Genomic DNA, 71,888 nt, shown 5'->3' with positions numbered 1-71,888 from the left:
CAGGCTAAAAACCTAATCTCATCGCGGAACATCACACGCCGCCAATCACGCATCTGCCTACGTCGAACCCGCCTGGCCTATGTCAATCGACGACGTCGGTTTTGAAGAGTCAGATGCACTCCGCGGTAGGATCGACATACTCCATTATAGTCCGTTTGGCTTAAAATCGGAGAATTGCAATCTAACTCAACGACTAATAAGCATATAATACTCAAAGAAGCGCTGATCATAGTCACCTGGCTGTTCCTTTCTTTGCACCCCTCCCTCGTAACAAATGGTGAACTTTGTCAAAATTTTAATGATAGTTTGTTAAACAACTTTTTTAGTTTTAGGACATAAATTCTGCAATAAAATCACAGAGTTGGTATGGACTATACCATTTTTTATTTTTGTGCATTTTTATGTAATATTTGCGGTGTATTGTTTCTTTTGAGCACTAGTTTATAATTTTTCTTAGTAAGCAGTGCCCATTTTATATCATATATCATGCAATATACAATACACAGCTTACTAAGAAAAATAGGGGAATAAGATTAGTTGGTGTGGTAACTGTAATGTCGAATCCATATGGACTGTATATGGAAGTCCATACATGGTTATGTACATATAGTGATTCATAAACACATACTCCTAACATATGCGAAAACCCACAATGGCCTTTACGCACAAAGAAATCTGTTTCAAGACTTAGCCGTAGTTGGAAATTCTCTCTGGCGATGATGTTTCATATTTATGATTATAGGATTTTGTATACATGTATTTTGTATATTGTACGATACATATTGCTTTTATTCACTAATTACTGCTGTTTATATGGTCAGATATTTAGTATATATCTTAAATATGTCTTATATGCAGGATTCTCATCGTTCAAAATCGTATTAGTAATAAAGACTAGTAATCAACAAGATTGCAGTGAATAGTTTAAATGCAAACTGTTATCAATAAACCTTTATAAATCAGCTCGGCTTGAGTCGTTTTGGGGTAATGCTTTTGCATTCAGCTCAAAATATACTGACGCATTTGGTTCAAAGATTATCGTCAACTCAACAATTCCTGAAGTCCAAATAAGGTTATTGTGTGAGATTTCTGTCGCTTGTAGCAACACATTGAGACACGTATTTTGTTACAGGCATAAAGCAAATATATCTTCTAAATAAATTACCAGCGTTCTTTAAATATTTTAAAATCACGCCGAGCTAAGCCACTAATTCACGCTTGGTTTGACGTCACCCATCCATGCTCGTTTTACGAGGATCAGAATCACATGGGGTTTTCCTACAAAACTACGCTGACAACCCGAATACTGTTCAAAGGGGCGTTAAAACCCAACACAGACACATTTATCAAACAAAAAAAAGCCTATAAAAATGTTCAAAAACGTTTCAGTTGAAAAATATGAAAAAGGCTAATAAAGCGGATTCTCTATAAAGGATCGTGGTCACTCCTTGACCTAATCATGTCATAAATTCATATATATTTAAATACCCTTCAGATAGTGGTAACATGTCATCATCACAGAATCCAATGAGCTGATATTTCATGAATATGAGAAGCGTTTCAGTGAGAATCATGGTTGGTATTTGTATAAAAATTCAAATATTCACCTTCAGTACCGCTGTTCCAAGTGTGGTGATATATTAAAACATCTCAGACGTTTAGGTCTCGTTTAGGGCGAAAAAACATATTGTGCTTTGTAACCACCTAAACATTTGAGATTACATAAATATCCTCTCACATAAGACAGACACAATAAATATGCAAATAATTGATAACACACGGATCCCTTCTATTGGGTTTCACCTGACTCAATCTTAACCTAATCTTTAAGTTGGTTACCGCTGGGTAATAACATTTTATGACATTTAATTTAATTACAAAAATGGTGCAAAACGGATGCTGTGAGCGGGATTTAAGTCCGCCACAACCATACTGAAGGAACGAATATTTTCCAAACATGGCTCAAACTGAATATAAGGCTATAAGTTAATCAACATACAACTTTACATTAGGCATACAATGTTCGCGGACACCTGGTGTGATCAGTGGTGTTCAGTGACCCATTTATATACTTGTCACAGCTGGTTTTTGTATTTGCTCAAAACGGAATTTGTTTCTGAAGGCGGCCGAAACTGGGTATTCTTTTGCACGGACGTTCTATGTTTACTCACGTTTAATTCTCGTGCAAATGACACCGACGAGTTAATTCATTTGGCAATATTTGCATTATATTCACGTTTTTATTAATTTATGATATTCAAACTTTGGTAGCATATTGTGAAAGGAAGATGATGGATGAAAAATAATCTTTCCTTGGTCATAATAGTCGCAGTTCACATATAGGCGGCGCACAATTGGCCCAGTCGTCTAAGCCGTAGCAATTTCCAGTGCAGATTTTCGTTTCTTGGACACGCCGTTCGTCATTCCGGTGTATCAAACGGAAGAGATTCGACCCCAAAAGGACTAGAATTTGTACTTTACAAAGAAAGTGTAATCCCAAATATAACATATGTTAGAATATCACATTTATAAATATAAAACTTGTTGGTATATCTAAAATATGTTAGCTTCACAGGACAAAACAATATAAAAACAGGCTATGGATTGCCAACAACTGAAGGTAGATCACCATGTGCATACTAGGGACCATGGGGACTTACAGTACTTTCGCTTCCTGCATGGACCCTAGTTAGATTTTATATTAACAGTAATTGTATACTTGCTCGGGGACATAAAACACAACCAACCAAACTTGCGAAAGGCCCAGTTATTGAATATCGTTAGACATATCAGTGTCAAAACAATGTTTTTTTAACGTTAAAGGTGCTTTCTTGTTAATCGTGTATAGATGAAAATGTCTCAGAGAACACGGATGTCTGGTGTTTGATAGTTCAACTGGATTGTCTTCTTTTGTGCTACGACATACGAATTCCTCAACTGAATGTCACTACATTTAAACTTTAGTACACAAGTATCATCAGGATATTGTCGGTTCGTCTTATTGTTGTAATTTCACAATATGAAAGCTGCGTTCATTGAGTCTTTCATAACAATATCACCTCTATTATATACATCAATAAAATAAGGTGACACCCATCAGTCGGAGGCCATTCCGCTCCTTTTGAGATTGGTTGGTCGTGTCAGATTGGAAGCACTGCTTTGTCGTACTGTGTGACGACTGACCCCTATTGAAAAATATATGTCATTGCTTCCTGGTGCATGGTACAATAGGTCAACCCCTTCACCATTTTATGTATATGTAAGTCACGATCACTCTGATATATTTTCATTAACAGGATGACCCGCAGTGTTACAACAGAAAGTCACAGACATACAAAGTATGCATAACAAAGCCGAACAACGCCGTCCTTATTCTGCTGAACGCCCAGGTGTATTTTCTTTATGGCCCCTCAAGTTATCAGATTGAAAACTCCTGCTGGGCCTGTGACGTTTAGGTTACCTTTGGGGTTTTTCAAAGAAGATCCGTGTAGGCTACGTCGGTCACGAGAACATCATGCTTCAATACCTAAAAGCCACAAAGCCATTCCCACATCTACAAGAAATATCTCAAAGAGCAGAGTCGATTTATGATTTGACTATGTCGTGAGCATATATTTATGAAACACTATGTGGTGGGGCGGTGCGGTAGCCTAGTGGTTAAAGCGTTCGCCTTTCACTCCGGGTCCGTTTCCCCACAAGGTGTGAAGCCCATGTCTGGTGTTCCCCGCCGTGATATTGATGGAATATTGCTAAAAGCGGCGTAAAACCAAACTCACTCACTCACTCACTCAATAGTGGTGATACCAGGTGTTCAGGAAACGGTACCGTATAATGCCCCACCTGTGATACCCCTTTGTAAACACATGCATAGGCTAGTTAAACCCAAGGTTCAAGTCAAAATAGGGATTTGCATAGGACATCTCGATGTCACTGATGCGTCCAATCACCAACCCATCTTCATTCAGCTGAGGATTTGACCGCCTGGTACCAACTTGACGTTCATAATGCGCCACGTTGTTAATGGAACAATAACAAACTACCATGAAGAAATATTAAAGAAAGCCCGACAAAGGCTCTGCAAGACAACCCCGTACTGAATGTCATGTTTCATCTCACTTAATGGTCAAAAGCTCCAATAATGATATTGCTCTCTGTGTTGAAAGGCATCAGTCGGAAGCAATCTGTTGCAACCGACCTCCTTAGGTGTACCACTAGGGCGGGATAGTCAAGCAAATGTAGCAGAAAATGGGCTGGTGATGTATCGTGTTTCAGATATGAAGTTGTCAGTGACCCAGACAATGGCACAACGTTTACAGCGGAGTCGCCTTTTATTCAGATTAGGCCAAAGACAAAACACAGGACTGGACCAAAAACTGTGTCAGTTCCTGCATATTATTTGTTACACATTTCTTACGTATTAAGAGCAATAAATATTGCCATCCATCCCTTTTTCCAATACAACTCGTTCAGACATTGACATTATGGGATAATATACACACCGTTGTGCAAAAAAATCATCATATCTTGGGCAATGAAAGTTGTGTCTGTTCTGTTGTTATAAACAAAAACACAAAATAACATAAAATAACACATTTTCGGGGCAATAATTCAGCATTACGTAGAAATGAATATACAATGTCATTCAGAAAGTGGGCAAATGTAACATATGTAATAATTTAGATTACACTTATATATACAGATTCTAGTACTTTTATTAGGGTGAGTACCATTCGGAATTTGAACAACACGCTCAGCGATCTAACCCCCTCAACTTCCAAAGTGCGTTAGATCGCTAATTTCCATTTGTCCAAATTTCATCCAAGTAGTATTTCCAAAAACTTGTTGGGTTTGGTATTTCTGGAACTGAGTTTTGTAAAGTGATGAGAAAGAATGGTTTACCAAGTTTCAGATTTCAGATTTATTTGTTAATAGAGTATCGTCATCTCTGAGATGGTGAACACCAGGCTTTGATCCTTTGCCTTTAAAATTTTAAATCACGTTTTTCATGTTAACTTGAGCTCAAATTGGATGGGAGTGCCGTGAGACAGAACAGAACTGTACATTGTCAGCAAGTCAAGTTCAGTCATGTGAGTTTTCATGACATAAATGACCGCTATCCATGCTTATGATGGGTTACAGTTTCTTTCATCAAAATATGAAATTTGATATTTTCCTTAACGACGCCCTTGCTACTATTGATGGAATAGACATACACGAACAATCCGTTAACCTTTTTGTCCCCGAACAGGATGTGTCACCGCAGGGGCCCATGGGAACAACGGAGCATGAAATACATTCATTTCTGAACTGTCTGTCGCTTACCTCAGAAGTAACACCAATTAAACGTCTCAAATGATCTGTATAGGGTAAGGTATTTCCTATAATTGACTACGAAACCGGTTTTAAAGGAGACCAAAGGCAGTGTGATGTCTTGCACAGCCGTAGATAGAAGCGACAAAAACCCTTTTCACATTCATAAGAAATCTCTGCTAAAAGCAGAGTCTATACAATTGTGACTTTATCATGAGTTTATATATATATTTGTTACAGCAGTATTACAGGTGCACGATGTTGTTTGTAAACAAATCGACTATGGACCAGACAATCCACTGATTGACACTATGCGATAAGATCACAGAGCATGTGTTTGTGAATAACTACGAAATAGTGATAATACTAGGTGTTCGCGAAAAGGTGAGCGTATCCCCACTGGTGGCACCCGTCATAGTCAATTGTTCACCTGCAATAATTCGTGAAAGTCAAAATAGGGAATTGCATCGGACATTTTTGTCACTAATGCATCAAGTTTCAAAATTCCTCCACATGTCTACCATAAAACTTTTTTTAAAAGAACGATCTCAACAGGAAACATATTGGTGAGATTACAAACCGTGTACTCAAAACACCAGTTCATAAAATAACCTCAACAACTGGTCTTCAGCAACCCATACTTGTAAGAGGCGACTAACGGGAGCGGGTGGTCGGACTCGCTTACTAAATCATCGTATCCCAATTGCGTAGATTCATGCTCATGGTGTTGATCACTGGATCAGACTCGATTATTTACAGACCGCCGCCATGACAGCTGGAATATTGGTAAGTGTGCGTTCTATGACTCTTCATGCTGACGTCAACCCATTGGTTCTATGGCGCTTCATCCTGACGTCAACCCATTGTTTCTATGGCTCTTCATGCTGACACCATCCCATTGGTTCTGTGGCTCTTTATGCTGACGTCAACCGACTGGTTCTATAACTCTTCATGCTGACGTCAACCGATTGGTTCTATAACTCTTCATGTTGACGTCAACCCATTGTTTCTATGACTCTTCATGCTGACGTCAACCCATTGGTTCTATGACTCTTCATGCTGACGTCAACCCATTGTTTCTATGACTCTTCATGCTGACACCAACCCATTGGTTCTATGGCTCTTCATGCTGACACCATCCCATTGGTTCTATGACTCTTCATGCTGACACCAACCCATTGTTTCTATGGCTCTTCATGCTGACACCATCCCATTGGTTCTGTGACTCTTCATGCTGACGTCAACCCATTGGTTCTATGACTCTTCGTACTGACACCAACCCATTGTTTCTGTGGCTCTTCGTGCTGACACAATCCCATTGGTTCTGTGGCTCTTTATGCTGACACCAACCCACTAGTTCTATGACTCCCCATGATGACACCAACGCATTGGTTCTATAAAATTTCATGTGCCTTTTCTATTGTTGACAATAACAACCTTAGTTCCTTTGACTGACTGACTGAGTTTAGTTTTACGCCGCTTTTAGCAATATTCCAGCAATATCACGGCGGGGGACACCAGAAATGGGCTTAACACATTGTGCCCATGTGGGGAATCGAACCCGGGTCTTCGGCGTGACGAGCCAACGCTTTAACCACTAGGCTACCCCACCGCCCCTTAGTTCCTTTGATAAATATGACCGTGAAGAGCATGTCATCAAATTGGGAAAATAAATTTACACTAATTATGGCTGCTGTCAAAGTGTATGCCCAAAATGTGCGAAACAGAGAAGATGGACGGTCTTTCAAAGTGGATGAAGTCAATGCATGACGTTGTCATTGGTAGAATGTAGACACTGAAAAACATGAAACAGATTTGGAATGATGCTACATTCCTGCCCTTTTCCCTGTGACAAGGCATTGAATAACTAACACACACACACACACACACACACACACACACACGCACACACGCACACACACACACAACACACACATACAGACTATCACTAATACTTACACAATGCCATATATGAGGCCAGCATCTTAACCAAGTAAAACAACTGCCAAAACCACGCACCAGCACTATCAAAGTATCAATAGTTTGCCTTTTTTTTTAACGCCACACAACTTTCAAGCTGTATGGCGGCGGTTTGCAAATAATCGAGTCTGGACCAGACAAACCATGATTGACATGAAGAGCATCGATCTACGCAAACATGATGACATGCATCAACCAAATCAGCGAGCCTCACCACTCGGTCCGTTTCTTATGACAAGCATAAGTTGCTGAAGACCAATTCGAACCCAGATCTCAAAGGGTACGATTTTAAGTAGATTGTCCAATTATACTTATCGTGAACAAATTTTGTGTTTACACTTGACTTGAAATAGATTAAACATGTCATGTAAAAGATCATTTTGTCCGCACAAGATTATAATAAACATAAACTCCTTTTTCATATTCATAAGAAATCCTTTCTGTGATTCCGACTTCATAAATGGGATACGTTTTTGAATCACCATCAAATGGTGATGATACCATGTGTTCGCCACACGTGAGTGTATGCTGGCACAAGCGGAAGCTTCCGTCACAAACTCATGCAATTAAATTGTCGACTGTTTATCGGAAAACGAAAGCAAAAACAAGCGAAAGGAGGACAATTACATCGGACATCACTGTTGCGTCAAGGTCAGCGTATTTACGTCGTTCTTTTCAGGTACATTTCCCAGCAGACCGAAGAAGTGGTTTTAAACGGCTGCCCGGGTTGTCGTGTTGTTCTTATCAACCGTTTCCCACAAGACTTGTAGGTATCTCACGCAGACGAACACATCATGTGAGAACAAAGACAATAACTGTTATGTGTTGTGTAGTTCTGTATCCGTCCGGAAACAAAATATATGATCCCTTCATTGTACACGCCCAAGGTGTAAATATCAATGTAACCAGCCTACCTGGTCACAGAAAGTAGTATATCCGACATTACAGAGTAGAGCTGAATGACAATGTTGTTAGTGGATGACACCCACAGGGAGCCACAGGTCAACAATATACAAATACTGAGGTGATGAAAGCCAGGCTTTATTCATTACTTCCGTGGCTTAAACAAGGAATGCCGTATCAGTTAATCGCAAGAAAACAATCAGCGCTTCTATATCTGTGACACCGATGGAGACCCAAAGCCTCCATTCAACAGGAGTCTTTTCGATGTACACAGCCGATAATGAAAAGCTTGGCAGCAACAGAGGTTAATCCATCCTTTAGGCAGCATGGCTGTGTTCGACATTGAACGGGATTTGTTTCATATAGGATGCTTTGGAGCGAGGGTGAATCCCCATTACAACAGTGAACAGTGGCAAAAACTGATAGTCTCTGCTTTATTTCAACATTGTAGGTAATTTCAATTCAGTGATGTGGTTGAACTAGGTCTGTTATGAGGTATCTCCGTCACTATATGGCCCTGATACTGAAAGAAACCGTTAACGATTAAGACAACAAAACCCGCTCTTATGGGGTGTTATTATGGTAGAGGTCTACATCAGTACATCATTATCACGCCCTGGGTTCTAATGTTTAATGTGGTGTGTTATTGTCACGACCATTAAAGTTGAAAAAGAAATTCCTGCCATCATTTCTTATCCCTGTTGTGATCCTGGGAATAAATCTATCCCCTGAAACCTATGTTAGTCGTAAGGGCTATCAAGTAGGTCAAATGGTCAAACTTCAACTGATGGATGGATAAAATTTAATATAATCTTTACTCATATTTATCAAATGTATAAATAACGACAATTTCGTTAAAATCAAGTACACTTGTAAACAAAATATAAACTACCTGAAAAATTTTAGGAGACAGCTTAGACCTCGTTTGGCGCACTCTTCCGTTTTGTCGTATACATGTTACAAAAATTATATTTGGAATTACACGGACTAGATGGTGGAACTGCTAATCCAGATCACGGACTAGATGGTGGAACTACTAGTCCAGATCACGGACTAGATGGTGGAACTACTAGTCCAGATCACGGACTAGATGGTGGAACTACTAGTCCAGATCACGGACTAGATGGTGGAACTACTAGTCCAGATCACGGACTAGATGGTGGAACTACTAGTCCAGATCACGGACTAGATGGTGGAACTACTAGTCCAGATCACGGACTAGATGGTGGAACTACTAGTCCAGATCACGGACTAGATGGTGGAACTACTAGTCCAGATCACGGACTAGATGGTGGAACTACTAGTCGAGATCATGGATAATGGGTTCATCCGTCAACATAAATATTTGTGGCACAGGCCTCACTTGCATTCTTACGCATGTTGTATCATGTCATTCACAAGTCATCATGATATGAATTCTTGACAGTGTTTTTTAAGATATTACACTATACCTTTTCTCCCTGCCAATATAATATACATGGCCCGATATCCTGACCAGGTTATTTCTAATCTTGACAAATACAGTAAACTACATTTATATCGAACTGACAGATGTAACGAACCGGTGGGTTTTTTTACTCGCTGCATTTTTAGTCGAATAACATATATGTGTATATTGATGGTCCGTTTGAGTTTGTTGTAATCATAGTACGCAGTACACTTCCCTTCCCTGGGAAAGCTGATGTTTTCAAAAGTTGTGATTGTGATAGTGGAGAAACCCACTGTATCACATCCCCAGATTATATCACATACCCAGACTTTATCACATCACCAGATGAAGGCTCAATTACATTTGCTGTTTTCCTATCAAAACTAGGTAAATTAATGGTAAATATATGCTTCAGTAATGACATAAAGTTACACTAAAAGGAGCCCTATGGAAATGGGACAACCGAAGGAAGAATCTAGTCATACTAGTAGCACAGTGCTAATCGCGCACATGGGTAATGGAGAGGATTTGTTTGTTTGTTGTTTAACGCCGCACCCAGCAATATTCCAGCTATATATTCCAGGCGGCGGTCTGTAAATAATCGAGTCTGAACCAGGCTGGACCAGAAATCCAGAGAACAACATCATGTGCATCGATCTACGGAGTCAGCGAGTCTGACCACCCGAACCCATCAGTTGCCTCTTACGGCAATCATGGGTTGCTGAAGACCAATTCTAACCCGGATCTTCACCGGTGTACTGGAGAGGAACAACACCTAGTTAGAATGTCATAAATAACTTATTTGTCCGATCACAATAAATGGTATTCATAAAATAAGTATGCAATCTCGTCTTAAGCCTCCTTTCATCAAATTCTCTGCAGGCACTACCAAGTAGCAAGTATGTGATCATGTTACGCATGACGAGAGTTCACTTATCAAGTTTAATACGCCCTAATTTGTTATGCATGGTAGCATTTCTTTAAAAGCTGGAATACTTCTGTGTTAGACAACAAACAAACGTTTCTTTATACGCCCCTGATACAAAGAAAGAAAATATCGATATTAGACACGGGGCAAGACAGTACGATGTCTTCCTTACCATGGCAAACAATGATATGTTCAATATAACAATTCTCCCAAAATATATACTTAACCACCGTTATGTGTGAACAATATATAGAATACTGATTTCAATGCATTCCCTGATTTTATTATTTGTGATTACAATTTTACATACTGAATTTGATAAACAGGATATGTATCTCCTCAGAAAGTGAGCGTATTAGCCTATGCAGACCGCAGGGACGCCCCGCTAATTCTTGTAAGGAACTGTCAAAAAGGCACCTCTCATGCTTGGCGTAAATATTCTAACAACAGGCACTCACTTCAGTGTCTGAAAGTGAACAATTAACATTTTGTCGGAATTAAGATAAATTAGACCATTATGCTATGTTGCAATAGAAACTACAAAACCCTTTCGTATCCGTAAGAATTTTCTTATACCGTGGTGGTATAGGTCTTGAACCTGACAAAACTGGATACATATATCAGTAAATATGGAATTCGAACCCTTTCCACTGTCGATTGTACACTTCTGATTTTATCATGAGTATGTGTTGACGCTGCATTCAGCAGTATTACAGCTGTACGATGCGGTCTGTAAACTACTATATGAAACACAGAAACCCAACTGAATTGTCACAGACAATTGTAGGCACAACTTTAGCTGTGCAATTACCCATCATGAACCCTTTATGTGTCCAAAGACTTTTCGCACAACTTTGACAATTAAGCCAGCCTACGTGAGTTTCCGATATGTAACGACCTCGCTTACGGCTTTCCATCATTTACTAATTGTGCATACACGCCATTACGTATCTGATAAACGGTTAAAAGCGGGTTATCATAGAATATATATTTTGCTTCCCTTTTCCTTTGTAAGTGTATGTTAGATAAGAACATTTTATATTTACCATTCCATAATTTCCCATGTAATATTGGTGTTTTCCTGTGTTGTATGTATATAAGTATGTTCTGTGATGTAGTACTTCACACTTGTTTGACAACGGTATAAGAATCTATACCGAAACGTCGCATCATATATAACAAAGACGTTGCCATCCATAAAGTGTCTGACTTTCTTATATTCCTGTGTTACTTAAGTCAGATACGTGCTTCATCGAGAGAGGTGAATTATTTGAAGACATTTATAGGTGAGGTGAGGTGAGGTGAGGTGAGGTGAAATTGGGTTCAACGTCGTGCTTGAGAATATTTCGCTCATATGACGATGTGCATGCGTGTGTATGTGTATGTGCGGCTGCTTGTACTAGCCCAGACTAAAGCTGGTTTTATAGTGCTAGCCCACTGAGATACCATGCCGCAGTGAAGCATGAATACCCCACTCAGACACATCATACTGACACCGAGCCGACCAGTCATTGTTGTACCCATTAATGCCGAGCGCCAGGTAGGGACCAACAAGTACCATATTTTAACGTCTTTTGGTATGACGCGGTCGGGGATCGAACCCGCGACCTTCCGCTCTCCGGGTGGGCGCTCTAACCACTAGAAGACATTTATAGATGTGTAAGAAACAAGAAATACCTAACTGTCATCGCATTTGTTTGTTGGAAGGGCGTATTTGATCGAGAAACCTGATTAAGCTCGAACGACCTCAATCATGTATACGAGCTGACAGATAACCTCATTATTGTAAGATGTAAAGCAAAGAATATTTGAATTGGAAAGGGCTTTGGTCTATTTCTTTCAAGCAACCCGAGAAGTATCAGGTTTATCACTTTTCACATCAACACACATAAGTATTCATCCGTGTTCGTCACTAACTATAAGCGGCTTTGCATCTTCATTCATCATACGGTGAAATAACTGAAGCGGTCTCTTTTAACTAACGCATCGGGTGACCTCTCAAAATACTGACACAACTACCAGCTTGACTTCAGCGAACTATGCATATTATACTGGATACAATTTATACTGAAATAATACATAAATACTAACAAGTGTACAGCGCCAATATCCAGCTCAGCTGGTGAAAGGCGCTTTGTGTTTTCCTCGATCATTGGACGTCAGTCTCAACGGCACATCGTATTTCCAATCTCAACTTCCTGGGGTTCATACAACTCTTGCAGCCATTAGGCGCACCAAGTTAATGTGGCTTCCCCATCCTTACGAAGTACCCATTCACAGCTGGATGGACTGGGACACATAGTCACAGTACTTTGTCCATGTTTACTACACGTTGCTGTACCCGCAACTAGGTGTCTGCACGTATTGATGTGGCCACCATCTGGTCATTTACCAACGGATTCGTGGGTTCTTTTAAGTGCACAGGGTTGTGTACTTGTTATAAAAGATATGCATGAAACCACAACTGTTCTCGATCTGCTTCACTCTCATAAAAAAATAATTACATTTATGATTAAAACTGGTAACGGAATCAAATATGATTAAAGCTATTTGATGTTTCGAAAAGTGTGTTTGGGTTTCGAGAAAGGTAAAGGATACATAAAAATACTTCTTTCTGTAACGAATGGTTCGTGTAATGCTATTGTATTATCGTTTGATTTCCAGTGACAGTTTGACAGTGAGAATTATGTATGCACATAGACTGCCGTTGATGGGAATCAGGCGAGTAGGTCAATGGGGTTTTACATCTGTGCAGTGAACCGTTGTGGTCCCCAACATTGTTAACATACTAACAGCGTATGATAAATGTGTATGTTAATATAACCAAAAGGTCGGACCGGTTCACGCTATACAAACAACTACTGGTCAGTCGGTGTCTGACCCCATAGGGTCACCATTGCCAAGGCGAAACATTATCACAGGTGGTATTGCAGTCGACAAATCATTTTAATATGTGTCAGAAATCCTGCTAAACTCATGTCCATTGTATCATTCTGACAGTGCCATAAGCAAGTGTTAATCAATCGGTCTCAAACAGTGATGGTACGAGGTGTTCTTGAAACGGGTAGCGTTTCCTGCCCACCCCTGGCCATCATCCCAAGTTGTCCGCAAGACAAGTTGCAAGAACATTGTCAAGGAGTGCATGCCCGTTCTTGTTATTCAGTGAGATAAAAAAAGGATACACCGAGTGTACTACGGCATAGTCTGCGTAATACTGAAGAGGTACAGTTAGCTCTACACACACACACCACCCTACCCCATGTATAGAGTATTCTTAGACAGTAGGCTCAGACAGTACTTTATAAGGCGATAAAGTACACTTTATGCATAACGTCACACTGTATTGACGTCATGGAATATTGCTAAAAGTGGCGTAAAACCAAACTCACTCACTCACTCCTTCGGAAACCAGTCTGGGATTCGGATATCGCATTGTAAAGTGAGATCATGTGAAATCTTGATACCTCAGTGATATACCCCTATAGTCGACTGGATTGTTTGGGTTCCCCTTCTGCTGGGTTGGGTCGGGCTTACATTTCTAGACAAATTGTGTGGTTGTCAGGTGCTATCGGTAGGCAAGATATGCTTACTTTCCTTGAACACCTGGTGTCATCACTGTTTGACCCTGATCCATGGCCATCCATGTGATTTTCACAGCTAGTTCGCCCTTTACACTAAATGCAATGATCTATTTCTGAAGATTGGTAAGACTTGAACCTGTCGATGTTCCTACTGGGACATTCAAGTCCCCGAGTTTTATCACAAGCTCGGAGGAATTTACCTATGTTGCGTCAACCAGGAAATAAATGTTTGGTCCTTGCTATTAAAACTAACACCACTGTGTTTTACACAAATCTGTTTCCAACACGCGTTTCTGTACTTGTAAGCAGCGATGTCACTGAACATCTACACGGTCGTAATTCAAAACTAATAGCTGGTTTTCTGGTTCATCGAACACGTGATGGTCGGGTTTGTGTACAGGCCGCCGCCGCGCAGTAGGAGAACTGATATGTGGCGCCGGATTGTAATGTTAAATACATACATTGTTGGCAAATTGTGTGAAGGGCGGAGTAGTCATGACTGTTAATTCGGTTTATATTTATGTAACGGGATTGTAACAGAAACCCAGGGTCGTGGAAAAATCACCTCTAATGAAAACTTTGTAATTTTTGTTTTATTTCTTTGTGAAATTGTATCATTTCAAACGGACAACATTATCATAGCCTTGTGCCTTTCTTGTTCTCAATGATTAATCGAGTCAGTTACCTCAAGTCCACATGGTGTTTCCAATGTTAACTTAATGGTGTGCACTGCCGTGATATTGCTGTAGTATTGCTAAAACTAAACTCACTGACTCCAATGTTATATCGACCGCATCGACAATTTTATATATACATTAATAATGTGTGCATTAGGATCACCGTGCGTTTCTTCAGTTTGAAAATACATAGCGAAAACCACAATGTGAAAGCACTGAAATATATTCTGATATTGTTGGTGGGGTGAGAGTTTGAGACATGGTCAGTGGATAGTACATATATAAATGTAACATTGTGTGAAGCCCATTTCTGGTGTCCCCCGCCGTGATATTGCTGGAATATTGCTAAAAGCGGCGTAAAACCATACTCACTCACTCTTACACAGGAATTACTTGTACGACGGCGTTATTTCATTGGCTGAATGCCTCCCGTCTATTGAGCTCACCATCATCTTTGAAAGACGGCTGTTTATACTGTCAACGCCAAACGACAGGGATGTCCTGGTACGTTACAATGTGCTTTTGGTTCATAGGCTCCTGACCCGTGAAGATTTTCAGTAACCCATGACCGCCGTCAGAGGTGACTATCGGGAGCGTGTGGTCAGGCTCGCTGACTTGGTTGACACATGTCATCGTATCCCAATTGCGTAGATCGATGTTCATGCTGTTGATCACTGCATTGTTTGGTCCAGACTCGATTATTTTATAAAGCTGGAGTATTGCTGAGTGCAGCGTAAAAATTCACTCACTCACTCACTCACTCACTCTTCGGTCACACTTTGTGATGTCAGATGATGCCAAAGGTACATATTTTCCTTGAGCAAATTAATCAGAAGGATAACTGATACAAAGCAAGGAACAAATAATCAATCTAACATGTTCCGAACACTGTGGGTGTGCACTTGTTCTATTTGTTCACCTTGACTTATAGGTGTCTTTTGGGTGTGAAAATAATCTGGTCCCATCCAATCCAAGCTCTGCATTGTTCGGCTTGGATGATACAATGGGTAGATGGTATATTTTGATGTCTCAAACAACAATTTAATTAATTTGGTATCAAGTTAAATCATTTTAATCGTTTAGGTGCTAATTATTATGTAGCAGTATATATTGTTAATTCATTTAACTGGGCGGTGGGGTAGTTTAGTGGTCAAAGAGTTCGCTCGTCACGCCAAAGACTCTGGTTCGAATTCCCACAATGTGTGAAGTCCATGTCTAGAGTCCCCCTGCCTTGATATTACTGGAATAATGCTAATGGTGACTTAAATCCCAACTCATTCAATCGTTTATTGTTACTGGCAGCCGAATGAAGCGTTCGTAAATTATAGCGACCCGCTGTTTACATTTCTACCGTGATAAGCTTGTTTACAGACTCTCAATCGTGTCTGGGGCATGCTACCTCATCAGTGGCACTTGGCGAGATAACAATTTCCTGGAGGCAGATTGGATCTGCTGACTTCACTTGTAACTACTTGCCCAGTACCGAAAAGGTTACAATTAGAAAGCGGCGAATTTCGTGCCTGTCTCCTTGAGACTACACCTGAGCGTGTGTGTCAGTCAAGATATTAAATTATAACACATTTACTGGACATTCGTGAGTTCTGTGACGTTATGTTTATGAGTAAGTTTGGTCATTTTTGTAATGATGCTATCAGATTACTTACTGAGAGTTCACATTACATTTAAACTTTTGCCACACCAGATGAACTCCAAATCAGCTTTGACAACATAACAGATTGTACGTGCGTATCCTAGACTACAATCATTCAAGGCGAAGCCATATGAACTGTGATCAATGAAAACGACAGTGCACACTGAACTCTCGCGGGAAGAGATTTATGTCCGCCCTAACGACTCTAAATGTGTTTCTAATTTTAGAGGTGAAAAAGGAACGAAGACTGACAGCTTAAACATGTGGGATTTTTGTCAGAATGTTCTTTAAGTTACTACATTTAATTAAATATCATTTTCTTTGAAAGAAGGAACCAGATATATTTTTAATCCTGCTTGTCAGGCGAACGAATTCCTGAGTCAGTTTACCCAGTATTTTCCACTGCAAACTGTCCCCTGTTTAAAAATCTCATCCTCCCTCCCCAATATAACGATGGTAGGTTCCAAATGAACAGAATTGTGACCAGGCGGAGTTGTGGTTGATTGTAAGATTAACGTCCCAATGTTCAACATAAACATTTTTAACTAAAAATATATTTTATTCAATATTATAAAACAAGAATTATAAGTGATACATATTTTCAATGTTTAAACATTGACCTAAGTTACAGTATATACAGTTGATAATGAGACTGAAAACTGTGAAGAGCCACTGACGAGTCTATTCTATAACAATGGGGTGCGTATTAAATATACAAATGTGAACGTCAACAAGATGATACCCGACTATCAGAACACTTGTTCTAAAACCTTCCCGTCCAAACAAAAAGGAAACGGTGACTTCAAAGTTCTATAAAAGCTACAGTTGTCGTGACTAAGACGTTGCAAGAGTGTTAAATACAAGGTTAATAACTGCAAACAATAAACCTACTGATAGTTGTATTCAAACTGGCACGATAACCGGTTCCAGCAAAGTCTTAATATTTCTATACATAGGACAGTTGTTACGACTAAGACATTTCAAGAGTGTTAAAACAAGATTATTATTACTGCAGAAACTAAACACCCAGAGACTATTTACTGCAGACACTAAAACTCCCGAAACTATGACAAGACATCGGAACATGTGAGTGAGTTCAGTTATACGCCGCACTGAGCAATATTCCAGCTATATGGCGGCGGTCTGTAAATAATCGAGTCTTGACCAGACCATCCAGTAATCAACAGCTTGAACATCGATCTACGCTACTGGGATACGATGACATGTGTCAACCACGTCCGCGATTCTGACCACCAGATCCCGTTAGTCACCTCTTACCACAAGAGGAACATGTGAAAAGAAGAAAGCACATACACATATAAGGCATATTCAATGCTATTGTAATTAAACATATCGATAATTAATTTCGATCCAGATTAACTCATTACACCTGCCCTTTAACAGTGTTTCTCATATGCAGAAATATCACAGTTTTAAAAGGTGTTTGGGGGCATGAATAATTCATGCTTTAAATGTTCAAGTATTACGCTTGCACTTCTTGTGTATGGTCACATTTCACTGACAGTGGATGGAGGGGCTCTTCACATGAGGATTTCACTTGACTGATGCTCGTCAGGATGAGGCTCTGCTGGCGGGGTGCATGGAGCTCTGGAACATGATAAATACTCTCAACACATGTTATAACATATTATTCTGCTACATAACATCAACTAATTTTTAACAAAATGTCAAAATTCAACAAATACATGAAATTAAGAATCTGAAAAACAGTCACAATAAAATGGTTTAATCCAAAATCTTTTATTTTACATATAGATTAAACATATATTTTTCTTGATGCATGTAAAGTGTTTATAAAATGTTGAGACAACTACCAGTCGCCACATGTGTATGTATGTTTGGTTTACCTTGAACCTGAAGACACATATGCCGGGTTTGGAACGCCTGCTGACTGCAAAAACGAGAGTGACACACTTACATTTAAGCCGACGTCAGTCACTACAACCTATTCGTTTCAAAGAACAATCTGTAAATGTTACAAACAGGAATATCACTATTCACAGTCACTTATGTATGCATCATGCATTTGTCGTGAATGAAGACAACAAGGTAACAATTGACAAAAGGAAACGTTCTTCTATTTCACGTCATAATATATATTCAGATGGGAAACAGGAAATATACCTCAACAGAGTCTTACATGCATTTCAGCTTTCTGTCAATGCAATGGACTAAAAGCTAAGCAATGCTACAAGCATCCTAGTTTTCAGTCTAGCATTACACCAAACTGCCCGAGAGCTCCCAAAATTATGGGTCAAAATTATGTTATAGACTTACGAAGTCTTTGTCTCTGAGTTGGTTGTAAGGCTTATCTTCTTCTTTCGCGGCCAGGGAGTCATATCCACCTTCTGCTGAATCTTTTCCCCCTTTAGCATGAGCTGTCTCGATATTTTTCCGATATTGTGTTCCGCGTCTTACTGTCCTCCACCTTAAAGAAACAACGTTGAAAAAGTAATTGGAAACTAAGGTTCCAAAACTATGGGCATTTATCCGCGATGTCTGAGAAATTGGAATCACCTACTTGTAACACGCGAACACTGCAACAATGCTGATCAGTCCAAGGAGCACTGCCATGGCTATGAATAACCCGAGGTATAGCTCTCTCTGTTTTCTGTCCTGTTGTAGTCTTAAGTATTCGTGTTCAGCAAGACATTCTGTTTGTGTATAATGCACTAGGGTTATCGAGACTGTACACGATCTGGAACAAATATCACATATTATTTGATAAATGCTTTAAGAAATGCATATTTTTTACCTCAAAGAGGAGCCAGACATTGATTTGGAAGTGGACTAATTGGTTTGGATATATTCTTGTATCGGATATACCAAAAAAGCGATCTACCGCGTTTGGTCATTCACGTTATGTCTAGCCAATACATTACGCCATCTTGGCCATCATTTGTCAGAATGGATATCAGATTGATTTGTGTTTGTTAAAATCAAAAGTGGTTCTGGAAATACGTTACGAACTTACCCAGTCTTCGGATAAGGACTTTTGTCAATCGCGACTATGACTAATGTTAAGAGTTCGGGCACTGTGTCATCAAATTTAATGTCAACAGATAATGTCCCAGTCTCGCTGTCGATCTTGAGATTATCCTGAAGAATAATGTATAACTTAAGCATGTATACTCAGTCATATCAGCGTTCACACACATGTGGTCATATGAAATTAGAATTATGGATGAATCCTGGTCAGACTGGACCAGGATAAATGATAAGTGGAATGTTGGGATAAAAACATGTTCAATTTACACCGACATAAGAATTCAAGAACATTTCTTTTAAATGTGGCTATTTGGAGAAGTACTTTACATCCATTCAAAATTAAGAGGTCAGTAGCATCCGGTTCATGAAATGGTAAACATGACTTAAAGATTTATAGTTATATACAATGTATCACCCTATCATTTCTTGTTTGTATGGCGTATGTGATATTGTCTCCATCAGCGTCCGTTGCTGTGAAGTCCTCAATCGGAACTTTGGCACCCTTTTCAGATTGGAAATTCATCGAGGAGTTATACATCGCTGAAACATATGAATACATATTCGTTGCATAAGGGGACGACATCACTAAACAATGTTAAAGTCATACGTCTTCTGTAACAATATTTAATTATAACAGGATAAAAGGGTGTATCAACTGCATCATACGAACAATAATCATAATAGTCATAATAATAATAAGTAAAAATCCATCCAACTACACACTTCCGATGTATGGACGTTGCGTTACTTACAAAATGTCAAACATATTCAATTTTTCGGGTTATGATACAGTCACACTTCCACAACAAACTAATTTTATTACTGTAGAGTACAATGTGCACATGACAATGTCGGAATAACCGAATCCTCTGTATGATCCAGTGACGTGACTCCAAATATTTTACCTTTTGGAAATTTGGGAGCATGTTCGTTGTAATCGTCTGGTCGCACCTCTATGAAGACCTGTGTGATAGTTTGTAGCGAATTGTTGACAGATCCTTCAAAGTTATCCTCTTTAACACTGACAACCATCTGGGTAGGAGACAAAACAAAGGAAGTAAACCACTGTTACTCTTGTTGTGTTTACTACCTGCTTATGGCAGTTAGTGAGTACAAACAACACAAGCCAATGTTCTGTCGACTATTTGCATATAACCTATGGTATGCCAACATGAACAATAGCATTTCTCCTCACATTTTGAAAACAAAATGGGTGATATATCAAAATCTAGTTTCAAATTTTAACCCTTCCGACCTACAATTACGACTGTTTTTTAGAACATATCAAGCGCTGATGATACCAGGTGTTCTTGAAAAGGTGCAGAAAGACTTCTTTTATGCAACATCACGAATTGCATGCTTAGTTTGAAAGAAAAAGTCTTTTTTAGACTTAGTGTTGGTATGATTCGCTTTAGATTTAAAGGTCTAATTATTTTCGTATTAAACACTGGTTCAATAAAGATGTTCTAATACCCTCCTCGTCCAAATCTCGGCCTCAAAAACGACTCATGATCGTCAGAAGAAAACAAATCCCTGACATTTCATCGGGTTCGTATATATCAAGAAAATATTGCTCAGCCTTCACTTCATGTAATCACACTAGTGTATAAATAAACAGTGCGTATTAATTGAGTGGCTTAATACTGATGCCTTTGAGTCGTAACGCTGAATAAGGAATTTTAAGATCTTCTGAACTTACTTGACAACATGTGATCTACTACACATAGTGCTAAAGGTGCCCTGTGCTAAGATCCAGTTTTAAATTGATCTTCAGTAACCCATGCTTGTCGTAAGAGGCGACTAACGGGATCTGGTGGTCAGACTTGGTTGACACATGTATGTCATCGTATCCCAAAAGCGTAGATGGATGCTCATGCTGTTGTTCAATGGATTATCTGGTCCAGATTCGATTATTTACAGACCGCCGCCACATAGCTGGAAATATTGCTGAGTGCGGCGTAAAACTAAACTCATTCACTCACACTTTACTTACACGAACGTCAGTGTAGTTCAGCAGAGAAGCTTTCACTTTTAGAGTTCCATTACTCAGCAGTTGGACTGCCTCATCCCTTGGAATGGTGGTGTATCTGGGCTGACTGTCCAGGTCAGGGTCCAACGACGTCACACTTCCTATCATATACCCAATCGGAACACTCTGAAATGAGAATGTTCTTATATGAATATACATTGGCACTCTTTTCATTTTCATTTTGGAATTGCTTGGCATATCATTTTACCTTCAAACACGTTTATCCCAGTCACAAAACACACGCATTTGAACGAAGCGGTATAAAATCTACATAAAGAGTGTTCAAGGGAGATAACTTTGCAAGGTATCTCTCATCCTGTTGCATGTTGACTTCAGATTGGTTCTAATATTCTGATACGAAATATATCAATACTATATATCAGCATAGACTGATACATTCCTGTATTTGAATGTTACCTCCTAAACTGACAATTGTTTCGGAATCACAAGGATGTCATTCTTCCTGAGCGCTGAGAGTCAGATCGATAGGATACAAAGACGATTACTTATGACGCTGCTCCTACTAGTGCCTCTACTACTACTACTACTACTACTACTACTACTACTACTACTACCACTACTACTACTACTACTACTACTACTACTACTACTATTACTACTTCCATCAATACTAATACCGTCGACGACGGCGATTACAACTACCACGATGATGATGACTACTTAGTACTACTGCGATCTTTACAACCACAATTACTACTAAATCTACAACTAATAATAATCGCTATTTTGAAATGTTATAAGGGATTGCACGAGCTTAGTTTCACACCCAACATCACTCCAACAATACTGCATCAGGCCACCATTGGTGTTGACAATGAGGACGTGTGAATCAGTCTCGCTGGCATTTAATCTTGGTCTGAGTTCAAAGATTGTGCTTAAGCAATAAACACGCACCTGATTTACGATGAACTTCTGCTGCGTGATGTTGAAGTAGGGAAGGTTGTCGTTGACGTCTTCAACTATCACTTCAACATCTGTTGTCCTGTAGAGAAGGCTGTGTCGGTCTGTCGCCTTCACTGTCACATAAAACCGGCTGCCTGTCTCTTCGCGGTCTACTTCCACCCTTTGTCTCAACTCTCCAGTCATATTGTCTATTTTAAAGCTGGAAGAATCTGAAACGATCCACAATTACTACATAGGACATGATTACAAACGCAAAACCTATTGCTAAAATGAAACTATTGAGGACTTGTTCGATTGAATGATTTCAGTATAAAGTTTAGGGATTAATTTATGGCTGGGGGTGGGGGATGGGGTGGGGTGTTTGATGATGATTTGTATGGAGAAGCATGTACAATGTGCCTGATCCCCTAAAACTTATGACCAAAGTAAGTGACCCCCTCTGCATGTCATGTACAAAATCAATTACCCCCTTATTTTATAAGCCTAATTTTTAAATATTTTTTATGTAAAAATTTTGACCCCTATGTACAAAATTGATGACCCCCTAGTCCCCAAAACAAAATGGGTGACACCCTCCTGAAAATTGATCTCTCCCTCTCTCTCTCTCTCTCTCTCTCTCTCAAAATGGGTGACACTCTCCCTCTCTCTCTCTCTCATCTCTCTCTCTCTCTCTCTCTCTCTCTCATAAATCTCTGAACTCTCCTCTCTTACATCTTCTCTCTCTCTCAACACACACCTAGCCATAAATCATGAACAGTCGAAAGCGTTCAGCTAGCGCTGGAAAGGATCTAGAAACAACGGTCAAAAATACATCAGCACATGAACTTTGAGGACATAAGCATACAATAACTAAGCAAAGTGTACCTATTACATAGGTGCAGTTACACTCTTCTTCACTGGCCCTCCGCACATAGGCTCGTATGGAGACTGATTTATCCTCATCTGGTGCCTCGTTGTCCTTCAGCTGGAAGGTGTACGTCTTTTGAAATATGGACGCGGCTGGTCAGTTATGATGGAAATGGTAATCTGTGGGTCGAAAAGTCGTTATAATATTTAAACCTGGTGCTCGGACAAAACATAAATCAACCAATTGATAACTTGATCCTAACATTGATTTGGTCAAATGCGACTGGCGAGTGGACTTTATGAATGTTTCGGATGCCTGTTCTCGTGGACTGTAGGATAATCCATGACATCAGGATTTTTTATTATCTAAATGCTACAGAGTATAAAACAATGCATTACGTTTGTAATTGCTTCCATAGCAGGGTCTGTCTGAGGTATATCTGTCGCCTTGATTATCAGAGTGACCTTGTCATCATTCACTGCATCTAGGAGGTAGCCACGGTTATCCTTCCTGTATCACGATCAATCTCGAAGAAGTCTGAGTCTAGAAGACATGAAGAAAGATTAACACTTGCATATCAGAGACTAGTAGGACTATGTTTAAAAATAGAAATGACGTGAATCAGCAGAAATTCCCTTCCCATGAATTTTCTTTTTAAAACTGTTTTTGGGTTAACATTGCCGACACTAAGCATCTCTATTCTCTGCCTTTCGGTATGTCATTGTGAACATGTGCACGTTGTACCTACACTGGAGTGAGTGGGTTAGTTGGCTTTTACACAGCTTTTAGCAATATTCCAGCAATATCACTGCAGGAGGCACCAAAAATGGGCTTCACACATTGTACCCAAGTTGGGAATCGAACCCTGGTCTTCGCCGTGACGAGCGAACGCTTAAACCAATTGGGCTACCCCACCGCCCCGAGAGTCGACGAACATTAAACTTCGTTCTGAGCCGTCCGTGCTTGCAGCATACACACGGCGCTTGGACTTTTTTAATTCTGAGTTTTACATAAACTTGACCTTAAATTCGAGGTGTTGTTTCTAGTATGTGTACTGAAAGATGCATTTACATTGACTTTTTGAATGTGTGTGTGTGTGTGTGTGTGTGTGTGTGTGTTTGTGTGTGTGTGTTTTATTGGAGCAGAGTTACTTCTTTCCGTTAGTATAAACATCACGTCATGTAAACTGTATTTGCTTTTAAGATACATTATGTTCTGTACATACTTGATAAAATATGGTATTTGACGACTCCATTTCCGTCCTTGTCGTCGTCCCTGTCAGTTGCAGTGATGGTGTCGGTGACGAGACTGTTGATGCCAGCGGCTCTTGATATGTTGGCTCTGTACGGAGCCCCTTGAAACACCGGCTTGTTGTCGTTGAAATCAAGGATGGTGACGGATAAGGTTGTCGACCCAGTGAGTCGTCCTGTGACAGTGTTGCATGTGTGCATATCCACAGCAGTGATGATGCATTCATATGTTGAAGTCGTCTCGTAGTCGAGGTCGCCACTCACTTTCACTTCCCCTCCAGCTGTAATATATAGAATTAAAATACGTCAGGTGATGTATTATGTAAATATGAGACAATAAAAAATAATGTTCGAGATGATAATGTCAATTGAGAACATTATGTTTTTTTCTGCGATGTTAGTATTGTGCACCATATAAAATTACTTCAAAAAGACAAAATGTAGCGCATGGTTTTATATATATAACCCCTAAATTTTTGCCCCAAAATTTTAACATCGCAGAAAAAAACATAATGTTCTCAACTGACAATATCATCTCGAACAATTATTTTTTATTGTCACATATTTACATAATCTTCTGACGTATTTCATTTTTTTCAAATTACCTCCGCGTAATTGTTTGTTGTAAAAAATGCAAATTTCGACTCCGTTAAAATCAAGATATCGGAAAGAAGATTTCTTAAATTAATTCTAACAAAATTGAAGATTAAACCTGCAATCATGTGATTCAGGTATTTCCAAAGAAATTGACAAATTATGTTTCTTTTATCTTGTTTGAAAACGTCAGGATATTTCCTAAAAAATACTGTATATGTTGTACTTGGAATACATGTGCAACGTATTGGTTTTATTTGCCCCTCGTTCAATGAATCCTCAAAGTGTTAGAAATCATGCACCAACTAAACGGTTCCTTTAGAACTACAGGATTTAGAAGAGTGAAAATATTCATCAGACTAAAGTTTAAATTAAACTTACCGGATACGCTGAATGGACACACAGTTCCGTCCACCATCACGGTGTTAGCAACATAGTCGACTGCGCCATTACACCCGGAGTCCCTGTCAGTTGCTGTCACGACCTTCACCAGGAGGAGGAAGCAAATGTTTTGATCAAATCCGAAACGGTATGCTAAAATAAAAACACTGGCAAAGAAGCAAAAACAACACATATTTAGTAATACCTTTTCGATAACACTTAATCGAATAGTTTCACAACTATTTACCTTTTTATGCACAAGTGCTTCTGTTTCCTTAAATAATTCAGACTGGTCATTCTGTGACGTTGACATTTTGAATTAACTTCATTATATACTGAGTCAAACTAGAAACTTCACAATCATATATTAAATAAAATGTAAAAGAAAGGACACAAGAGTGTGGTATAGAGGTTATCATTTGTTATTATTTAACTTCATTATATACAGTATAGATATATCATAGATAGATAATCATCAGATGTTTAACAGTTCTGTAACAGACAATAATTGGTTCCCTAGATTATCTCCCTTGGTTGGCACTTTGAGTTCTTCGCTTCTGTCCTACAAACGCCATCATATAACTGAAATAGTGTTCGAATTCCACCCACTTATTTCTTGTTTTCTTCTCATAGATACACAGGAGCTGACATCCATGTGCCATGCAATGGTCCAAATTATATGTAGAGTACATTAACTGATATAGATATCCGTTATGCAGTCTAAGTAAACTTAGACTCAGTATTATTCGTTACACTGCTATACTGGGTCTAACAAAACCTTGTGGATGGTCAGGTAACCTTTGAGCGACCTATTACCGTCCAATCAAACGCGAGACGACCGGACGGATTTAACCAATCAGACAACAGCCATTATTTAGGGTTCGGCGGGACTTAGAAAATAGATTTTCTCTTCCCCGTTCGCCAACACTGATCTCCCAACAAATGAAAATTGCATAAAACACAGATATTTGCCCTGCAGTATATACGCTTTGGGGTTTCTGATGACATGGCTATCATTAGCTAATATTTCAACAAGCTGACATGCTTGAATACCTACAAAACACTATTTTCAGCGACTGTTTACTCACTGCTGTGGCGTGCCTCACTAGGAACCGATCGTACGGAAAATAGCATTCGGAATCGTTCGGTACAAACTTTTTGGAAGTCAAAGTTCAAAATGTATGTGCGAATGTCAACTTTCGCGATTTCATAAGCTGTGTTCTGATTGGTCAATAGAAAAGGTTATCTGACGCGACCTTCCACAAGGTTTTGTTAGACTCAGTATAGCAGTGTAACGAATAATACTGAGCCTAAGTTTACTTAGACTGATCCGTTATGGTTATCGACTGGTATACAGATTAAGAGGTGGATTTGGTATTTCTTCAGTCACTACAAACATGGAATCAGTATCATCCATCGGCGTCAAAGATCTATCACGCGTCAGTGGTTTTGGCATCGTATTTGGAGAAACGCCATGTACGTAATTCAGCATTATACGTACAATGTATATTCCCTCCAAATGGATATTTGCCACCCCACATTCACTCGCATGATACCCTGTATGTGTACAACTGGGCTGCTCCGACCAATGCGTCACCGTGTTATACTCATGTAGGTATCTATGCTTATTGCTTTATATCCTACCGTCGTGGACTTGTCACTATTTTCCTTCACTGTCATTGCGTATAACGATTGGTTGAATGTCGGGGGGTTGTCGTTGACGTCCATGATGACTATGGTAGCCTGTGTTATTGCAGTGAAGGGGGCGACTGCATTATCCGTTGCCTGGAATATTTAAGAATGAAATTGGACATAAAATTTCATTTACCATAAAACATTAACCACACAGTGTAAAAATCACTTCGAGATTGAATACAAGTAAATTCAGTCATCCGATAAAAGTGTCGCATGATGTAGTCAAGCCATATTTCATGGGAAGTTTGAGTTACCTTGATGGTTAAGTTGTAGTGGTCAAAAAGTTCTCTGTCTAAATCTCCCGACACAGTAATACGTCCAGTTCCAGGGTCTACCGAGAAATCTGTGAAGTATGACATAGATCTAATACAATACGTAATGAAACACTGACATGTGAGTAACAAAGATGACTGAATCTGAAGAACCGGGACATGTTTCCCGTTGGCATCGTCAAATGCTGACACATTACAGTAACGTGGCTCCATCTGGTTACTTGATAAACTCACGATCCCCTGGACATCTACACTGTGTTTATTAGCACATTGTTTAATGCGTTTCACTATATGGTATTACGTTTGTCAATCATTTTAGAGCGGAGATTAACCAAATGATAACCTCATCAACAACAACCTCAAATTTTAGTTTAAGTTTTAGTGGCATAATTTGAATTCAAAACAAGCATGCAATTGTCATCATGGAAACTAACACGCAAAATACGGCACTTTAAAACCTGTCAGTTCCAAGTTCGGCAAAATATTACTCAAGTACAGTTGTTGTTTGTTTTTGTTTTGTTTGTTTGTTTGTATTTTTTTTTTTGGGGTTTTTGTTTTTTTTTTTTTGGGGGGGGGGTTCTTGCATCAATCTCTACACTTACAAAACGACTTACGAAATCGAGGTGTTTGAGTCTCAATGCTGTAGGTTATTGTTCCATTTTGACCCGCATCCTGATCTTCGGCAATAATGCTTGCAACAAACATGCCCATAGCGTTTTCCGGAACACTGAACACGTGCTGTGCAGGAACTGTCAGAAATCTAGGCGCGTTGTCATTTACGTCGTCAATAATTACTGTTATCTGGAACGATACCAACATTAATTCAAACATACATTCACACACAAGAAGCTCACGTAGTTTCTATGTTCTGTCCTAAGGATATGTTTACAGCAGTTATGATCACACTAGCGCCAAGATGTTTTCTCCATGCACCCAGAACGAACAAAACACAAGAATCCAAATATTTTCACTCTTAAATTCTATAATGATCCCATATGATCTTTCACCACCATCTACTGTTTGATTAACTGTTATTTGCTGCCTCACTGAAGCCTATATAACAAACTTTGAGTGTTAGTACCACAAGAATTTGGACAAAGCCCAGTAAGTGATAGATCTATGGAGAAACCCGAACTTACAACAGCCACGTCCGAGGTGTTAGTGGCCATATCTCTGGCGCGGACGACCATGGTATGGCTGGGTGCTGCCTCACGATCCTGTGGTTTGCTACAAGTCAACTCTCCACTGGTAGGATCAATACTGAAGTCACCACCACGGATTAAGGAATAGGTCACTGACACGAAGGGATCATGTGAAGCCTTTGTCATTCCGAAAGGAGTGGTATATACTTGGTTCTCCACTATCGAAAACCTGAAGTCCTTAGAACTGAACCGTACAGTACTATTGCCTTCTATTTTCTTCACCTGAACTGACACTGGGACTGAGACACTTAGTGCTGGAGAACCTTTGTCTGTGGCTGTGACGTCAAAATTGTGTGTTGTCGAGGCGCCGGGTTGAGTTGCATCCGCTTTGATGCGTAACACACCTACAGTTTCTCCATCTATGAAAAATATGTCCGTCTTCCCACTCATAGAGAATGTAAATTGGCCGTTCGTTCCAGAATCATCGTCCATAACTTCAAAAACATCGACAGGATTGTTGGTTACCCACTCCCACGTTGTGATCTCAGACTGATAGGTACTTTTATCAAAACGTGGACTGTTGTCATTTACATCTTTAACGTTGATCTCAACTGTAACTGTATCGCTCATAGATGTCCCTGGGTTCTCGGCTTTAATCTCTATGAGGTGTTGCTGCATTGCTTCATAGTCAAGGGGATTTGCACATCTGATGGCGCCGGAGGTTCGATCGACTGTAAAGTTGGAACTTGTTGTTGAGAACCTGATGTTGGCATTGCTCCCTTCATCCAGATCTGTTGCTGCCACTGTCAGGATGCTCGTGGTACACTGAGTATTTTCTATATAATTACCTTTGTAGAATGTCTGTAAAAATGTTGGCTTTTCGTCGTTTACATCACTAATATTGACGGTAATTGTCAATACTGATGCAAGGGAAGGCGACCCTTGGTCCCTGGCTTCAATGGACAGGTTGAAGACATCCCTGTTTTCTCTGTCAATTTCCTTGATTGTTGATACTGCGCCAGTGCTTTCGTCAACTGCAAATAGTCCAAAACCCCCTTCTACCAATGAGTATGACACCTGTCCATTCCGGCCTTCATCTTTGTCCGTAGCTGTTAACGTAGTGATACTTGTTGGTCCAGCGTTTTCTTCCACCGAAAATACAGTCGTCCCAGGGTTGAACTGAGGTGCATTGTCATTGATGTCCATGATTGTGATGTTGAGAGTAGTGGTGCCTGTCTGGGGATTAGATGGGTTGTCTGTTCCAGTTAATGTCAGGAGTACATATGGAGTTACTTCCCTGTCGACCAGAGTTCCGTTTGTTTTGATGGTGAAGTGGTTGTGGTTTGATTTCTCAACAGCAAAATAGTTGCTGCCTGTTCCCGTCAAAGCGAAGTTGACGGCACCATTCTCTCCGATGTCGTCGTCAGTAACACCTACGTCAACCTGCAGGAGAACATATACAAATGTACATGTTTTGGGACATCTGAATAGTTACAAAGTGTCAATATCACTCCATAGATGAAGCTGAACCTGCATGAACACTAGACATACGTACATATGTTGATGACCTATACAAAAGCGCCAATATCACTGTCTAGTCTCTCTAAATGAAATTCTTTACATTTCCCTTTGAATACACTTACGTCGGAAGTCACCTTTTCAAGATGTTAATCATCACACTCACCAAACCATCCACCAGAGTCCCTGTAGTTGAGTTTTCTTTTACACTTCCTGTATAGGAAAGTTTGGAAAATGTTGGTGCGTTGTCGTTAACGTCCGTTACAGTTGTAATGAGTTGACCAATCGTCTGTGGGATAGATAGATGCATACTATATTGTCCATTCAAGTTTGAATCATAATTCTACAAGTCATTCAAAAGTGTGAAATTTGACAGTCAAAAAACAGTTCATGAATGAAGCAATTTTTCCACGCATACATTATTAGGTTCGTGAATCATTTTTAAGAAATATGCATGAAAATATACAATAAACGTTACACTATGCGGATAATGCCTGTAGATATCTTAACAAACATCCATACAGATTCCTTATATGTCCACTCACCACAGGGGAGCACTGGTCATTACTATCCATGTAAGCCAGAATGGTGAAGTCAGTATTTGCATGGTAGTTGTTCTCTCGGTCCAAGGAAATGTTTGTTGTGACGACCCCCTTCAATCAGAAAGCGGTTGTGTATAAAACGCATTTTATACATAAACTTGTCACTGGGATTTTGTCACAGTTAACTCAGTCAATAAGCCTAAAGCCACACAAACATACATTACATGCATTACTGTTGATATATTTAAGTAGACAAGCTATAAGAAATATCATAAGACTTACAGATACAAGATCCAGGTTGAAGAGACTGTTAGCCCGAGAGTTTGCAAATTTGTAACCGGTGTAGTTTGACACTGCAACATCAGCAACATTTGTTCCAGGGGGGCTGTTCTCGCTGACGCTACCAAGGAAGGTTCTGTTGAGGTTGATTGCATTGCTGGTGTAGGAGATGAGATACACAGTGATGTTGGCTTCTTCAGAGTAGTTAACGCCATCATAAGCCTTGACACGAAAAAGGATCGCGGAGGGGAACCGCCCTCTTGTTAAGTCCACCTTTGATGTCAAAATACCATCGTCGTTTATGGTGAAGTCGTCTTTATAGGCGCCTTCCAATTGAAATGATGTCTGTCCAGTTGTATCTTTATCAGTAGCGCTAACAACACCGACTACACTATTAGTCTTTGAACCAGCAAGCAGGGAAAAGTAGTAAACTGCTTTTTGAAACTCCGGACGTTCGTCATTTTCATCTTCAATCTTTATGCGTACATCTACTGTGGTTGACTTTGCACTGTCCGTAGTGACGAGATCAAGTGTAAAATTTATGCTTCTGATGCCAGCCTCGTAATCAGTTCCGTTGACCAGCCTTATGGTAGTCAGATCTTTTGTTAGCCGTAGCCTGTCTGGGAGAGTATCCTCCTTAATGTCAATCCGAAACCTTGAGCTTGTTATACTGTAGCTCAAGATATTGCCTATCCAATTTTCACTTAACATTTTTGTAAAACTACTCCTGAAGAACAAGATGTAAAACGTTGCAACTGTTGCTCTTTGTCCTCCCTTCGTCGCCGTGACACTGGCTATATATTCCTTAGCCACTGTGTCGTCATTGGCAAAGTTACTCAGTAACATGTCCTGTCCACAGAGAACTTGCCCTGAGGCTGTCACAAGGAACAAGGCCCCAGCTGTACCATCTGTGGTCTCAATATCGTAGTTGCTGTAACCTCCCAAACTACCAATAGTCCTCACGTCAGCTATCAGTGTGCCTTTCCTGGTTCCCTCCACCAGCATAACTGTGACGTTTTCTGGAGTGAAGAAGGAGGATGTGATCCGGACAGTCACAAGCTGCTGCACAGTGAACTCCCCAGCGGATGCACGTAACACCACGACAAAGGTTTGAGCATCGCGTATCTCCTTGACCAATGCAACATCAATCTTCTCCGAGCTCCCACTCAGGTCCAGAATCCCCTCATCAGGATATACACTAGCTTCTGTGGAGAATGTAACTGTTGGAAATTTACTCAGCTCGTCCAGAGGGATTGAACCCACTGAAACTAAAGAAACATAAAATTCGTGTTATCAACACAGCTTGGGTTACACCAATCGGGTTACATTTCCACGGGTTTGTTTGGGGTTTTTTTTAAAGTTTTCAAACTAAATGGCTTGACTTACCATCTTGTGATGTTCTTGATAGATCTGTGGCGAAGACGGATGTTTTGTTACTTGACAGAATACTGGGCCCTGAAACACAGAAACCTTTCTGAAGGTTGTTGATAACACTCTGAACCTTTAGTAAGGTAACATGCGTCCTTCTCATTACATGTTTACAGCTCATGCTGATCATCACAATACCTACCCATTGAGCATCCTGTAGGAGATATCTGTACGTTCTTGTTAATACAGGCACATCTGCGGTTTCCGGCTGACGTTGTCACACATGAGCTGTTGACGGCCACGCATCTAGCGTTGGAGCAGTCCTGGTTCAGAGAGGCATCAGCCATAGGGCCGCACGTTGACGGCGTTGTGGCAGCGCTTGTGGTTGTAGTTGTGGCTTAAAATGTAAATATCTCACTACAATATCAGACACGGATCTGAAAGGATATGCCTTATGACTAATATTTTGCAATTAGCAATGATACACGCCGACCAATGTGAGCAAACGTTAAGTCACAAGGCAAATCCTTTCATTTCTCAGCTTACCCTGGTGTATTGCTGCATTTATTATGGAATGTTTATCCTGAAGAAAAGACAAGTCCTGACATTATGACACACTCGCCCTTGCATACCTCACACCCTTGCATACCTCACGCCCAATACACACAAAGCTCCAACTTGCTACACACAAAGCATGTTAGTTCTAGCAACCGGCTAATACTTACCCATTGCTGATAGGTAGTGCTCCAGACTTTTATGTGATAAAAAGCACAGAACAAAGAGCAAAGCATATGTTAAGTAAACTTGAAGAAGTATTTATTATTACTTTACATAAGTGAAAACAATACCGACATTGACAAACGCTCTCCTCCATTGGTGTTTCCATATGCTGAAACGGAAACGGAATAACAGTATAAATGCTATCGGTAGTTTTATTGTTTCTCAATAAACAAAGGTTGGGTTGAGGAGTATTTCATCCATATGTGTGTGTGCGTATGTGTTGTTGGTGTTTTTTTGTGTGTGTGCGTGCGTGTGTGTGCGTTCGTTCGATCGAACCAACGACCTACCGCTCTCAGGAAAGATGTTCTATCAACTTAACCATGGAGGCGGTCTACTTGTATGTTCATGTACATGTATGTAGTTAGATCAATTTGATCAAAGTAAAGTATAACTGAAAAACAGCAATTCGTACATTCTCAGTTTTGATCAGAATTGTACGACATTACCTGCATTATGTTCACGTTTTCCCCCTGGAGGGTGACATATCATCAAAGTTGTCGGGAATCTCGGTTCCATCTGAAAACATTGACACGCACATGCTACCACATTGCCATATATAGCTACTGAACATGGCATAACTATACCTTAATCGACATTACAAAACACCCAGTTTTAGTCTTAGGATTTTGACATTTGAATTTGTCCTTGCCAAGAGTCCTGATTTCAAAACATTTAAATATCAGACAAGCGTTTAAATGAATCTATTTAATTAGTCCAAATAATAAGTATCATAGCTCTTTTAATTTAATTTTTTAGCCGCTATATTTGCGTCTGGTACAATCCGGTAGAGCACTGTTGTACAACACTTGACTGAGCAACAACCATGACACCATGAAACGCGAGCAGTCAGTCCTTACTTTGAACTGCCAGATCGTCTTTTAGATAGACCTATCACGTCCCAGATCTAGTGAGTTGTCAGCTATAAACGTATGGACTGCATATGTTACTATTCTACCAAAGCACAACTCTCATATAACCCCCACAAAATATCCCCCCGGGGAGTACAGCTGCGTGACGTTAGCTAACAAACGATTAGGGTTTTTTTATGCAAAAGGGGGATTTGTTGTACTTCTAGTTTCCTCTCTAACAAGCTGCAGAATCTATTTACACAACAACGTTGATCAAAATAGCATATCGTGTTTATTTTCAACAAAAACTGTAAGTCTGCACAAAGTCCACAGTCTAGTTGTCCGACTTCTATTTTTATGGAAGCCGCGTTGGCTGAGCGGGTTAGGTGGCTGACTTTGTGCGGTGGCGATTAGGCTTGAGTTGAGTTGGGTTTTACGTCGCATCGGCATTTTTCCAGGCATTAAATGACGAGATCAAGCCTGAATTAATACGCAATTTAAGTACAAAGTCCAAATGAGTTTTATTTTAAAAGGATATATTCATTACATTGTTATTCAACAACAGAAAATGTCATAGCACTAAATTCAAAAGTACTAAATTCACATTACATAGTTACAATTTATGATACAGATCAACTTCCCTCAGGTAGTTTACAATGAGATGCCCGCTCACGCGGCTGGCGATTAGATGCCTGAATCTGAGAGTATGGGTTCGATGGGGCTCAACCCAACAAAAGTACTAGAATCTGTGTGATCCCAAACATAACATGTGTTACATTTGACCACTTTCTAAATGGCATTGTGTATTCAAAGACTGTAAGTGTTCTTTTGTGTCACTTGGCAGACAATCAATGCCAACTAATTGTACCAACTGTATCACCTAGCGTTAACAACCGCCTCCGTGGTGTAGTGGTTAGAGCCTCCGCCCAGAGAGCGGAAGGTCGCGGGTTCGATCCCCGACCGCGTCATACCAAAAGACGTTAAAATATGGTACTTGTTGGTCCCTGCCTGGCGCTCGGCATTAATGGGTACAACAAGGACTGGTCGGCTCGGAGTCAGTATAATGTGTCTGAGTGGGGTATTCATGCTTCACTGCGGCATGGTATCTCAGTGGGCTAGCACTATAAAACCAGCTTCAGTCTGGGCTGGTACAAGCAGCCGCACATACACATACACACGCATGCACGTCGTCATATGAGCGAAATATTCTCAAGCACGACGTTAAACCCAATTTCACCTCACCTCACCTCACCTAGCGTTAACATGCCATGTAGGTTCACATACACGCTTTACTGGTTCGAATCTGCCATTGTCAAAAGGTAAATATGACTTGAATATTATAGAGCCGACTGGAGCGACCGATACGGCTTTTGCTACAAGTAACCTTACTCAGCCATGAATGATCACACTGAACAAAATTTCATATTTCATTGACCTTAAGCATATGATACCGAAAGCATGACAGTCTGTTTTACGTACATGTACGTTGTGATGTTCCATCCGCCTTGAATAGGTCTCATATCAGGTAATACACTTCCCTGTAACAAGCCAGCGTAAAGTTTTCGAATTATGTATTCACAAGGAAGTAACAAGTGTCACGTCGCCGTTTGTGACACCTTCAATGTCCCGAAATTCCCCATGAGATTTCTGATTAGAATTGCTTGGCGGATAAGGCGATATCTGCCACCGTTATAGACTGACTGAGTTTGGTTTTACGCCGCTTTTAACAATATTCCAGCAACATCACGGCGGGGGACACCAGAAATGGGCTTCACACATTGTACCCATGTGGGGATTCGAGCCCAGGTCTTCGGAGTGACGAGCCAACGCTTTAACCACTAGACTACCCCACCGCCCCCTAAAATACACATGTTAGAGTTCCTGATTTATACGATAACTGACAGCATCTGTCACGAAATGTTGAACATACTATACCCTCATTTATATCGGTGCTCACTTCATTGTCTATTCTTAGTGATTCTGGGTACAGTGTGTGAAGCCCATTTCTGGTGTCCCCGCCGTGATATTGCTGGAATATTGCTAAAAACGGCGTAAAACTCACTAACTTACTCACACATTGTCTGTTCGTTTGTCGCATGGCAGGTGTACTGCTGTGTCATGTCAAGCAAATAACAGCAACAAAACCATATTCACATCCATTAGAAATCTCTACTAAAACCACACTTGATTTCGACTGCATCATGAATGACTATGAAATAGTGATGATACCAGGTGTTAACGAAAAGGTGAGTATAACAAATGCAAAGGCTAATCAACTATTCACTTTACATGCAAGTCGATAAAAGGGAATAGCATTTGACACCGTCTTTTTGCATTTATGCACTAGGTTTGTTAATGTCACAAAATAAGTGAGTGAGTTGAGTTTTACGCCGCACTCAGCAATATTCCATCCAATGATCGAGGGAAAAATACCAGCGCCTTGAGCATGAACTAGTGCGTGGATATGTGAGCTATATAAATATCCTATAATAAAAATTCCAGCCATATGGCGGCGGTCTGTAAATAATCGAGTTTGGACCAGACAATCCAGTGATCAACAGCATGAGTATCGATCTGCGCAATTGGGAACCGATGACATGTGTCAACCAAGTCAGCGAGCCCGACCACCGGAACCCGTTAGCCGCCTCTTACGACAAGCATGGGTTACTGAAGATCAATACAGGTATACTAACCCGGACCTTCATGGGTCTATGCAAAATAAGAGAGTTGAGGGTGCCATCGATGGGCAGGACATGAACCATTTTCGCGAAATCCTGGTTTCATCACTGATTTTCATATTTTTCACAACTATTTTGCTCTTATTAATTTGCCGGATAACCAAGCTGGTTATTCTCTGGCTTTGACATAAATCATGTTTCCTAACACACACCTGTTTGGATTCAACACGATTAGTACAAAGAAATATAATAACAATTACAGTCTCTAGACCCAGATATTGCTGCAGTCAGTTCACTTTGCACATGTGTTTAATTATTTAAAATTAAATTTATTTAATTGAGCTTGATTTTCAGGTCCACCAGGTGATTGTCTTGTTTGTTTACAGGATGCCGTGGCGGATGCCATTTAAGCATAATCTGGTTTTGCAGATAATCGAAACTGATTATTCAGTGAGTCAGTATAGTTTTACGCCGCTTTTAGTAATATTCCAGCAATATCAAGTATCAATATCAATATCAATAAGTTCACACACCATATCCATGTGGGGAATATAACTCGCATCTTCGGTGTGACGAGCGAACGCTTTTACCACAAGGCTTCCCACAGCCCCGACTACTTATTGCATGGCGTTGTCGTGTTATGTATCTACATATATCATGTACCAGTATGAACCCATACAATATTTAACATTGTCAAACGACAAATATGACTTGAACTGCGACATTTTCGAATCGTTGAATCGCCTGCTACGTATCCCGATACAAGAGTCACGGCTCAGCCATGAATATCACATTGATAACATTTATACGTCTTTAAATATAAGCATATGATATGTATAACAGTCTGCCCTATCTCCGTTGTGCTGTTCTATGCAATGCACCCCTATACTACTTTTCGCTGGAGTCTATTGTTTGCGTTTAAAATATTCACGTTATATGTCAAGCTACACATATATCAGGAGCCTGTGAACAAGACGCATGAATTGGTCCTTTAAAAGTAACATACTTCCTTGTACGTACCGCTGTGACGAGCGAGCCAAAAGCTGTCTGCATTAAGTATTCACAAGGAAGTAATATGATGTCACCTCCATTGTGGCGAATACGGTTACGTCATAACATGAGTTTTACCAAAATAATGGATGCTGTAATGCTTTACTCTTATCCTCATCAGAAAAGGATTTCTGACTAGAATTGCTAGGTGGCTGATGCTAGTAAATGGGACGTTGTTACGTTCATCATATTAATGGGGCAGTGGGGTAGCCTAGTGGTTAAAGCGTTCGCTCGTCACGCCAGAGACCCGGGTTTGATTCCCCACATGGGTACAACGTGTGGAGCCCATTTATGGTGTCCCCCGCCGCGATGTTGTTTGAATATTGTTAAAAGCGGGGTAAAACCTCACTCACTCATGATACAAATCACTGGTTTTTCTGAATTGCTTCCGTGACGCCGTGATAGAACAAGAACTTTTCTGGTTGTCGCGTATATCATATCACTTATAATGTTTAACCTACACAGGTGATCACATCAGATCACATCAAAGGGGTGGTGGGGTAGCCTAGTGGTTAAAGCGTTCGCTCGTCATGCCGAAGACCCGGGTTCGATTCCCGACATGGGCACAATGTGTGAAGCCCATTTCTGGTGTCCCCCGCCGCGATATTGCTTGAATATTGCTACAAGCAGCGTAAAACTATACTCACTCAATCATATCACATCACATAATACTAGTGTTGAAATCATATCATTGTCGGCATGGTAGGTAACAAACACATATGTTTGTACTAATTGAGTGGTGGGTGCTGCCCGTAATGCTGGATATATTAATCCTTTTCGCGAACACCTGGTGTCAATCCTGATTGACTGTGATCCAAGTAAATAACGTGTCACCATTATCTTGCCGATAATGGTCAAAGGATTGTGTTTCGTCTGATAATGGAGCTTCGTAAACATCATATATTTCCTAAAAAAACCACATGCTTCAATTCAGCCAGTTAACCATCATGCATATAACAACATGTACAGCCTTAAGCCTCATATATGGCTAAAGTTAGTTCAGTCTCGGGGACGGATCCAGGATTTGGGATATAGGTTAGAGTAAATGCGCCACAAATATTTTTTTTCGAGGAAGAGACGGGCGCTCTCACCCCACCACCCACTCTCGCCAACATTATTTACAGATGGTACAATCTTTAACAAAGAAACCATTTTAAAAAGCATGAAAAATATTGGTCAAACGTAGCAGGAAAACATTATTATACAAAATTAGAGATTGCATAAATTGCGTCAATTTATCTTCAGAAAGCAGGAAATTGCATCTGAGTGCATCTCATTTTAAAAATATTCCCCGTGGGAGCATGACTCCGGATTCCCCTAGATCCTGGGTGCTATGGAACCAGAACTAAGAGGGATGATGGTTTGTGTATGCGATAAAGGTCAAACATGGCATATTTTTCAAAAAACGCGTATGCAAACAAATGTATACCATATATGAGGATACGTTGTTGGGCATGTATAAGCGACAGCTGATGGCAGAATGTCAGACACCTCATTGCTGCACGTTACAGTTTAGAATGTCACACCCTTATTGACGGCAGTGGCAGAAAACCGTCAATGTGCATATGACCACTAATGCCAATTACTCGGTGGAACTGAATTAAATTAAAACTCCACATAAGAATACATACGAAATTCATCAATGTCTACTTACATCAACTGTTTTACATGAATGTATAGTCTATATTCCGCTACGAACATAAATATCGAGTGTAAGTATTCATTTACCCTGAATAAATAATGATTGGCCCTCACATGAATACCCACGAACAGATATCTACGTATGGAGGTTGAGTACAGTAGTAAAAGATGGACATACCATTCAGAGGCATACCACAAGCAGCTGGGGACACCTCGTCTGTCGTCACCTGTCTCACACGGACAGTAGATACACCTGACCCAGACATCATGCGCAGGGCGAGGAGAGAGCTTCAGCTTTTGTATAGCTGGAACGAGGAAGTAAATTGCAGAGGCTCACGTGTCTCTCCATATATGGGATGAATATGGTCGTTCATTGTGATACATGAAAGACCACGGTGTAAACAGTGTATTACTACCCGAGGCCTATCCTACTCAATGCAGGTTGCACCAGAGCATATGTAAGGCTGCTCTGCTGGGCGTTATACAGCTACAGTACTTTTATCTGTGCTTGCCCTAGAATGTTGGGGGCAGTTAGAACAAGTCTCCATAACAATCGGAATACATGTATATATTTTGATAACACTTTCTTAGTAAATTCTTGTACTTGGGGTGGTTTACTCCCATCGATCCGGGGCAGGAAAGCACTCTCAAAGAGCCTAATCACCTGTACATATTACTTTATGTTACCTTACGCTACAAATTCAAATTTGAACTTACATGTGTCATAAAGGTGTACCCGTATTGAAGCGGAGTAGCTGATACGATAAGGCAGTTGTGTCAGTGTGACAACATTGTAGCTGATACAGTAAGGCAGTTGTGTCAGCGTGACAACATTGTAGATGATACAGTAAGGCAGTTGTGTCAGTGTGACAACATTGTAGATGATGCAGTAAGGCAGTTGTGTCAGCGTGACAACATTGTAGCTGATACAGTAAGGCAGTTGTGTCAGTGTGACAACATTGTAGCTGATACAGTAAGGCAGTTATGTCAGTGTGACAACATTGTAGCTGATACAGTAAGACAGTTGTGTCAGTGTGACAACATTGTAGATGATACAGTAAGGCAGTTATGTCAGTGTGACAACATTGTAGCTGATACAGTAAGGCAGTTGTGTCAGTGTGACAACATTGTAGCTGATACAGTAAGGCAGTTATGTCAGTGTGACAACATTGTAGCTGATACAGTAAGGCAGTTGTGTCAGTGTGACAACATTGTAGCTGATACAGTAAGGCAGTTTTGTCAGTGTGACAACATTGTAGATGATACAGTAAGGCAGTTGTGTCAGTGTAACAACATTGTAGCTGATACAGTAAGGCAGTTTTGTCAGTGTGACAACATTGTAGCTGATACAGTAAGGCAGTTGTGTCAGTGTAACAACATTGTAGCTGATACAGTAAGGCAGTTGTGTCAGTGTAACAACATTGTAGCTGATACATGTCAGTGTGACAACATTGTAGATGATACAGGCAGTTGTGTCAGTGTGACAACTGATACAGTAAAGGCAGTTGTGTCAGTGTAACAACATGATACAGTAAGGCTGAGTGTAACAACATTGTAGTTGATACAGTAAGGCAGTTTTGTCAGTGTGACAACATTGTAGATGATACAGTAAGGCAGTTGTGTCAGTGTAACAACATTGTAGCTGATACAGTAAGGCAGTTTTGTCAGTGTGTCAACATTGTAGCTGATACAGTAAGGCAGTTGTGTCAGTGTAACAACATTGTAGCTGATACAGTAAGGCAGTTGTGTCAGTGTGACAACATTGTAGTTGATACAGTAAGGCAGTTGTGTCAGTGTGACCACATTGTAGATGACTGACTGACTGACTGAGTTTAGTTTTACGCCGCTTTTAGCAATATTCCAGCAATATCACGGCGGGGGACACCAGAAATGGGCTTAACACATTGTGCCCATGAGGGGAATCGAACCCGGGCCTTCGGCGTGACGAGCCAACGCTTTGACCACTAGGCTACCCCACCGCCCCACATTGTAGATGATACAGTAAGGCAGTTGTGGCAGTGTGACAACATTGTAGCTGATACAGTAAGGCAGTTTTGTCAGTGTGACAACATTGTAGATGATACAGTAAGGCAGTTGTGTCAGTGTGACAACATTGTAGCTGATACAGTAAGGCAGTTTTGTCAGTGTGACAACATTGTAGCTGATACAGTAAGGCAGTTGTGTCAGTGTAACAACATTGTAGCTGATACAGTAAGGCAGTTTTGTCAGTGTAACAACATTGTAGCTGATACAGTAAGGCAGTTGTGTCAGTGTGACAACATTGTAGCTGATACAGTAAGGCAGTTGTGTCAGTGTGACAACATTGTAGATGATACAGTAAGGCAGTTGTGTCAGCGTGACAACATTGTAGCTGATACAGTAAGGCAGTTGTGTCAGTGTGACAACATTGTAGCTGATACAGTAAGGCAGTTGTGTCAGTGTGACAACATTGTAGCTGATACAGTAAGGCAGTTGTGTCAGTGTGACAACATTGTAGCTGATACAGTAAGGCAGTTGTGTCAGTGTGACAACATTGTAGCTGATACAGTAAGGCAGTTGTGTCAGTGTGACAACATTGTAGCTGATACAGTAAGGCAGTTGTGTCAGTGTGACAACATTGTAGATGATACAGTAAGGCAGTTGTGTCAGTGTGACAACATTGTAGCTGATACAGTAAGGCAGTTGTGTCAGTGTGACAACATTGTAGCTGATACAGTAAGGCAGTTGTGTCAGTGTGACAACATTGTAGCTGATACAGTAAGGCAGTTGTGTCAGTGTGACAACATTGTAGCTGATACAGTAAAGGCAGTTGTGTCAGTGTGACAACATTGTAGCTGATACAGTAAGGCAGTTGTGTCAGTGTGACCACATTGCAGATAATACTTTGGTACAGTTGTGTCAGTATTACAAAATTGCCGATGATATTTTAAGGCAGGTTTTAGGTAGCTTTGTCAGAGTTCATAATGTAAACGCTGTTTCCAAACAATTAGTAAACATTTCAAATATGCGTGAATACTGAGAGGCATTTACATTTAATTTTCACAAACAGACACAAAAATACGCTAAATTCCATTTGAATATGTCATGTGATGAGTTTGTGTGTGTTTGTTTGTATGTGTAACTCAGAATCGTTGATCCACCTCATTGGGGGTTAGCGGTCCAACATGAACACTGTATACAGTCAGAAACGTTGAGGTAGATGGTCTGAACCACACGTGTTAAACGTTGTTTTCAAAGATATAGTAGGCAGTATAAATCAATTTGGCCTGTGTTAACTAAGTGTTCGTAATGAAATACTTCGTGGTGAAGTTTTCCGTCTTGAAAATAGACACTTCCAGACACTCGCTGGCGCATACTCTAATCGATCGGAGTGGGCTTCAACCACGACAACGTAATATTGCTCATGATAGTGATCACTGGTCCAGGTGCAGACTTGCTAAGCATCCAGGAACACTACTCTATTCTTTGCAATTTTTTTATACATTTGAGATTAATACATTATCATTTTGCGATTTCAAAGTGATGTTAGAATGTGTGAATAATATTTCCAAAAACAATTGGCCAGTTTTACGATCTCTCGTCAGTAAATACAGTACAAAGGAGAATGGATGCTGAACAGTAGGCAAAGAAGTCGAAACCCATTCTTAAGTCGTTGTTGTTGTTCCATCAAACTGAAAGCGTTTAAACCCCACTGCTTATCGTTTGTGCTAGCAATTCACCCCACAATACACGAAAGGTAAAACCAGTATGACATCGACTCTCTCCTCATTGCATTGGTAGAACATACTTCCCTGTTGTGACAACACAGATTCTATAGACAGGTCAAATTCTATTTACAATACACATCTATTTTCATCCACCAATGGCTAGGTTTACTCCCATAAGAACTACATCCGATTTGAACTACATCCCAAATTTGAACTACATCCTTACGTAATCATTTAGTGCGGTCTTGACATCCTAAAACAGGTAAATACTGCTATGAATATTTGACGTTGATATCCTTAATCTGTTGTCAAACATTTATAGAATAACCATGTTCCGTGTTCAACTCGGAAGCATGCATATATTATCAGACACTATCTAGTTATTGCATATGTGTTGTATGGGCTGGAGACAAACACCCTTTATCCAGCCATGCATGTCAGCAGTGTGATAGGTGTGCGTATGTCGAGATCCCAATCGCGCTAGCATGTAGTTCAAGGACACAGGTAAATATTATCCAGGGCTACATGCTAGACCCTATTGTGCCTTGTCACTGTAGACACATGTGCCGCCAACCACGGGTCATATCAACCTAGTGAATGAGGCTGAAGTAGATCCGACATACTGTACTTTAGTTGCAGGAGCTGCTTAAACTGGATATCTTGAGCGCCATTGCACCCCGTCTATATTACCGGAACGTTGCTCGAGCAAAACGACTTCATACTTATAGATTGCCTCAATGTGAGTAGAATATGACTGGCTGCGGCGAAAAAAACAACATTCATCCACTCGCTCTCTGTATGAGGATGGGATCAAGTTAAGCACTATCTTCAAATTGATATGCATATTTATGCTCTGGTATCACTCCCAATGGTTTGAGAAAAAAATATTTAAATTGAACATAGATAATTGCTACAACTTAACTGAAGCTTCAGACATTATACCCCAGGGAGAGGCCGCCTCCGTGGTGTAGTGGTTAGAGCGTCCGCCCGGAGAGCGGAAGGTCGCGGGTTCGATCCCCGACCGTGTCATACCAAAAGACGTTAAAATATGGTACTTGTTGGTCCCTGCCTGGCGCTCGGAATTAATGAGTACAACAAGGACTGGTTGGCTCGGAGTCAGTATAATGTGTCTGAGTGGGGTATTCATGCTTCACTGCGGGGTGGTATCTCAGTGGGCTAGCACTATAAAACCAGCTTCAGTCTGGGCTAGTACAAGCAGCCGCAAATACACATACACACGCATGCACGTCGTCATATGAGCGAAATATTCTCAAGCACGACGTTAAACCCAATTTCACCTCACCTCACCTCACCTCACCTCACCCCAGGGAGAGATCAACAATTGTATCGCCACCCTGGGCGTGTTTAATGCAACATGTCAAAAGCAACAACGATAAAGACACGTTTAATGTGAATCGTTACAAAGACTCTGATAACATTTATATGTCGGTAAGTGAAGTCATGGTCAGACATAAAGTGACACTCCTGAACTGTCCCGTTTAGTGGTGTATCAAATGGGTTTCCAATTGCCATCAGGGCTCAACAAACAATGTGTTACGACGCGTATGTGAGAATGTGATGCCGGGACAAAATCCAAGCTGTTTCTAATAACTGGTGGATATATATCAAATACCTTTGTGATATGCATCTTGTACAAACCCAAAAGTATGACCAACTTGTTAAGTAGTCGCGCCCAGTAATTTCAATCCAACTATCGGTTGTCACTTCTACTGATAGGAAATCGCTCCAACATAGATTATACACCGTATAACAATGGAAGCAGCAGTTGGTTCAATGGAATTACAGATGCTTGATCCGAGATAACTTGTTATGTGATGCATCCAATTAAGTATAGAAAAGTCTAATATATGAAAATAAAAGTCAAATATATTTTCTATTTCACACCAAAGAGGGTATTGTATTATGTCACTTTCATGTCTAAATAAAGACACATAATGACACTGTTTATTAATTTACAGGCTTACTCGTGTCAGTATCCATGGCAACATGTCCTACCTGTAACACTCGTTAAGGTGTAGTGCAAAGTTGGTCACCCTAACATGTTCAGGCTTTAAACAACTTCCTGAGTATTTAGTACATCAGAGTTACATCATGCTGGCTTACCAAGCATCTTTAAAGAATCTTTACACGTGATAGAGTTAAATCATGCTGGCTTACCAAGAATCTTTACACGTGATAGAGTTACATCATGCTGGCTTACCAAGAATCTTTACACATGATAGAGTTACATCATGCTGGCTTACCAAGAATCTTTACACATGATAGAGTTACATCATGCTGACTTACCAAGAATCTTTACACATGATAGAGTTACATCATGCTGGCTGGCTTACCAAGAATCTTTATACATGATAGAGTTACATCATGCTGGCTTACTAAGAATCTTTACACATGATAGAGTTACATCATGCTGGCTTACCAAGAATCTTTACATGTGATAGATGATCATGCTGTTTTTATCTTTATCAGAGTTACATCATGGCTTACCAAGAATCTTTACATGTGATAGAGTTACATCATGCTGACTTACCAAGAATCTTTACACATGATAGAGTTACATCATGCTGGTTTTACCAAGAATCTTTACACATGATAGAGTTACATCATGCTGGCAAGAATCTTTTACCAAGAGTTAATCTTTACATGTGATAGAGTTACATCATGCTGGCTTACCAAGAATCTTTACATGTGATAGAGGATTACATCATGCTGTTTTACCAAGTATCTTTACATGTGATAGAGTTACATCATGTTGTTTTACTAAGTATCTTTACACATGATAGAGTTACATCATGCTGGCTTACCAATATCTTTACATGTGATAGAGCTATAAATCATGTTGTTTTACTAAGAATCTTTACATGTGAGTAGAGCTATATCATGTTGTTTTACTAAGTATCTTTACACATGATAGAGTTACATCATGCTGGCTTACCAAGAATCTTTACATGTTTGATAGATCTTTACACATGATAGGAGTTACATCATGCTGGCTTACCAAGAATCTTTACACATGATAGAGTTATATCATGCTGCATTGACAAAGTTTTACACATGATAAGTTAAATCATTTACACAAAGAATTTGATAGAGTTACATCATCATTTACACATGATTTTATCATGCTGGTTTACCAAGAATCTTTACATGTGATAGAGCTATATCATGTTGTTTTTTAGTGATATTTACACATGATAGAGTTACATGCTGGCTTACCAAGAATCTTTACACGTGATAGAGCTATATCATGTTGTTTTACTAAGTATCTTTACACATGATAGAGTTACATCATGCTGGCTTACCAAGAATCTTTACATGTGATAGAGCTATATCATGTTGTTTTACTAAGTATCTTTACACATGATAGAGTTACATCATGCTGGCTTACCAAGAATCTTTACATGTGATAGAGCTAAAGCATGTTGTTTTACTGAGTATCTTTACACGTGATAGAGCTATATCATGTTGTTTTACTAAGTATCTTTACACATGATAGAGTTACATCATGCTGGCTTACCAAGAATCTTTACATGTGACAGAGCTAAAGCATGTTGTTTTACTAAGAATCTTTACATGTGATAGAACTATATCATGTTGTTTTACTAAGTATCTTTACACATGATAGAGTTAAATCATGCTGTCTTACCAAGAATCTTTACACGTGATAGAGCTATATCATGTTGTTTTACTCAGTATCTGTACATATGGTAATGCTGTCTTACCAAGAATCTTTCCACGTGATAGAGCTATATCATGCTGTTTTACTAAGTATCTTTACACATGATAGAGTAACACAATGTTTTTTTACTAAGCATCTTTACATGTGATAGAGCTATATCATGTTGTTTTACTAAGTATCTTTACATGTGATAGAGCTATATATTTCAGGTTGCTTTAGTGAGTAAATTTGCATGTGATAGAGCTATATCATGTTGTTTTACTAAGTATCTTTACACATGATAGAGTTACATCATGCTGGCTTACCAAGAATCTTTACACGTGATAGAGCTATATCATATTGTTTTACTAAGTATCTTTACACATGATAGAGTTACATCATGCTGGCTTACCAAGAATCTTTACACGTGATAAAGCTATATCATGTTGTTTTACTAATTATCTTTACCCATGATAGAGTTACATCATGCTGGCTTACCAAGAATCGTTACACACGATAGAGCTAAAGCATGTTGTTTTACATGTGGTATTGCTATATCATGTTGTTTTATCTTTACGCATGATTGAGTTACATCATGCTGGCTTACCAAGAATCTTTACACGTGATAGAGCTATCTCATGTTGTTTTACTAAGTATCTTTACACATGATAGAGTTAAATCATGCTGGCTTACCAAGAATCTTTAATGTGATAGAGCTATATCATGTTGTTTTACTAAGTATCTTTACACATGATAGAGCTATATCATGTTGTTTTACTAAGTATCTTTACACATGATAGAGTTACATCATGCTGGCTTACCAAGAATCTTTACATGTGACAGAGCTAAAGCATGTTGTTTTACTAAGAATCTTTACATGTGATAGAGCTATATCATGTTGTTTTACTAAGTATCTTTACAGATGATAGAGTTAAATCATGCTGGCTTACCAAGAATCTTTACATGTGATAGAGCTATATCATGTTGTTTTACTAAGTATCTGTACACATGATAATGCTATCATGCTGTCTTACCAAGAATCTTTACATGTGATAGAGCTATATATTTCAAGTTGCTTTAGTAAGTATCTTTACACATGATACAGCTGCATCATGTTGTTTTACTGCGTATCTTTACATGTGATATCACTATATCATGTTGTTTTACTAAGTATCTTTACATGTGGTATTGCTATATCATGTTGTTTTACTAAGTATCTTTACACGTGATAGAGCTATATTATGTTCTTTCACTAAATATCTTTACGTGTGATAGAGCTGTATCATGTTGTTTGACTAAGTATCTTTACACGTGACAGAGCTGCATCCTGCTGCTTTATTAAGTATCTTTACATGTGAAAGAGCTATATCATGTTGTTTTACTAAGTATCTTTACATGTGATAAAGCTATATCATGTTGTTTTACTAAGTATCTTTACATGTGATAGAGCTATATCATGTTGCTTTACTAAGTATCTTTACACGTGATAAAGCTATATCATGTTGATAGAGTATTGCTATATCATCTTGTTTTACTAAGTATCTTTACATGTGATAGAGCTTATATATTTCAAGTTGCTTTAGTATGTATCTTTACACGTGATGGAGCTATATCATGTTGTTTTACTAAGTACCTTTACTTCGTGATATTGCTATATCATGTCGTTTTACTAAGTATCTTTACAGGTCACAGAGCTGCACCATGTTGTTTTACTACGTATCTTTACACGTGACAGAGTAACACAATGTGACTAGAGCTATATCATGTTGTTTTACTAAGTATCTTTACATGGTTACACATGTTGTGATAGAGCTATATACATGTTGTGTCACATAAGTATCTTTACATGTATGGTTACACGTGATAGAGCTACATCATATTGTGTCACATGTAGGCATGGTTACACGTGATAGAGCTACATCTCACACATGGTTACACTTGATAGAGCTACTTCATGTTGTGTCACATGTAGGCATGGTTACACGTGATAGAGCTACATCATGTTGTGTCACATGTAGGCATGGTTACACGTGATAGAGCTACATCATGTTGTGTCACATGTAGGCATGGTTACACGTGATAGAGCTGTCACATGTAGACATCATGTTGTGTCACATGTAGGCATGGTTACACTTGATAGAGTTACTTCATGTTGTGTCACATGTAGGCATGGTTACACGTGATAGAGCTACATCATGTTGTGTCACATGTAGGCATGGTTACACGTGATAGAGCTACATCATGTTGTGTCACATGTAGGCATGGTTTCACCTTATAGAGCTACATCATGTTGTGTCACATGTAAGCATGGTTACACGTGATAGAGCTACATCATGTTGTGTCACATGTAGGCATGGTTTCAGCACGATAGAGCTACATTTTGACAACACGTGATGCAACAGTCAGCAATGTAAACGCTTTGAAAAAGACAACTCTTTATATATAGACTTTATTTATCAAAACCCTATCTCACAATTGAATGTTCTCCATTAAAATGATAATATGTGTATATATAAAGTAGTTCAGCGTTATCCCAACTTGTTAGCTGGATATTTGAGGAAAGTATTGTAGGTCAGGCAGGGTCGAACCAATAATCACAGGATCCTGCTACGCTCTACAACCAACCTGCTATCATTTTCCTATGAAACACCGTGTATAAAAAGTCTAGTTAGTACAAACTAACCAGTTACACATGCTGTGAAAAAGCACTTTATTGGCTTCAATACATTCAGTAACACAGGTTTAACATACACCCATGGTGGACTAGATCCGTGTTGTATGTTACCTGTATGCTTCGTAAAGAATCCCAACATGCGTTCTATTTGTATTATTTTACAATGGTGAAATTGGGTTTCACTCGTGACATGTATACCTCGGCAGGTGTGCACTGGAGGTGAGGTGAGGTGATATTGGATATTGGACCAACAAGTACCATATTTTAAGGTCTTTTGGTATGACGCGGTCGGGGATCGCACCCGCGACCTTCCGCTCTCCGGGCAGACGCTCTAACCACTACATCACGGATGCGGTCGGTGTGCACTGGAACGTGCAGCTTGCACGTGATATGTAAGGGAATCTACCTTGGAACAAGAGTCGGTTCAAGTTCACGTGACTATCACGTTACAGAACATAATCTGGTGGAAGGCGTCACACCCCTTGCTTCCATGTCAGCAAACATGTAGCATTAATTGCAGCGATCTGTCAGTTCCCAGATGACAATGGTATATTGTAATATCACTAGACTATCTGGCTCGTGTGTGTAAATGAGTAAGGTAACTAAAGTACTGTCGGAAATAGAAAAAAATATTTTAGGCTGTTACTCTGTATACCTAAAATTTACCCAATTGCAACTAGCAGCTATGTCGAAATAACCAACTTGGCTTTCAGTGGGATACGTAATTTAAAAACTTAATATGAAAAGCTGCTGAAAACAATAGATCAAACTATAGACGGCAATTGGGTCGCTCAGCCAGGTTTGACGATGGACCGTCGACTTACAGGCAAAAGGGGTAATCTCAAAGATAATTTATGTTTTTTTCATGTGTGTTGAATATGTCTTATCTGTTGAATAACATCTCACGTGTCTTTCTGTCAAAAGGTTTATGTTGAGATATGTAAAAGAGTAAGATACCCACAGAAAAGCTTAAATCAACCATCGTATTAAATGTCTCAAAATATATAGGTGGCATGACCACCCCAAGAATGACAAGACTGGACATTATTTGTAAATTGCAGTTTACTTTCCCATTGAAACTCCCCTAAAGGATAATCTTTCTTCCAGGCTGTAGCTGATATCTCTATCCCCCAGTCTGACCCCAACCACCGTCTGCGACACCCGTCCTGGTTTTGCTTTTGAGACGACCCCTCCTACCTGTTTCTTTTTATACATTGATAATGAGGTTCCATGGTAGCAACATCCTTAATAGTTTCAGTATCAAAGTTATTATTTTTACACCAGCTATCATATATAATGAAGGTAAGTATAATACAAAATGGGCATATAAAAAGTGTCCTTTGAAATGCAATATCATCGCACACTAATTTGCAAAAAGCCATGGTCTGTTCTAAATAAGTCGCTTTGGACGAATTTAGTTTAACAGATATTTCACACTTTCACATATTAACTACATAAATTGTTGACATAAATGTGAAAAACAGTTCCGACAGTACTTTAAATGGATACATTGATACAATGTGACAAGAGTGGGACTCGTGGTCATAATAAAGCATCCGATCGTCACGCCGAATTCACCTGCCTAAGGCGAGACGAGATGTGTCATACGTGCTTCGCTGTGGGGCAGGACCGAAGTCCTAGTGAGTGAGTGAGTTTAGTTTTACGCCTCACTCAGCAATATTCCAGCTATATGGCGGCGGTCTGTAAATAATCGAGTCTGGACCAGACAATCCAGTGATCAACAGCATGAGCATCGATCTGCGCAATTGGGAACCGATCACATGTGTCAACCAAGTCAACGTGCCTGACCACCCGTTAGTCGCCTCTTACGACAAGCATGGGTTGCTGAAGATCAATTCTTGCCCGGATCTTCACGGGTCTCTAAATTCCTAGAAACTCTCAGGAGCGAAGCGAAGCTGCTAAACATGGTAACACATCCATGGACTCGGCGTGAAAAACGCTCCTAACATAAACTGATTTGTGACCTGAGCTCTGTGCACAGGACCACACACCACCACTGACATGTGCAATTCCATACCTCTGCTTGGTGTGCGTTCAAATGTTGAAATTCCCTACTTGTGTCAAGGACAGTGGGGTAATCTTGGGATCAAAGCGTTAGATCATCATGCCGGAGACCGGGGTTTGAGTCTATTTGTTGTGTCCCCCAAAGTGATATTGCTGGAATATCGCTAAAAGCTGCATAAAGCCACACTCACTCATTCACTCACTCACCCACGTGTGTCAGACTAATGCATGGTGTGCATTTGGAATTATAACATACCAATGCCTCTATTTCATCAAACTGCGGTTTGCAGAAACAAGCGCGGAATTGAAATGACTTTATACAAACATGCCTGACACCTTTTCTAGGTAGTATGCCATTCATAGACTTAAATATTAAACATGAGGTCGTTCAAATTCATACTCCCCTTTGATCAAGTAGTGATATATTAAACCTAACTGGAACCAGCATACAACTCATAATCATTGAAATATCAAGTAGACATAAATTACCTAGTTATGTGAGCTATGCGCATTCCTAAGTAAGTGAATATATGGCGGTATCTCTTCCAGCAATGTATCGTTATGAATAGATTGAATAGGTGTTTTTAGTATGAACTTGTGATCTATATCTCGACTCTGTGTGTACCAGGAAGTTCATGCATATTCTTTTGTGCTGAAGCTCTCTTTTGTATTCAATCTGTATTGAAATCTGATCAGCCAGACAACAACCCTGGGTTGTTATACAACAGAAAGCAAGCTATATATGTATTTTCAGCTTGTTTGAACAAGCTCTCTGCCTATTTCATATTCGTTACCTTTTTAATTCGGCCTCACTTAGTTGTGGTGCGACGTTAAATATAGCAAATAACAACAACATTTGAACAAAGCAATGGGCCCAACATGTTTTACTCGGGTTGGTACTTGGGTATCCCCGTCCTCCAGACAAGATACAGCTGCATCCTTTTTCACATTTGCTGTGTTCAAAATTTCAAAAATCTACTTACTTGATTTCTTTGTCTTAGACTCAAGATATGCTGTGTAAATATGAAACCTTAAAAAGGGCTTTTAAAGAGTTTTACGTCGATTTTAGCAATATTCCAGCAATATCACGAATGTGACACCAGAAATGGGCTTCACACATTGTACCAATGTGGGGAATCGAACCCGGCTCTTCCGCGTGACGGGCGAACGCTTTAACCACTATGCCACCCCACCTTTCCCTTGTAAATGAAAACCGAATGTAAAATCAATTTGAATGTGAACTGGTCCCTTGCCGTTGGAAAATATTTTTGGGCATTTCATGCGCGCTTTCAAAAGAGGATGGGGCGGTGGTTGAGTGGGGGGCCCAATGAATCCACTCCACCCATCCACCCCACCGCACAGCACCGAACAACATTACATTTGTTCTGTAAAAGTGGTATTGACATATCAATTCAAATCAAGGTTACTTTTCTCATACTGACATATACACAGGTGTTAGGTTACACCACATTCAGACGTAGTAAAGCTATGTCACTGTGACCTCTTGGTCGGGCATATTTGTGGTTAATAGCATACTAGCAGGGATACTCTACTTATATAGTCTCCCTGATACTAGTAATAACGTTCCGATATTCACAAAAGAATATTCTGTAAAAATATATGTTTATTTACCACCAAACATACTCCTATTCTTTGCATTTTCTCATTACAAACTGGTAGTGATATACAGTGGTATGTTTAAGGGTTGACATTATTTCAACTATATGATATCCAAATGTTAATAATTCTGAAAAGGAGTCAATATGTACAAACAATGGATAGATAATCCACGAGCATACAATAACAACTGTACTAACCACTCAGTTGATGGGCTGCTTATTAAAAATACATATTAGACTATATACCTTGATTTAAGACCGTTCAATAGTGTGGATGTAGATACATGTACAATACTGTGAGGTTATGATCTTATATTTCATGATGTTCAAACGACATGATAGATGGTAGTATTTATCGAAAATGTTACATAATTTGCAGACAGTGTCATGAATTTTCAGACATTACACATATTCTAGATAATATTGTGCTACAAGAACGGCTTATGCTAATACTAGCAATCAAAATAGTGTATACTCGGTCACAATTGACAATGATATAAGCGTGATACCGCCCTGTTAATATACCAATGAATTCGAAGTAAACTAGATCTCTGCTGTAAGAGAACAGCACTTACCGTAGATATATCTACATCTGCCTTTATAGCATGGGGAACTAGGCAACAATAATGCATGTCATAGGTTTAAACACTTATGTAAAGATACGTATTATACCACTTGTCAATGATGTAAAATGTTCAAAATCCTTGAAGAAATACAAGAGACTTTCTTCCAAAGGTAAATGGGACATCGCTGTATTTATGTTGATCCCGACAAGGTCCATATGTGTGACATACATGTAATTATATCTGCATCAATGAAGACACATTGACCTGAATGATATTTATAACTATCAATAATATGGATATTTTGCACATAGAATACTGTCCATATTGACCACCCGGGCTGAACATGCATATCAGCCATATCAGCCCTCGCGACGAAAATCCATACCAGCCGTATTGCCTGGCTACTAAACTGGTACGGCATGAATAGACGCAAACGCTTAAAACTTTAATAGACAGAGCCTAGTATATTTTAGAGTTACGTCCCTTGATGTGGAATGATAGAAAGGTTATGATATGACAGTCTCGGGCGGATATAACTGGCAAAAAGGAAAACTGTCACGTAATAACCTCTTAATATCAACTACGTATAATACTGTAAAGAGTATCAAGATGACAGATTCAAAGGATTGTATTCTGTTCATAATACAAGCAATTAATGCCGAACAAATAATAACCTTTTAACAGGACTAAAGCCTGTACAGTTTGTCCATATGACGCGGTATAACAAGTTCCCCATACAATGTCAATGTACTATTGGTCTCACTCTCGTATACACTACGTCATTCACCCATTGACATACGTATATAAGTACACCAGTGCATCCATAATGCAACATCCAAGATGTCTGAAAACCTAAAGGTTCATGAATACATAATTCGGGTGTAACACTGTTTGGGGGATTGGGATTCATATATGTTTTACGTTTTCAAGCATAATGTCAGTGAAGCCGAGCTTTTTCCGAAATAACAAAATTATATCCACATAACCGGGGTGGGTGAGGAAATCTTCACGCCTGCACCTCAATATAAGCATCCGCATCATCATAAGGAAGGCTGAGCTCGTCTGGATGCGTGGGTGGTGTTGGCCTGGAAACGAAAACAGTATCAGTCCTCAGCGATCTTTAACAGACAGACTAGGATATTATACTGTAATGCAAGATTCAAACATGATCATATATGAGTATGTATGTTGAAATACAACTCAGTACATAAATAGAGCTAGGATAAAATAATACGGTTACTAAGCCGAGAAACCCTTTTAACACGCTTTTTTCTCATTGTTCATAAGAGACTTGATTAAATGTAAGCAAGATCATCAGTACACAGGTCACATTCAGATTTAAATATTTAACTCCTTATAGTGATTCAAGAAATAAACAACCGATCATGTATAAATTCAACTTGATACATTAGTATCACTTGAAAAATGTGTTAGTGACAAAAATTAGTGGTAAATTGTTGACTTGTTAAGTTTACCTTGAAACTGGAGTTAAATATCCTTGATCTGGAACACCAGGTGACTGCAAAGACGAGGAAGTGATACATTACATTTAGACACATATACTTCAAAAATTAAAATCATATAATTTCAGTTCAGTTTACACAGATTCCCGAACGTTGGGTATTTTGGAGAGCGGTCATGTGATCTAAATTTGAAGGTTCATTTCTCTTGAACCCTTCAAATCGTTCATACGTGTGTAAACATCGTTCGAGCCGATCTAGGTCATGTGAACTTTTGCCGGCACTACTTTCCGGGTTTTCCCAGCATATTCCCTGTCCAGCTTGACGTAAACAAAATAAAAATTATTTGTATTCACACCCCGTGGTCTGTTCAATAAATTTCACTATAACCCATCACAAATAAATAGAATACAACAAAGAGGTCTGCATCCTAATCGCCACGCCGCACAACTTCGAAGTCTGTCAGTGTATCATTACGCGGTCAAACGAATCAGTAATAGTGTAAAGGTACAATGACAGTTTGTTAAAATGATATTGTTATTGTTATGTGTGCCTGTTTGATGATTTTAAAGCAGTTTCAAACCTAATGACGAACTTGTTGTTAAATGTTAAGGAATACTTTGAGAACTATTTCTTCAAGGGTTTGGATACATGTGTAAACAAATCTCCAAGTATACAAACATCGCTGTAATACGGTCTTGAACAGAATGGCATTACAACATTTTACAGGCATTAAAACACATCACTGTAAACAATGATCATGTAGAAGCGGGTAAAAAAACGTATATGTAAACTTCAAAGTACTAAATTATAAGAATTGAATGTCAGTTTGTGTATGTGCACTGAAAAATGAATGATGTCAAAGCGTTGTTCAAACAGTGCAAACACACAAACTGACATTCAATTCTTAAATGTTATCATGGATGGTGATGAGATAGGAAAGGGAGGTAACTCTTCACTTAATGATCGAAAGTTAATTCCTCATGCATCTATATACTTTATGAGTTAAAGAGATTCTCGTAAAGATGCACTACACGTGTGCATTAGAGATGAAACCGGATGAGTTATGGTTGTTTTGATGTATATATATATAATAGAGCCCATGTAAATGTTCCCAGATTCAGATAAATAGAATGTAGACGATTAAAACATTGGTATAGAACCCCTAAACTATATGTTGACACAGTTCCACGTGTGGATGTAAAAGATTGAGAACTAATGTGGTAAGTAAATAACACCAACATCCCTCCACCCCTGCCCAATCTTCACATCCACGTGATATATATCTGAACTGCTCTACAGATAGACTTGCACAAGTCTACAAGGTAATATACTCTGTGCTTGCAATGTTTACTAATGCAGACTTGGTCTCGTCACTATATGGCTGGAATAATGCCGATGTGACGTAAAGCCAAACTCAACTCACACACCTGCAAGATAATAATTGATATTTTCAATTATAATTTCTATAACATATAAATATCCCCCTCACATCCAAAACTGGCATCCTTAGATGTACTGTCCGCTTATCTAGACTTGTCTCTATGACGGATAGAAATCCTATACATCCATGGGCTTAGCCTTCAGTACAGCCTTGGATCAAGCCTACTCTACAGCATACATACAGAGTCCTGAATGAAAGGCTATAGCCTTACGCTATTTCTGCCCAGCCGTCTGTAGTAAGATCTTCTTAGTTCTGGGCGGTTAGCAGCCAGCAGGTCATATTCCATTGGTATTGGGTCCATTTCCTGAGCTGTTTCAACCTTATCCTTTCCCGGTGTTGTGTGTGATGTCGTCCTCCATCTAAACATAAACGTGTGAGGTGAACATTTGAGTTGCCTTTGCATGGGTTTATGACGGGTACCATGGGTGGGGTAAGGATACACTCACGTTTCATCACCTGCTATTCTCGTGATATAGTAGATCAGTGAAGATCCGGGTTAGAATTGGTCTTCAGCAACCCATGCTTGTCGTAAGAGGCGAGGATTATCTGTTTTCACTAAATATCAAGAAATTTCGAAAGGCATTTGCTCGGTTTAGGTGTTCCTCACATGACTTGGCATCGAAAATGGGAGATTTCATAAAATAGAGAGAGAAAATAGCATTTGTACATTTTGTGATCTTAATTGTGTAGAAGATGAATATCACTTCCTATTAATTTGCCCATTCTATTGTGAGTTAAGAAAACAAATGTCCCAACATATTATTCTGTATATCCCGATAGGGTGAAATTTTCTTTGTTAATGAGTACTGATGACAATGTTCTTATCCGTAAGTTGTCAACCTTTATCTATCAGGCATTGTCTCTAAGAAATAAACATAATAATTCAAAGAATGTATGTACTTATTTTGTTATTTGATATGATATGGTATGATGTGGTGCGATATGATATGACTGACTGACTGAGTTTAGTCTTTTACGCCGCTTTTAGCAATATTCCAGCAATATCACGGCGGGGGACACCAGAAACAAACAAACATGATATAGTCGGAGCTTTAGACGGAGTTGCCTTATGGATGTGGAAAGGAATTTGTCTTAATTATCTGAGTAAACTAATCTATCTGGTTTAAACACATAGGGGAATGCAGAGAGGCATTTGAGTCTCGTTCCTGATGACAATCACGGTTTCCTGTCACCTTTTCACTTACTTGTATATAGCAAATATGGCAATAAGGCTGATCACCGCAAGTAGGACTGCCATAGCTATGAATAAGCCCAGGAATATCAGTCTCTGCTGTGCGCGAAGTTGTAGCTCTGAATATGCGTTTTCCGCTATACATGCTGTGGCTGTGAAGTCCCTCAGAGATATTGTAACTGTACAGGATCTGAAACATACATTGCGCACTGTCATACAGTCTGGGATAATGTGTTTACAGTTTATAATAGTATTTCGTTTCATACTGAAATTCTTTGAACTTGCGAGTGATTCGCGAGCGGTTCGCTAGAAACTTGCAAGTACGAAGTGTTGAAATTTTTATATATCACTGGAATTTCTTTGAACTTGAGAGTGATTAGCGAGTATGAAGTGTCGAAATTTTATTTTCTTTCGAAAACTTTTAATAGTTAAATCCACGGTTGTATGTACATGCGTTTCGTCAGGACGGATCAGTAAAGGTTGTTAGCCCTACCCGGTCATCGGATAACTGCTGGAATCGGTGGCTGTTACAACTAGTTCTACGACCAGGGGCACAGTGTCGTCTAGTGTATACTGTAGAGATATCTTCCCGGTCTCGCTGTCGATCGTGAACGTATCCTGGTAAACAACAAGCCTCTAAATCACACTAAAGATTACACAGTAACTTCAGTTGAATGTAGAAAAGTAGAAATTTAGTTGTTACATAATAAAATAGGAAAAATACAACAGATTTTGCATTTATACTGACATAAAAAAGTCAAATGTCACATTCAGCACTGTATGAAATAAGGCCCGTCCGACCGCCCGAGACGGTCTAGATTTCTGACGGACGGTCTAAATTTACAGCTAGCCAGCCCGATGGTCTGGAATTTTTTTTAGATGTTCCATACAACTGAGTAATTTCACCATATTTGGGCTGGTTAAATCCATTTGGGGCTGGTAATTTTGAAGTTACCAGCCCTGATGTCTGGCTGGAGTTTTGGCTTATTTAATACACTGCATTCAGTCATGTGCAACCTTTTTAAAACATTTGATTTATGGGGATAACGATTTTTTCATCCCAAATTTCTTCAGTGATATCAAGCGATCACTCCTCGGAGATATTACTGAAGTGAAATTGGATCACAATACTTTGCAGACTATTATGACGTCTTACACTGCAGACACTGTTCCTGTTTGCATATTGCAAAGGTTGAATAAGGAAAACAGTTGTTGGAAATGATTAGAATGGAAAATCTCTTGTCTTTATATATCACATATACCAACGTTTTTAGAGAGTGAGTGAGTTTGGTTTTACGCCACTTTTAGCAATATTCCAGCAAAATCACGGCGGGGACACCAGAAATGGGCTTCACACATTGTACCCATGTGGGCAATCGAACCCGGGTCTTCAGCGTGACGCTTTAACCACTAGGGTACCCCACCGTCGCCCCTCCAACGTTTGTAGATATAAAATTAGAAACAAAAGTAACTGTACCTTACAATGAACTTGATTTTCAGTTGAAAGGCTCTTAACTCAGAGATACCATATCCACACAAAAAATAACTGTCCTGGCTCTTAGTCACTGAAACTTCGACATGTTTTTGTTCTTTGTTCATATTTTTAACATTTAAAAAATCGCATATCCTCAACTGCTCATAAGTATCTTAGAATTCCTATCTTTAAAAATTAAATAATGAGCTTATGCTGGTCCACAACTGGCACTCGTCACATGCATATGCACATGCACATGCATATGCACATGCACAGCAAGTCAACTGTTCCTCTGAAACACCACGGGAACATACGGTGCAAGTCGAAGCCTGGAACCTTTCCAGTGTCACCGCCACGTCCAGTCATCGCCCTTGCATTACATTCAGATAGCTCGGATTCCCCGATCTGCTAATGGTCCGGTTCCGAGATACTATAATCCCAACAGAGTATTCACATTGGTAAGAAGTGTGGCATTTCCCATCGGGCATATAAGGTTTTTACTTATATGTCAGCTGGGCACCTGGGGGCAAAGTGGCCCTTTCAGTAACCAGTCAGAAAGAGCATCTTAACGCAGGGTATGACACTACCCACCCTAAAATTTCCTCGTTGTATTGCGTATGTAACACTGTCCCCATCAGCATCCGTGGCACTGAAGTCGTCAATTTGAACCTCAGTGCCTTTTCGAGATAAAAACATCAGTGAGGCTTCATAAGTATCTGAAACACATCAACACGTCCACGTTGCAGTACAACACGTCCACGTTGCAGTATCCAAACAATGACAGAACGGTACTTTAAAAATAATTATTTCCGACATAATCTTCAATATTGACAGTTTAAACATCAGGCCGTTAGGAATCAAAAACGGCATAGCGTAAGAAAAGAATCTTAAAAAGTTGACTAATCTTCTTAAAAATACTAGATACTTCTGATTGTATTATATGATATTGCTAAATAATACGCCTTTCTTAATATTGTACCCCACCCCCCCCCCAAACCCAAAAAAAGAAGCTTAAAATGGTAACGGATGCTGGGAAACAAACGGTCAACTCTAAGAAAAATAATGTCAACATGGTGACACGTTTCTCACAAGATGTCGCAAATTATCGTCCACTTCCTGGGTTGCAGTTAGTTTACCTTTTCCAAACGTTGGAGCATGCTGGTTGTAGTCAGGTCGGATGTTTATATAGACATTTGTATTGGTACTGGCTGACACGTCAATTGTTCCTTCAAAGCGATCCTCTTTCACATTAACAACCATCTGGTAATAGAGGGGTTTGGGCGTTAATGGTAACTAATGAATGAGCATATGGCCTTACGCTGATTAATCATTTCTAATATTGCAGCAATAAAATAGCGGTTTAACTACAGAAACGGGAAAGTAAATATTACACTAATTAAACTTTTAATCATTAGAATACCCCACCCGCCCATTAATGGTACTATACTGATGGAAAGCAAATTGATGGACAAATTGATACAGTGTATTCACTTTTCTAATTCTCTTCTCTCAACTGCTATAAGTTCACCATAGAAACAGTGGATTACAATGATGGCACAAAATGCAAACGACATTGCTGTCACCAGGAGTGTTTTAAAATGGACAACTTTGTTTTAGGTATTTCCTTGCCAAAATAGTTTCACGGCCAACATCAAACTATCGGCCTTGAACAACAAACAAACAAGCATAAACAGATGAGGAAGGCAGCGTATAAATTAAATGTAGAGATTACTATATAGGTCCTCTGCCCTGTGTTCTGCTTACATGAACGTCAGTGTAGTTCAGCAAGGAAGCCCTCACTACCAGCTTCCCATCACCCAGCACCTCTATTGCCTCATCAGCAGTGAAAGCTGTGTATATGGGACGACTGAGTTCATCAGCATCTAACGATGTCACTCTCCCAATCACATAACCGACCGGAGCACTCTGAAATGAGAACGTACCTTTCTTAACCTTACTTTGATATTCCTTTTAAATTAATGATTTGTTTATTTACAGTAGTCATAAATATACTGGGTTTTATGAAAACATAATAAAGCATTACAAAATGGCACATCAAATCGTAACCCATTGTTCAAGGGAGGTAACTTGCAGGTATTTGTCATACAGTTAAATATTTGCTATATCAGTTTCTAATTTTCTGATAAGGTTATGTAGCGAATTGTTTCAGCATAGAAGATTGCACATTTTTATTCGTATGTTACATTGGATTTGAACGTTGTTTCTGAACTACAAATCTGAACTAGCATTAGGTCATTCTTGATGGCAATCGAATTCAGAAATTATTCAACTATCATTAGGGAGATGATTCCGATGAACGACACAAACACGGCTTACTCTCGACCCTTGTTCGCCTTCATCAGTACTACCCCGAATGATGATGCTACTGATATAACTACCATTGATAGTTTCAAGATATCCTGAAATCTTTAAAAACTTAGGCAGCACTACAAGGTAAGTGCCAAAGGTGAATCTTTGGTTATTTTCGACGATACATATTCTATTGGATTAAGGGACCGTTCTTAATTTATGGCTAGGGGTGGTGGTGATGATTTGTATGGAGAAGCATGTACAATGTGAATGACCCACCAACCCCCTAAAATTTATGTACAAAATAAGTGACCCCCCTGCATGTCATGTACATAATCAATGACCCCCCTTCCCATAATTTCTAAGCTTAATTTTAAACATATTTTATGCACAAAATTGCTGACACCCCAGTACGTGTGTACAAAATTGCTGACCACCCACCCCAAGCTCCCCAGAACAAAATGGGTGACCCCCCCCTTAAAATCATCATCACCCCCACTAGCCATAAATTATGAACGGTCCCTAACAGTGTTAATATGTTCAATAAGTAGTGCATTGTTCACATCTGTTAGGACGCGGGGTATTGAGGGGAGGTAACTAATCTTTCTGGAGTTGAAAGAAGTTGTACCTGTACTAAATACTTACCTGGCGTACTGTGAAGTTCTGCTGTGCATGTTTGAAATACGGGAAGTTATCGTTAACATCCGCCACAATTATTTCAACTTGTTTTGTCCTATAAAGACCAGTGACACCATCAGTTGCCTTCACTGTCACATAAAACCGGCTGCCTGTCTCCTCGCGGTCTATTTCGTCCCTTTGTCTTAACTCTCCAGTCATACTGTCTACATAGAACTTCCCCGAATAATCTGAAACTAAAAGATTAATTAAGACATCATTCAAACAGTAAAGTATTGTTATAATATATGTTTACTTTGAAAATAAATAAAGCAAAGTCATTTCAATGATCATTAGAAATATTTGCCGGCCCAAATGTTGATTTACGAGGTGACGTGAGGTGAAATTGGGTTTAACGTCGTGCTTGAGAATAGTTCGCTCATATGACGACGTGCATGCGTGTGTATGTGTATGTGCGGCTACTTGTACTAGCCCAGACTGAAGCTGGTTTTATAGTGCTAGCCCACTGAGATACCATGCCGCAGTGAAGCATGAATATCCCACTCAGACACATTATAGTGACTCCGAGCCGACCAGTCCTTGTTGTACCCATTAATGCCGAGCGCCAGGCAGGGACCAACAAGTACCATATTTTAACGTCTTTTGGTATGACGCGGTCGGGGATCGAACCTGCGACCTTCCGCTCTCCGGGCGGACGCTCTAGCCACTCCACCACGGAGGCGGTGTTGACTGTACGAATGCATCATGAGTATGTGTGTATGAATCACCATCAAAAGAGGTGACACGAAATCCTGAGGTGACACTCGAACATCAGTTAGAATTTTTCCTAAGATAAAAAACAACAGTCATCCTGCACCCCTCGTAACAATAGCAGTTAATGATAGGTTAAATACTAATTAGGATGTCAGAGTTGGTCTGACGTTTTGATTATGTTGAGTATAAATGTTATCAGTCGGTTTTTTATTTGATATAAATGTTATCAGGGAATAGTCAGAATCGTTAATGAACTCTTTGTGATTACATAACTCCATTACTAACTTGTATTTGTATAACTACAATGACATAAACATTTTGAAACCCGTTCTGAGGTAAACCAGAAAAGGCTATACCTAGTATTTCATAGGTGCAGTTACACGCAAATTCGCCGCTCTCGGTTCGCACATAAGCTGTAATGGCAACACGTTTGTCATCATCAGGCCGCTCGTTCTCCTTCAGATTAAAGGTGTACTCCTTTTTGAAGAATGGCCGTGGCTTGTCAGTGATGATAGAGATGGTGACCTGTAGGTATCGAACACAAAATAAATAGAATGCCTACACTAAAATAATACACTGAACTTCCAGTTCCCTGTGAACAATAGTGAAGAGATGGTATGACAGTATAACACGTTAATAACGAACACGCTTACACAACACTGGCGTATATAACGAACTGTTATTTGGGTCCCGTCCGATTGAATATTTCAACAGAAATGCGCATAAAGAACTACGGTTATAACGAATTAATGTCCCTTTGGAGTACGTTATAACAGTAGTCATTGGCAGATCAGAGGGGGGGGGTTCATTTTGAACCCCCTTTGAAAATGAAGAACCACATTGAAGATATTTTTTGGATGCGTTTACAGTATGACTCTACATTTGAATTTTGTATTATTCATTACAGATAGTTGATGAATAGAGAACAGTCATTCTTCCTATTGTCCCCTGTTATGAGAGTATCTACAGCAGTGATTACCCATGAACCTACATTTAGTTTGGTTGTTTAAAAATATTCCAGCTATAAGGCGAGAGTCTGTAAATAATAGAGTTTGGACCAGACGATCCAGCGATCAACAGCATGAGCATCGTTATACGCTATTGGGATACGTTGACATGTGTCAACCAAGTCAGCGAGTCTGACCACCCTATCACGTTTGTCGCCTCTTACGACAAGCATGGGTTGCTGAAGACCAATTCTAACCCGGATCTTCATGGGTGAACCTACATTTAAAATAACTATTTCTTCTCTTTTTGTATCAGATTCTTCAAAACGCCAGTGTAGGAGACTAACCACACTTCAGACAGATTCCATTTTTTCGTAAAGGGCAAAACAAATGTGAGCGTTATATGAATCTACAACTGAAAATCAGTGATGGCACAATGCAAAGGATGGGACTTCGTGAATGACTGCCTGAAAATACTGAAGAACATCATATTTTCGACAGGTTTTCATGGGCTGAAGGTAAATCCATGAGAACACGGTGCTGACATCATCGCAATGCAACAGAATGTAAAACAACTACATTACCTCTGTGATTGCTTCCAGAGCAGGGTCTGTTTGGGGTAGATCTGTCGCCTTGATCCTCAAAGTGACCTCATCCTCATCCACTGCATCTAGGGCTGTAGCTACAGATATATTCCCTGTGTCGCGGTCAATCTTGAAGTAGTCTGTGCCTGCAATATATGGGGAAATATTTACACTTAAAAGATGACTTACGAACCATTCAGCTCAACCGCTCTAGCTTTAGTGTCAAGAATGGCCATTTATTCATTCATTCATCCATCAATCCATCCATCCATCCATCCATTCATGCATTCATCCATCCATTCATCCATCCCATGCATCCATCCATCCATCCATCCATCCATCCATCCATCCATTCATTCATTCATTCATTCATTCATTCATCTCCCTGAAGGGGTTCGGGGTTAGAACAGGTCCGAAGCATCCTATGCCGGGGATGTTAGCGACTATGGAAAACTGACAGATAAAAAGTGGTATTCTCACGTCTGAAGTACAATACATACTTGAGAAAATATGGTATTTGACGACTCCGTTGCCGTGCTTGACGCCGTCCCTGTCAGTTGCAGTGATAGTGTCAGTGACGAGACTGTCGATGCCAGCGGCTCTTGATATGTTGGCTCTGTACGGAGCCCCTTGAAACACCGGCGGGTTGTCGTTGAAATCAAGGATGGTGACGGATAAGGTTGTCGATCCAGTGAGTCGTCCTGTGCAATCGTTGCACCTCCACGTGTCAACAGCAGTGACGATGCATTCATATGTTGAAGTCGTCTCGTAGTCGAGGTCGCCGCTCACTTTCACGACTCCGGTCTCTAAAGAAGATGCTTATATATTGCTAACACTAAAAGAATTAGTCAACAAGATATCATCATGATTAAAAAAATATTCTTAACAGATTAGAATCATAAGCAGCTGTACTATCACGAGACCTACATAGGTCATAGCCTTTACAATAGTACAAGTTACGTATTATGTACGTCAGATGAATCTCACCAACTGACACGCTGAATGGACAGACATTTCCGTTCTCCATGGCAGTGTTACCAACATAGGTAACTGCACCATAATGTGGCGTGTCCCTGTCAGTCGCACTGACGGTCCCCACCTGAGGAGAGAAGAGCAACTGTACTCAGAGAACACATTCTATAGAAGGTTCAAATGATAACAGTCTTTCAAAAGAAGGACGGAAAAGCAGATATTAAAGTCATCACTTCGGATAGATATATATATAGCCAATTTTATTAGCCAATTGATGAATTGTTTAAGACATTGTTTTATATACATACTGATGTTGACAAGGCGCTGTTCTCCTTTACAGACACCTCATACAGTGTTTGGAAAGTAGGGGGGTTGTCGTTGATATCAAGGATAAGGATTATAGCCTGTGTTATTGCAGTTCTCGGAACATCTGCATTGTCAGCGGCCTTGAAATAAGAAACGAAATATATTCAAATGTAGTTCAGTGATGAAATATATTAAAATGTAGTTCAGTGACCACAACAACACATTCAGCAACAAAAAGGCGATGGATCCAAGATCATAGACAGGTCTATGTCTGAGAATCCACTGGCTTGTATGGTAAGACACGTATCATAACGTTACAAAATGTGAATTTTTCTGGTGTTACCTTGATGATTAAGTTGTATTCATCAAACGCTTCTCTGTCAACATCTCCCGAAACGGTAATACGCCCCGTTTCTGGATTTATTGAGAAATCTGCAAATCATCAAATATATGTAATTTTTTTAAAGATAAATGGAACATTGAAACGCAAACGTTATTGTGACTCAATTTGATGAACGGTTTGGACATGCTGTATGTTGGTAAAGTGAAACTATCACATCTTGTACATGGCTTATAATGTCCGAAAATGAAAACAATGGGTATATTATGTATTAATCTGGTTTGTGTGGATGATGTCAGATTATGATGCCAACTTTTACATAGATTGTACCAGACAGTTGCATGCATGTATGAAGAATGTTTTGGCTTTGCTATTAACTATTCACATAGCGACGGATGCCCAACATAATCAAAATAGGAAAAGGCAACACTCGCTTCAAATATATACAAGTAACTGTCCTTCATTGAATAAAAAATATATTTTTTCTTATTCGAAGATCAAACTCATTATTTCGACTAAAATATAATTATAATTGTAAATTAATACAAGCACAATCTACAACGGTAGTCGTCTATCTCTGTACAAGTGAATGAGTACATTGGGTACATCATGGCGTGTCATCTTGGTGTGGGGGACATCTGAAACTTAATCGCGTCGAACAGGGATTCTAACACTCACTCATATCTCCGTAGAAACCTTACAGATAATAATAGTATTGACGACTTACGCGTACGAGGTGTCTGCGACTCCATGCTGTAGGTTATAGTTCCATTTTCACCAGCATCATTGTCTTCAGCCATGATGCGTGCCACGAACATGTTTACAGAGTTTTCCTGAACACTGAAGACATGTTGTGCAGGTATTGTCAGAAATCTGGGGCTGTTGTCATTTTCGTCTTCAACCGTTACCTTTATCTGAAATAATCCCCAATGTACATTGAATAGACAATCCACAGACATTAATCATTTCATGAATTAGTTAATTTATGTGGCTTAGAAATTTCATTTGAGAGCCAGCATAGAAAATTAATTTGAGGGCCAGCATAGAACTGTCAACGCGAACGCGGACAACTGTTACCATGACTATTTGACAGGGTATATTAAACACAGGCTCATGGCAGTTCGCGCAATAAACATTGCTGTTTATTTCGACACAATATAACTTCCGTGTCGTCATTGTCCATTGATGCAAACACATAATTAGTATATGGGTATGTCATACGCACACATAGGGTAAACGATTATTTCAAAAATCTATTGTGCAGTGGCGTTCATAGTCAGAAACAATATCTTAGAGCGGAACCTAACCAACAGGGCACTGTTACTTGGCTTCCCACTCTGTGACCTCGGCGATGCTTTCATTCTTTGTAGCCCGATGGTATTTAACTTCTAACATCTTCAACGGAATGTAACGACAAGGTATGAATATTACAAGCCCATTTCGCTTATAGGGTTTGCAATTTGAGAATTTGAACAAGTTATCGTTATTTAAAAGGGCTAGACGAAACACATGGAATAGTGTTAGCACCAAAAACATTCGAAGTAAAATGACACAAAGCGGTACTTACAACAGCCAGGTCCGAGGCATTAGTGGCGAGATCTATCGCGCGGACAATCATGGTATGGCTGGGTGCTGTCTCACGATCCTGTGGTGTGCTGCATGTCAACTCTCCACTGGTTTGATCAATACGGAAGTCACCACCATGGATTAAGGAATATGTCACTGACACGGTGACATCATGTAAAGCCTTCGCCGTTCCGAAAGGAGTGGTATATTCTTGGTTCTCCAGAATCGAAAAGAAAATGTCATTTTCCCTGAAGTGTACCATTCTGTTGCCCTCTATTTTCTTGACCTGAACTGTCACTGGGACTGAGACTCTTCGTGGTGGAGAACCTTTGTCTGTGGCTGTGACGTCAAACTTGTATGTTGTCGAGGCGCCAGGTTGAGTTGCACCCGCTTTGATGCGTAACACACCTACAGTTTCTCCATCTATGAAGAATTTGTCCGTCTCCCCACTCATAGAGAATGTAAATTGGCCGTTCGTTCCAGAATCATCGTCCGTGACTTCAAAAACATCGACAGGATTGTTGGTTGACCACTCCCACGTTGTGATCTCAGACTGATAGGAAGTTTTATCAAAACGTGGACTGTTGTCATTTACATCTTCAACGTTGATCTCAACTGTAACTGTATCGTTCATAGAGGGAGCCCCTGGGTTCTCGGCTTTTATCTCTATGAGGTGTTGCTGCATTGCTTCATAGTCAAGGGGATTTGCACATCTGATGGCGCCGGAGGTTGGATCGACTGTAAAGTTGGAATTTGTTGTTGAGAATCTGATGTTGGCATTGCTCCCTTCATCCAGATCTGTTGCTGCCACTGTCAGGATGCTCGTGGTACATGGAGCATTTTCTACATAATTACCTTTGTAGAATGACTGCGAAAATGTTGGCTTTTCGTCGTTAACATCACTAATATTGACGGTAATTGTCAATACTGATGCAAAGGAAGGCGACCCTTGGTCCCTGGCTTCAATGGACAGGTTGAAGACATCCCTGTTTTCTCTGTCAATTTCCTTGATTGTTGATACAGCGCCAGTGCTTTCGTCAACTGCAAATAGTCCAAAACCCCCTTCTACCAATGAGTATGACACCTGTCCATTCCGGCCTTCATCTTTGTCCGTAGCTGTTAACGTAGTGATACTCGTTCGTCCAGCGTTTTCTTCCACCGAAAATACAGTCTTCCCAGGGTTGAACTGAGGTCTATTGTCATTGATGTCCATGACTGTGATGTTGAGAGTAGTGGTGCCTTCCTGAGGATTAGATGGGTTGTCTGTTCCAGTTAATGTCAGGACCACATATGGAGTTACTTCCCTGTCGATCAGAGTTCCGCTTGTTTTGATGGTGAACTGGTTGTGGTTTGATTTCTCAACAGCAAAATAGTTACTACCTGTTCCCTTCAAAGCGAAGTTGACGGCACCATTCTCTCCGATGTCGTCGTCAGTAACAACTACGTCAACCTGCAGGAGAACATATACAAATGTATATATTTGGGACATCTGAATAGCAATAAAGTGCTAATATCACTCCATAGATGAAGCTGAACTTGCATGAAAACTAGACATATATACATATGTTGGTGATCTATAAATGGCTACAAAATGTCATTATCACTCTAGGTCCATGCAGGTTGCAAAGGTACTGTAAGTCCCCATGGTCCCTAGTTTGGTGATCTACCTTCTGGTGTTGGCGATCTATAGCTTGTTTTTATATTGTATTGTCCAATTAGTGCTATCAGTTTTAACTCTCCATGCTAGTTTTAGTTGTAATTGTGATATTCTAGTTGTTTTACTGTCCTTCGTCGACAGGTTTTTATAATATACATATATTCCACTTCAAAATCAAATATGTTCTCGTCACGATATGGCTGCAATAATGCCGATGTGACGTTAAATAATAACTCACTCACTCATTATCACTCTATACATGCAGCTGAACCTGAATAAAACACTAGTCATAATTGCTATTTTTGTGACCTATAAATTGTTTTCAAGTCACAATGACACTCTCTATTTAAGACCCTCTTATTATGTAATCTTGAATACAGTCGGACGTTGCAGTTTGTTTAACTCTCACCAAACCATCCACCAGAGTTCCTGGATTCGAGTCTTCTTTTACACTTCCTGTATAAAAAGGTCTGGAAAATGTTGGTGCGTTGTCGTTAACGTCCGTTACATTTGTAATGAGTTGACCAATCGTCTGTGGATGAGAATGTTTAAATAGTACATTGTCGGCTTAAGTCTGTAACATAACACTGCAAATCAAACAAATATGAAATCTGTTAGAATCTATTCTTTCGGTATGCGATAATTGTAAGCGGAAATGCTTTGTGTAAGTTTATTAATTAAAGAGCTGAAAGCTTCCACAAAACAAGAACAAAATATTTCATTCAAAAGAAATGAATATGTATTAATAAAAAAATTATCTTACATAAACACCTATATTTCTATGTTACTTTTGTCAGGGCAAAGTCTCCTCAGACACTTGTAGAGCAGGTAACATATGCCAATAATGGTATATCGTAACACATTTTTCTCTCCGGTAATATGTACTCATATACTACAGTCGCCACTTGCTGTATATATCCAAAAACCCATCCGTACAGATTCCTTATATGTCCACTCACCACAGGGGAGCACTGGTCATTACTATCCATGTAGGCCAGAATGGTGAAGTCAGTATATGCATGATCGTTGTCCTCTCGGTCCAAGCCAACAGCGGTTGTGACCGTCCCCTTGAAAGAGAAGATTATGTGTTTTAACATTCTCTCTTTTCTCACTTACTAAACCAGTAATCCTAAAGGTATAAAAACACAAATGGTTTATATATAAGTACGGACATACGCATACGGTGTTAAAGAATATTAAGATATATGGCTAGTCCTGCGTGCTATAGTACTTACAGATGTACTGTTTACTGTGAAGAGACTGTTAGCCCGAGGGTTTGCAAATTTGTAACCGGTGTAGTTCGACACTGCAACATCAGCAACATTTGTTCCAGGGGGGCTGTTCTCGCTGACGCTACCAAGGAAGGTTCTGTTGAGGTTGATTGCATTACTGGTGTAGGAGATGAGATACACAGTGATGCTGGCTTCATCAGAGTAGGAAACGCCATCATAAGCCTTGACACGAAAAGGGATCGTGGAGGGGAACCGCCCTCTTGTTAAGTACACCTTTGATGTCAAAATACCATCGTCGTTTATGGTGAAGTCGTCTTTATAGGCGCCTTCCAATTGAAATGATGTCTGTCCAACTGTATCTCTGTCTGTGACATCAACAACGCCGACTACACTATTTGTCTCAGATCCAGCAAATACTGTAAATTCGTATTGCTTCTCTTCCAGTTCCGGAGGTTCATCATTTTGATCTTCAATGTTTATGCGTACATCTACTGTGGTTGACATTGCACTGTCCGTAGTGACGAGATCAAGTTTAAACTGTATATTTCCGATGCCAGCCTCATAGTCAATGGCGTTCCTAAGACCTATGGTCGTCAAATCTTTTGTTAGTAGAAGTCTGTCTGGAAGCGTGGCATTTATGTCGACCTGGAACTTGGTGCTGGTTAAACTATAACTCAAGATATCACCTATCCAGTTCTCGTCTATTGTTGTTTTAAAGCTCCCCTTAAAGAACAAGATGTAATACGTTGCAACTGTTGCTCTTTGGCCTCCCTTCGTTGCTGCGACACTGACTACATACTCTTTAGCCACTGTGTCGTCATTGGCAAAGTCACTCAGAAATATGTCCTGTCCACAGAGAACTTGCCCCGAGGCTGTCACAAGGAGCAAGGCCCTAGCTGTATCATCTGTGGTCTCAATATCGTAGTTGCTGTAACCCCCCAAACTACCAATAGTCCTCACGTCCGCTATTAGTGTGCCTTTCCTGGTTCCCTCCACCAGCATAACTGTGACGTCTTCTGGAGTGAAGGAGGAGGATGTGATCCTGACAGTCACAAGCTGCTGCACAGTGAAATCCCCAGCGGTTGCACGTAACACCACGACAAAGGTTTGAGCATCGCGTATCTCCTTGACCAATGCAACATCAATCTTCCCCGAGCTCCTCCTCAGGTCCAGAATCCCCTCATCAGGATATACACTAGCTTCTGTGGAGAATCTAACTGTTGGAAATTTACTCAGCTCGTCCAGAAGGATTGATCCCACTGAAAACAAATATTAGTTTGCTCAACAGTTACGACATTTAATGACAGTACGGAGTTTCAGCAGATAATCCATGTCAAATGTATAGCAGAACGAATACGTATCTTAAAAACAGGACCTCTGTACTTGTTCACAACAGATGTAATACAAAATTAACATATCGTTTTTTTATTCTAAAATAT

General features: G+C 39.7%; 3 protein-coding genes and 1 long non-coding RNA gene across 6 annotated transcripts in view; all 4 read right to left on the bottom strand.

Annotated features, from left to right (window-relative positions):
- Positions 1 to 16,997: 16,997 nt before the first annotated feature.
- On the bottom strand, positions 16,998 to 23,408 carry LOC124273861 (cadherin EGF LAG seven-pass G-type receptor 2-like). Its single transcript, XM_046709184.1, has 10 exons — positions 23,286 to 23,408; positions 22,413 to 22,630; positions 21,462 to 21,623; positions 20,374 to 20,500; positions 19,884 to 20,008; positions 19,455 to 19,579; positions 19,002 to 19,178; positions 18,758 to 18,908; positions 18,328 to 18,371; positions 16,998 to 18,067 (listed from the first exon to the last, which is right to left on the bottom strand). Exons 2-10 carry the CDS (start codon positions 22,602 to 22,604, stop codon positions 18,001 to 18,003), a joined length of 1,170 nt encoding a protein of 389 aa, XP_046565140.1. The 5' UTR covers positions 22,605 to 22,630; positions 23,286 to 23,408; the 3' UTR covers positions 16,998 to 18,000.
- Positions 23,406 to 32,221, bottom strand: LOC124273860 (protocadherin Fat 4-like). The gene is made up of 11 exons (XM_046709183.1): positions 30,945 to 32,221; positions 30,666 to 30,773; positions 30,287 to 30,409; positions 28,600 to 30,045; positions 28,075 to 28,261; positions 27,443 to 27,531; positions 27,134 to 27,278; positions 25,494 to 25,598; positions 24,494 to 24,799; positions 23,667 to 23,811; positions 23,406 to 23,447 (listed from the first exon to the last, which is right to left on the bottom strand). Exons 1-10 carry the CDS (start codon positions 31,944 to 31,946, stop codon positions 23,753 to 23,755), a joined length of 3,570 nt encoding a protein of 1,189 aa, XP_046565139.1. The 5' UTR covers positions 31,947 to 32,221; the 3' UTR covers positions 23,406 to 23,447; positions 23,667 to 23,752.
- A 101-nt stretch (positions 32,222 to 32,322) lies between these two features.
- Positions 32,323 to 39,617, bottom strand: LOC124273862. The gene is made up of 4 exons (XR_006897760.1): positions 39,485 to 39,617; positions 33,536 to 33,605; positions 32,512 to 33,198; positions 32,323 to 32,396 (listed from the first exon to the last, which is right to left on the bottom strand). It is a non-coding gene; the product is annotated as an uncharacterized LOC124273862 (long non-coding RNA).
- Positions 39,618 to 53,000: 13,383 nt separating this feature from the next.
- Positions 53,001 to 71,888, bottom strand: part of LOC124273859 (protocadherin Fat 4-like) — a 23,842-nt gene continuing 4,954 nt past the window's right edge. For 2 of the 3 annotated variants that reach the window (XM_046709179.1, XM_046709181.1), the window contains exons 5-24: positions 70,453 to 71,708; positions 70,177 to 70,284; positions 69,627 to 69,749; positions 67,562 to 69,010; positions 66,722 to 66,908; positions 65,998 to 66,086; positions 65,657 to 65,794; positions 65,364 to 65,475; positions 64,877 to 65,182; positions 64,377 to 64,522; positions 63,202 to 63,370; positions 62,102 to 62,328; positions 60,911 to 61,072; positions 60,283 to 60,406; positions 59,738 to 59,862; positions 58,166 to 58,290; positions 57,686 to 57,862; positions 56,692 to 56,839; positions 55,052 to 55,095; positions 53,001 to 54,661 (exon numbers count right to left, since the gene is read on the bottom strand). In XM_046709179.1, coding sequence (XP_046565135.1) covers positions 54,583 to 54,661; positions 55,052 to 55,095; positions 56,692 to 56,839; positions 57,686 to 57,862; positions 58,166 to 58,290; positions 59,738 to 59,862; positions 60,283 to 60,406; positions 60,911 to 61,072; positions 62,102 to 62,328; positions 63,202 to 63,370; positions 64,377 to 64,522; positions 64,877 to 65,182; positions 65,364 to 65,475; positions 65,657 to 65,794; positions 65,998 to 66,086; positions 66,722 to 66,908; positions 67,562 to 69,010; positions 69,627 to 69,749; positions 70,177 to 70,284; positions 70,453 to 71,708 — 5,294 coding nt within the window. In that variant the 3' untranslated portion in view covers positions 53,001 to 54,582. Of the gene's footprint in view, positions 54,664 to 55,051; positions 55,096 to 56,691; positions 56,840 to 57,685; positions 57,863 to 58,165; positions 58,291 to 59,737; positions 59,863 to 60,282; positions 60,407 to 60,910; positions 61,073 to 62,101; positions 62,329 to 63,201; positions 63,371 to 64,376; positions 64,523 to 64,876; positions 65,183 to 65,363; positions 65,476 to 65,656; positions 65,795 to 65,997; positions 66,087 to 66,721; positions 66,909 to 67,561; positions 69,011 to 69,626; positions 69,750 to 70,176; positions 70,285 to 70,452; positions 71,709 to 71,888 lie in introns of all 3 variants that reach the window. The other variant, XM_046709182.1, reaches the window with a different exon arrangement.

Source organism: Haliotis rubra, unplaced genomic scaffold (genome assembly GCF_003918875.1).
Source record: "Haliotis rubra isolate DU_JTF1 unplaced genomic scaffold, ASM391887v1 Scf185, whole genome shotgun sequence".
Lineage (NCBI taxonomy): Eukaryota > Metazoa > Mollusca > Gastropoda > Lepetellida > Haliotidae > Haliotis > Haliotis rubra.
This window is presented reverse-complemented; position numbering and strand designations above follow the sequence as displayed.

Coding starts and splice junctions, on each gene's coding strand:
- LOC124273861 (XM_046709184.1), bottom strand. CDS start 22,604: ATGACTGGAGAGTTGAGACAAAGGGTGGAAGTAGACCGCGAAGAGACA. Junction 18,909..19,001: donor GCAGTGTTCGCGTGTTACAA/GTAGGTGATTCC, acceptor TGTTTCTTTAAG/GTGGAGGACAGTAAGACGCG. Junction 18,372..18,757: donor AACTCAGAGACAAAGACTTC/GTAAGTCTATAA, acceptor TCGTTTTTGCAG/TCAGCAGGCGTTCCAAACCC.
- LOC124273860 (XM_046709183.1), bottom strand. CDS start 31,946: ATGCTGGTGGAGGGAACCAGGAAAGGCACACTGATAGCTGACGTGAGG. Junction 25,599..27,133: donor TGACAAGTCCACGACGGTAG/GATATAAAGCAA, acceptor TCCTCCTGGTGA/AGGTCGTGACAGCAACTGAC. Junction 24,800..25,493: donor GTGTCCATTCAGCGTATCCG/GTAAGTTTAATT, acceptor TATATATTACAG/CTGGAGGGGAAGTGAAAGTG.